Genomic DNA, 72,089 nt, shown 5'->3' on the forward strand with positions numbered 1-72,089 from the left:
CTCTCCCAGAAGCTGCCCTTTCAAGGACAACTGCAGTGAGAGCTATGGCTGACCCAAGGCCATTCCAGCTGCAAGTGGAGGAGTGGGGCAATCAAGCTCGTTTCTCCCAGATAAGAATCCGCACACTTAACCACTACACCAGCTTAACCTGCCTGCCTACCTTTACCTGCTCCCTATCTTCAGCTTTCTCTCCTTCTGTAGCAGCCTCTACCCTAGAAAACTATGGTCAAGTTATGCCATGCCAGTCACCAGGATGGACAGGGCTTGGCCCAGTTGGACATTGGGGAACCTGCAAGGACTTGCAGGAGACACTTCATTTTCCCTATATTTCCCTCCTCAACTATTTTCTCCCCCACCAATGCCCTCAAACCATAGAGTTTTGCACTCAAACCAGAGTGTCTCTGCATTACATCACCAATGTGATGATGTCACTTCTGAATGATATCATCATGTGGAGTTGGGGTTTTCCCAGTTGGCCGCAATTCTAAGGAGAACACAAAATTGGGGATCCTCTGCTCCCAACTGGGGACTAGGCAAACCGGAAACTCATAGTGTACAGATTAGTAAAACCAGAAAAACTCTGTGTAACTATATGTTGTAAATAAATGCCAAACACATTTCCTACATGCAGTTTTCATCTCTTATTCATATCAATTTCATGAAGCAATAAGTCTATTGTCCATAAATCCAACATAAATAAAGGTCCAACACTGGATACTATGAAAAGTACCACAGTCTGCTAGCTTTTACATCCCTCTTGTTGGTAGACAGTACCAACTGATGTGATTCTGATGTGATTTTTCCTAGGGTAGCAGTCCTTAATCCAACAGGTCCGGCTACACGAGTCCTAGGTTCAAGTCATGTTTCATTTACCACTTCGACTGGCCACGTTTCTTATCATCCGGAACCTGTGCTAAGGCAACAGCTCACATAGGCTTTGTTACATCTCAATAGTTTGCACAAATGGTAATAGATGAGAATTGCATGTAAGAAATGTGTTTGGCATTCATTTACGACATATAGTTACACAGTGTTTTTCTGGTTTTACCCAACTGGGGACTGGCAAACCTGCATCCAAACAGTATTTCATCTACTCCGCATCTATATGTATTGTGTACTTTATTATATCCCACCTTTCTCTACCATGGGGACCCAAAGCAGCTCACATAATTATTTCCTTTTTATCTTCACAACAACCCTGTAGAACTCTGCTTAGGGTTCCATTGTAATAGTATTACTTATTTATTTTTCAATTTTGTCTTGCATCTGTAACTGTTACTCATTGTGAGGTAAGCAAATAAATATTTGAATATCTGGCTGTTATTCTGTCCCTTATCAATTATTGTTATATTTCTATGGGTGACTGCTAATTTTAAAGTTTATTCATTAACTTCTGATTGATAATCAGGGGAAATGGCTAGGAGCCTCATTAATTTGAGTAATGATCACACCTATGAGTGCTTTCAGGATCCAGTCTGTAATGCTAATTTTTCAACAGGGCAGCAAACCTTTGTGGTCCATCTTTATTACATGTAATGTATGTTTTGTTACTTAATGCCCCAGAGTGTCATTTCAGTATTGGGATTCAATTTGTTTTAAATGATTGGGAAGAAGTAAAGATTTCAAATCATTTCTCACCCATCACGAATGTAGTTACCCAAACTCTGTGTCTTTATATTTTTGAAAGATTTTATTCCAGGTTTGACATACAGTCTGGTGAGGTGTCACATCAAATACAGACAATCATGAAATTTTTAGAGATGTGTCATTTTCAAGATAACTTCTATCTTGCTTTGATCCATCATGGCTGTTAAGGAAGGAAAAATAATCATCATAAGATGCCTATCTTTAATTTTTGCCTTTTAAAAAAGTATAGAACAACTTTTTTCTTTTTTAATTTCAAAGCATTTTTGTCATCAAGCAGAAAAATCACATCATTTCTAAAATTAAACACTATGAAAATGTTGCATTTCACAATGAACTCGCCCTCCTTTACTTCACTGGACAAAGTTGCACTTATGTCCTAGGTGGAACCAGATGCTATTTGAGCTCATTTCCAATAGAGGGAAGTAAAATTAGGGGTGCTCTCTTTCTTAAAAGATACTTTTAGCTTTCCTGTAGGACTGTCTGTTGCTCTGTCACACTTGCTTAACCAACAACCAACAAAGAAAAGATAAAATTCTTTTAGAATAAAGAAACTTGTCACAAAACAAATAAATAATCCCCCTCCCCTACTCAAACAAGCTGGAAAGAAAAATACAGAAGGGAAATAAGCAAATAAAAGACTGGACTATATGATTCCTCCACTGCTTACTATTTGTATTTATTTCCAGAGCACTGGAATATCTGGGCAGAGCATTAGGTGGCTGCTAGCTAGGAGAATGACGGGACCTGGCAGTAGCATCTGTTAAGAAACTATATCACATCTGTGAGAGACAAGTGAGTGCAAACTGCCAGCTCCATCTCAGGGCCACGGGTCAATTCATCACTGGGATAGCTACTGCTGAGAGGAATTTCTCTCAGGCGGGATGAACCTCCAGTGACTTTTTCCCTGAGTCTAAACATCCCTCTCCCCCCCCCCCATCTGTCCCACAGAGCTATCAGTCAACTTCTGGTTGAACTCTGTTTCACCTTGTGACCCCATCTTCAACTCCGACACATATTAACATGTGATCTAGGCCTCAATGGTTCCAAAAGGCTCTTAGCCCACCTTTTCTTCATGTCTGATGTTAAAAATCCAATTCTGACCTTTCCTTGTGCCACATACCTTTATATCTGTTAGCAATTAAAAAAAACCCCTGCCCACTCTGTAAAAAGAATGTACTAAGAGTCCCTCCTTGTAACATGTTACAGACTTTTGATATAGTGAGAATTTTAATATATTATTTGGTATTTAATGTCCTCTCAACAGCATAAAGCTGTCTTAGATCCCTTTTCTTCTTTCCTCCTCATGTACACATTAAGGGAGTCAATAACACCCCCTTCAAGTTCCATCCCAATGCCCAAACCACCACTAGAGCAAGGGAGAGACCCCCCTGCTATCATCAGTGCGTCTATGCCTGCAACCAAAAAAGCAGACTATCCTGAATAGTGGATGCTGTCTGCCCTAAAAAGGCTCCCTGCCTGAAAGAAATATCCAGGTGCCTAATCATGTTTCTATCTTTTTGTGGGCCAAGAGAACCCCTACTTCATCCACGAGGGCATGGAAGATGGACAGTCAGTGGGTGCGATCAGAGGCTCCCGCTGGACTAGTGAACAAAAAATCATCAGGAAAATTAGTACCAAATGAGGAATTTAATCCGATCCTTGATGACCCCATTTGAGAAAGGTATTGAAGGACTCAAAGGTGGTGCAGGCCATAGAGCAGCCCATAGGCATGGCTTTGCCTGCAAACCATTGCTCATTACAATTAAATCCCAGCAGGAAAAAGTTCCCTGGGTGAACTGGAAATAATTGAAAAATGGACTGGATGTTGCACTTAGCCATGAGTGCACCAGTTCCACAGGACCACACAATGTTAACTGTGTGTTTGAAGTTGATGTAATAGACAAAAGAGAAATCTGGTGCTGTGGAATAATTCATGGATAATCCCCTGAGACAGGATAGGTGATGGATCAACCTAAATTCTCTTGGTGTCTTCATAAGCACCATATCAAGGGGGGCACTCTGAGGTTGGAAAGGGGGGGACTAAAAGGTCTGCTACCCTACCAGCTGAACATTCTTTGGTAATTTTTGGAGCTACAATTTCAGGCAGGTCTTTAGTAGGCATCAGGTTACCACAGTCTGTTTGCACATTTTTGTTCACACACACACACACGTAATCACCCAAGTTTTAAAATCCATGTAAGACTTTAGACCAGAGTATCCTAAATCATGTGTGCCCAGATCCTGAATATGAAGACCTGGAGGAGGAGGAGGAAGATTCATGAACCCCTTGCATCCCATCAAGGATTCCCCAACAGTCCCCCAGTACCAGTGGGTCTCAAGAAGAATTTACACACTTGGAGGAGGACACAGAGCAATTCACTTGCACAGTCACACTCATGGACTCTGCTCCACCCTTGGAGTCAGATGTGTATTGCTTAAATCAGTCCTACCCTTCTTTGAAACTCTATCAGTCTGAATCACTGTATTGGTGCTAATTATGCTTTTTGGGTATTCAGGACAATCTGATCAATCTACCGTATGCTTAATACCTCAAATTACATGCACAATATCCTGTAAGTGTTGGCTATTCATCAGCACAGTGCACTAGAAAAGATGTATTCCTAAAAGAGCTTAAAATAATCCTTCTGAGGAAAAAAAATATTTATAATTGTGTTGACTGACAGGGCCTGAGCCCATTTCCATTTCTAGGCCCTTGTGGGAAAGTTAGATTAAAAGAAGGGGAAATATTTTGCATAAAATGATTTTCACAGAGTAATGACAGAAATGATAATGTGCAGGCCATGGAGCATCAATCACACCAATGAAATAGCAGCTGAGGGGCTTCATAAACTGATCTTTTGTCTTTTGGATGCATGCATACATATATATAGAGAGAGGGAGGCAGGGAGGGAGGGAGAGAGAAAGAATGCAAGTCCCAGAAATCTCTTCAATGTGTATGAATACCCTTCTGGCCTACATGGTCAAATTTAAAAAGTGTCTTACAGTGCAATCCTAAAGAGAGTTACACCGGTCTAAGCCTATTCATTTTAATGGGCTTAGACAGGAGTAAGTCTCTTTAGGATTGTACTGTTAATGGCTTAAAATGTCCTTACTGATGACTTCCTGACTTTTCCTGCTCCTCCTTTCTCTGCTGTACAGTCCCTCTCTTTTGAAGTCCTGTCAAGCTGCTCTTAGCTTCACATGGATCTAACTAAAGTGTCGATGGATGGAAAAGGGGTGAACAACACTTGTGCCAACAGTGGTGGTGGGAGGCAACAGTCACCTATGTGGCCTCATTCAGAGACTGATTAATGCCACCCTCACTTTCTCCACTACCACCAAAGATGTGTAGCAATGCAACATGGTCTAGCAGAGTTCCAGTATATTCATGCAAGTGGGCGGGATTTCACTGCATGTTCAAGTCTTGCAATTTTTTTCCCCTGAGGGCTTTTACTTTTGAGTTTGTACATATTGTTGTACATATTTTTTGCTTCATCTCCATAAATGCATACTTCAAATGTATGTATTTAGAGGAGTGCATTCTGGGATGGACACCCCCGTCCCATGTCACGTGTTGGTTGTTGTGATCTCCGACTTCCTATCCCTACCTATTTTAAGGTACAGAGTAAACCTGGTAATATTGTCTTTTTCTTTTTCAGCAACTATCAAAACAGTATAACAACTTAGTCACAAACTTGAGAGTCTTTTGACAGCAGCAATTAAGAAACTTAATTAATGACTGAATAAAAATGGTAATATTTACTGAACAGGAACATCCTGTTTTGCATTTCTGTTCCAACTGTGCACCTGAAGAACATCATGGAGTACAGTTTGCTTTGCTTCTTCCTTTGTTGCTGTTGCTAGATGGTGGTTGCTAAAAACACTATTTTTAATGGGACCACTTTTTGTCATGTACAAGGTAATCCTCACTGGTTACCCTGCTCTGGTTTTTAGAAAACCCCAGACTGCTGGCTTATATATGAACGACAGTACATTTGGAAGTCTGAATTTTATATCAGAGTGAGTGATTAATTCCTGATAAAAGGGCTAATAAAACATGAATGCATTTTGCAATTAATGGGCTTTGAATGACAAGCCCCCTAACCTTCGCCTGGCTAACATGCACATCAACAGATGCTCTTCTCTCCCCGTCATCCTTATTTGGCTGCTAATCTCAGTGATGCCCTCAATGAATTACTTTTTTTCTAAAAAGGTTGCATATATATTCTCAATGAAATGTATAATCCATCTAGGGTGCAAGTAAAGCCCCATATATAATTATTTCAGAATGACAGACAGTGAGTTCCTTAGCTATTATTTTTGACAACCTTGTCATGGATGCCAAGCATATATTGTGGTTAGACCCTGAAAAACTTGGGAAAACCCACCTAGGGAGCAAGCTCCTTTTTTCTTTATGGAAAAGTTTCTCGAATGACAGGCCCACAATCCTGGTTTAGCTTAATTAAAGTCAATAGAGAAAACGAGAGTACTAAAAATCACTGAGTTCCGGGATCCTTAGCTCTCCTCTTTCCTTCTATTCATTTGAGGGTGAAAATATGTTAAGAGGGAGGTATTAGATGCCCATTTTCTTTGATATTCCATTTTATCCTGCTGTGGCTGAAATCCCCAAATCTCAGTGATTCCAGAATGATCAACAGAGCTCCTCTGAAATTATCTAAACCTTGCTGCCTATAACACTTTAGCATAAGGAGGACTTATCCTGCTTTGGATGTTCAGAGCAGTCTAATGTTACATTAGAAATCTTTACTGACACACATCTTCTTCTGTAGAGCAGATGTATTCTTTAGAGTTCTTATAAAGGTCAGCAATTACCTTTGTAATTGTTAATCTGAAACACATGCTTAACTAACATGTTCAAATTAGTACTAGTGATTAAAAAGAAATAGTCTTTTGTTTTTTTTGTTATAGATTTCTGCTGTACTTGTATCCTATCCTTTTCCCAAGAAGGTGAATGCAGCCTTCATAGGTAGGGATGGACACAAATCAGGAAAATGTGGTTCATTTCATTTTGTGGAGTGCCCAGTTTGTGAGTCATGAACTTTTAGGGGCCAAATGAACCAGTTCAGTTTGTGAGGTTTGTGATGTGGTAGAATGCCGCTCTCCCACCCCCCACATGCTAAAGACACCAAAATCACAGGAGATCTTTGGCTGATTGCCCTCCAAGTTTGGTGAGGATTGTATTTACAGGGTCTGAGTTATTGCCCCCCCCCGAAGGTGCCCCAGGAAAGTGCTTTCCAGGGAAATGACAGGCACAGGTTCAGGAATGTACAGAATAGATCCTGTGCAAGCTAGAGTAATCGAACTCTAGCTTGCTCCTCTATGGTCCCACCAAGTTATATGCAGATTGGACATAGGTGGACTGAGTTTCAGCCCCTAAGGAAGATGGTCCTGGGAAAGGGCTTTTGGGGAAGATGTCAAGCACAGGTTCAAAGGTGTACAGAATGGACCCCCTGCAAGCTACACACACTAAACACACAGGGAACCTCACCTTGCCCCCGCTCCTCTACAATCTCTCCAAAGTTGGGTGCAAATTACATTTCTAAAGCCCCAGTTATGCACCCCCAAAAAGGTCTCCCCAGTGCTCTCTGGAAAAATGAGCTGCAGTTACAGGAGTTTTTGGAATAGCTCAGGAACAAGCCAGTGGTGCTGAACTCACAGGGAAACTTCACTTGGGCAGATACCCCCAGCCAGACAGTGAAATCAAGGCAAGCATTCACCCTACACTTGCATCCCCCAAGTTTCCAAAGGCAAGTTCTAAAGAATAGAAAGGCAGATATCCCTAGATGCCCTGAGCCCATTCTTGCAATGGGCAGGTTATAAATAGAAAATAATATTTTTTTCAAAAGGGGCTCCCCAAAGTAACCCCACAGCAGCTCAGCAGGCACCCTAGGCACACAACACAAGGAAGGGAAGTATGCCCATAACTCTCACAGTGCCCTTCCCCAAGTTGAAACACACAGGTCCAGAATACATCCATCAACTGGGTGTTCTCTTCTATACAGCAAAGGAATGGAAACACATGTTAAGCTGGCAGGACCACCCCCAAAATCTCCAAAGGCAGGTTTTGAAGGACAGAAATGCAGGCATCCTCAGAGATTTGAAAGGGGCTCCCCAAAGTAACTTCATAGCAGCTTGGCAGGCACTGCTGCAAGCACTGGAACCCATCAAGGTGTGTCACAGTGTTCCCAGGCATTCCTCAGGGTCAAACACACAGATCCTCCGGTCACAGCCCACCTTTTGAAAGTTCATGGAAAGTTTGTTCCACAAACTTCAGTTCACAGACCATGAACCACCCAAAATTCATCACAAACTGCAGCTCATGAGCCAGTTCATGCCTATCTGTATTTATGGACTGTTCATTTTGTTCACACAAATCAAGAAGGTTGCTTATGTCTATTCAGGACTTGAATTCAGCAGGAGCTCACAGGCGTGCAGCTCCTGAACCTCCAGCCAGCATCTGCATACAGTGGGGAACTCTCTCCCTGCTGCACACAGATCCTGGGGCATATGCAAATGAGATATGCTACTGAGCTCCTGCACCTTTCTTCCTACAAAATGACTCCTGCTGCTATTACAATTGATCTCCAGATGATCAGGATCCATTCTCCTGGAGAAAATGGCTGCTTTACAGGGTGGACTGTATGGCATTAAACCTTGCTGGGATCCCTTCCCTTCCCAAACCCTGCCCTTCCTAGGCTCCACTCCTCAAATCTCCATAAGAACATAAGAGAAGCCATGTTGGATCAGGCCAATGGCACATCCAGTCCAACACGCTGTGTCACTTAGTGGCCATAAAAACCAGGTGCCATCAGGAAGTCCATCGGTGGAGCCAGGACACTAGAAGCCCTCTCTGTGCACCCCACAAGCACCAAGAATACAGAGCATCACTGCCCCAAACAGAGAGTTCCAAATTGAGCTGTGGCTAATAGCCACTGATGGACCTCTGCTCCATATGTTTATTCAATCCCCTCTTGAAGCTGTCTATGCTGGCAGCCACCACCACTGTGTGGCAGTAAATTCCATGTATTAATCACCCTTTGGGTAAAGAAGTACTTCCTTTTATCAGCTCTAACCTGACTGCTCAGCAATTTCATTGAATGCCCATGAGTTCTTGTATTCTGAGAAAGGGAGAAAAATACTTTTTTTTCCTACCTCCTCTATCCCATGCATTATCTTGTATACCTCTATCATGTCACCGCTCAGTCGACGTTTCTCCAAGCTAAAGAACCCCAAGCGTTTTAACCTTTCTTCATAGGGAAAGTGTTCCAACCCTTTAATCATTCTAATTGCCCTTTTCTGCACTTTTTCCAATGCTATAATGTCTTTTTTGAGGTGACCAGAATTAAGTTCACAGTATTCCAAATGAGGCCGCACCATCGATCTATACAGGGGCATTATGATACTGGCTGATTTGTTTTCAATTCCCATCCTAATAATTCCCATCATAGCGTTGGCCTTTTTTATTGCAGTTGCACATTGTCTCAGCATTTTCAGTGAGTTATCTACCATGACCCCAAGATCTTTCTCTTGGTCAGTCTTCGCCAGTTCACACCCCATCAACTTGTATTTAAAGTTAGGATTTTTGGCCCTAATGTGCATTATTTTGCACTTTGCCACGTTGAACCTCATTTGCCACATTGACATCCACTCACCCAGCCTCGACAGATCCCTTTGGAGTGCATTGCAATCCTCTCTGGTTCTTACCACCCTGAACCTCCAGATATTTCGCAGTCCAGAGGTGACAACACTAAGAGAGGTGAGTCAGAGATTTGCACCAGGAAGGGGAAAATTAGTGATAAGGATAGGGATGAACCACAAACCAAACCATAAACTGCTATGCCAGTTCATGAACTGAAAAATGAAAGAAAAGCCCCAGGGTGACAAAAGACTTAAGTCAGTGACGTTGAACTCATTTGTTATGAGGGTCGGATCTGACATAAACAAGACCTTGTTGGGCCGGCCGTGTCTTGTTGGGCCAAGCCATGTTGGGCTGGGCCATGTGAGTACCTATTTAAGATTAGGTAGCAGAGATATAAATTTTATAAAGAACACAGACAAACTCACATTTATTTTTTTAAAAACTTAAAACATGCTTAAAATGTCAGCACTCATTGGTCTTAAAGATGCTTTCTTTGTATTTCTCCCATGGGTTCCAAGGAACTGGGCTCTTTTTTCCTTCACCAGGGGGTGGGGGGAGGGTGTTTGGAGCCTCAGCTAATAGAAGGAAGAGAGGTTTGGCTCAGTAGCTCTGCTGTGCAATTGAGAGAGCCTGGCAAAGCAAGCTATTCCTACCCCCTTTCTTCCCAAGGGAGGAAGGTTTTGCTCTGTAGCTCCTATGCAATTGAGCAAGCCTTGCAAAGCAAGGGCCTATGCAGAAGGAATCATGTTTGATACCCCTGACTTAAGTACCTAGCAAAACTTTAAAGTATTTAACATCTGTAATTAAGAACAATATATGAAGTTACAAAGCCCACTGTAATGAGGAAAATTTACAAACAACAAAATAATACAAAATGCAGTGTGACACAGTGCAGTAACCCAAAGCGAATGCAGGTTGCTCTTAACAAACAGATGTCAAACTAGTCCAAAAGTGGGGCTCAGCCAAAAGTATTCTTCTTTGGCCACTTCAGACTTGACCACCATGAGAAAGCAGAGCTGTACCGGTAATCGATAATGTCTGGTTTCGAGTAGCCTTAGTCTTCAGTTCACATAAATCTCAGAACAATGTCCCCATATCTGAAATAAATTCCAAAAGGAAGAAAAACATATTCTTGCTGCCAGGATGTCTATCGCCTTCCTTTGGATTGAAATATGATCCTTCTACTCCTAGGCTCAGAGTCTTTCTTTCATGCAGAAAGCAAGGCTAAGCCTCTACTTTCTGTTCTTCACACATTAGCATGAACTGCATCAAAATTCTTGGAAGCACGTGGCTGTTTTTCAGTTCACGAACGTCACTTTGTGAACCACGAACCAGCCAAAAGTCATAAAGAGGTTTTGTTCATCAGCCAGGTCATGCCCATCCCTAATTAGTGAAAATTCATTCCATTCTTGAAATCCTCCATGGGACTTAATCCTGATAAAGGGCCTTTTCTGTGGTTAAAGTATGGCTTTTTCTCAGCAATTCAGTTCGCACCCAACCTGCTAAGTATTTGGACTAAGAGTATTTTTTTTTTTATTGGCTCAGTAATTTGCTTGATTTTATCACCCTTACTTTCGGTATGTTTTAAAACATTTTAACCTCTTGCTGAACCATTTTTAGACATTTTTGGCTAATTTAAGCTAGTAACAAATGTATATTCATTGTATGAAGTATTTATATAATAGCATAATGAACCATTCTCTTTCCCCAGAGTCCTGGGAACTTGAGTGGAAATTCAAAGACCTCGTAAATACATAATGCAGCAGAATCTGCTATTGGCCACATAGAACTTTAAATAATCTTGTAGGCTTCAGTGGTACTATCTCTGAGTTAGTAGTTTGAAGACATGGCATGTCAGCCCAATCCATGTGCATTTGTGTAACTATGAGGCTCTTAAAAGGCAACCAACCTTTGGTGGTATAGTGCAGTAGGTGCGGTAGGGTAGAGAAGCCTTCCTCTTCCAGCTTGAATATTTTCAGCTGGATTCAGGACTTGCTGGCTTTTATGATTTCTAGAGTGACAAGGATGTTGTATTGAAGGCTGCAGTCTAGAAATATTTGTGTGTGGTCTACAGAGTCTGCCTGTCAATACATCACGCAGCCCTTTCCTTCACTAGAGCAGCTGCTAGTAAAATGTTTAGACAACTCAAACATTCACATTGTGTGTGTTAAAGTTGCAGTTATCTGGGCTGACACAGAGATGCAGCCTCCATGTTAGAGTCTTATACAGGTGATTTAAAAATTCTGTGAGGGCCCATGCAGTGTGGCAGGGTGAGGAACTGTAATCTCATCTCCTTTTCAGGTGCTGAAAAAGCCACTGGGGGCAGACGCATGGATGCTGTCACCTATAGTGTTACCAAGCCATCTCTGTTAAATAATTATGACACAATTTAAAGTTGAGCCTTTTTTTTGGCTTTATAGCTATTAGAACTTGAGTTTATCTTTCACTCCACATATAAAGTTCAAAAGCAGAATTCTGAAAAAAAAGAGTTTGCAATTTGTGTATGAAAATCTTAAATTCAAAGTTTGAAAAGTGAACATTGTGCTAAAAACCAGAAACCAGACAGAGATGTCGGTGCAATAATTTATGACTGAACAGACCAATTCCTACAAAACACTGAAGATGTCACTGCCCATTTTTACCACATCGCCGCCATAAGGTCCAAAAGTTAATACTCAGTTCTAACTGTTTAAAGTTTTAAAAGTTGGAGAGATAATGTTTGTATTGAAACTTTCTTTCTGAGCATACTGAATCTCTAGGTTGTTGCATGGAGAATTCCAGGCAACTTGTAATCTTGAGAGCCATGTACTATGAATTTGGTTTTTCAGTGCTGCTGCTATTGCCTGAGTGCCTAATTTATACACGGTGGTCTCATTCAAACCTATCTCTCTTACAGACTTTCTGGCTGGCCATTCTTTGATGTAGCACAGAGCATCTTGATTCCTTTCAGATATTCCCCTCACCGCCCCTTAGTGTCCTGATACCAATTTTCTCTCTCTTTCCTCATCTCTCCCAGATCATGGATAAAATTGACAATTAAAGGGTTAAATGTGTAGCTGTATGAGTTAGGATGTTGTGAAATCTATACTCATTAACTTTTCTGGGTGGCCATCAGAAATGTAATTAATATCCCTGACATGGGCTGCCGTAAATGATATCTTGCCTTCCAGATGCCTATTGCTGTGGGAGACAGAGATTGTACTTGTGAAGAGTGACAGCTTTCAGGAGTACGGTGGGGCTTTGTACTCTGTCTAGCAAGAAGAAAGACAGCTCTGGTTGCCACCTTCTTCCTGTGGGAAAAAGTAAGGGGGGAAAAACACAGCCCTTTTCTCAGGTAGCCTCCCTCCTGACAGTAACATCATGTCTGTTTCTGCCCTTGTCAACACATCTCACTGTCCACAATCACTCATCATCTCCAGACAGACAAGACTGGAAGAGATCATCAATTGCCAATGCAATTCAGCAGATACACTTCATAAATTTTAATTACATTCCCACTGAAAATGAATGGTCAGAAAATATAAAACATCTGCCATCTAGATCATTTACATTTTCCGTACAATAAATCATCAGCAACATCCAAAACAATGGATTAAATCATGTGGAGTGTGGTAGGTCAAGAAAGAAGGAATGGCACCCATTGTGTGATTACTGTTTGGAGCTGAGCCATTACTTGGTGTTACAACATGAAGAAGAAAAATACATATAAAAACAGTTACCATTTGTACTTGCACTCATAAATAAAAGATCCTTGGCCTCTGATAGACCATGTTAATGGATCTATTATACTGTGTCTATAACAAAATGAAAGCTTGTTTAAGTAAAAGAATATTTAGCTAATTATGATGGGAAACAGGAGCATTTATCATTTGATTGGTTGAAGTATCTAGCTTGTAGGAAGCATAAATAAGGAAACAGCCATTTAACAAAAACAGTTCATCAGGCTCTTTCATTCTGCTAAAATTGCTTTGGTAAAATGATCACAAACCCATGCTTCATGATTAGGAATGTATGAACACTTATATGGTATTGCGAAGGATACCCAGTTCCTACTGACAATGGTGATGTGCTGCCATGAATAATGGTTGACTCTTTCATCTGAACGGAATGAAAATATTCTGCTATTCAGTATTTCCTGGGATTTCAGGACATGCTCACTTTTTCAAAGCCTTTTAATTCTTCCATCTTGCAGTCTGTCTGCCGAACTATTCATGAGGCTACTTCAGCACTTTGGAAATGTTTATGAAATCCTGTTGACTTGAGCTCCTTAAAGATGCTTGTGTGAATTCTGCCTCACAAAATTAAGAAGAGTGAAAACATGCACACTAGGGATGTGTATTCAGATATATCCAGTCTAAACACACACACACACACCTTATTGGGTTTTTTTTCTGGATATATTGGGTGTTCAGATGATAGCCTGGGTTTTCTGGGATACTGGAAAATAGATCCTGAAAAATCCCAGAAGCATTTCGGAGTAACTGGGAATATCAGAAGCAAGAATTTTAAGGCTCCTGAGGTTTTGTTTTTTCTTTCATTTTACTGTGTGTCTGTGTCTTCCTGGAACTTGGTTTTGGCTTGCTATATCAGTTTGGCTTTTATTCTGTCTTTGAAATTGTTTTTGTTGGGCTTGCAACATTGTGTTCTGTGCTCAAGTTGTTTTGTGTTGAATTCTCAAGTTCAACGTAGCCCTAGATTCCTGGGTTATGTATTCTCTGATTTTACATTTATTACACTTGCAATAGCATCCCTTTTAGGTTTAGGTGGCAGATTCTTTAGTTTGACATTGGCTTGAATTCTTGAGTTGTACATTCATTGTGTTAGGCTTGCCCCACTGTCCCACACTTCTACTGTGATTTCCTTGTCCTACATTGGTTATACAGGCTTGTTGGTTCTGTCTGCTTTGAGAGGCCTGGAGTCAGTGTTTGCTTTGCTTGTTCTTGTGCTTTGGCCATTCATTGCCCTGAAAAAAGCATGGACCCCCCCGCCATAGGAAACAGTGGAGAATGGCTTGGGGCACCATGTTCAAGGGGGCATAGAATTGGAACTCTTGAACTCATTTGGAATTGGAACTCATTTGAAATTTGGGGGGGGGGGGGTTATTTAATGGATAGACACCAGAAGATCCACATCAATTTTAGTTCCATTTGCTCAAAAAAACAGCCCATCCAGAAGATTTTCTATATGGAACAATGGAGCCAAATAACATCAGAATCCCAACCAAAAAAGAAAAGAAACAAAAAAAGAGCCCCCAGATCTGAATACCAAACCAATATTTGAAACCATGATAACTGAGAATACCACTATTTTTCAGCTGCCTGATAGCTAGATCTGGGCAAAAAAAAAGTTATTGTTTTTCAAGGTGCACACCTCTAGTACACACAGACACTTGGGATGGCATCAGAATGAATAACTTGAATATTTCAATATCTATTTGGGTAGAGCTGGATACAGTGAAACTCAGTCTTGTCATGTATATTCAAAGAACTGGTAACCATGTAAGCTATTATTTCAGATGGTCTTGAGAATACAGCTTTAAGCAGCTTTCATTATTTTCCTGTCCTCCTTTGTCCTCAGGGCCCAGAGTGGCTCTTTGTATCCACCACCACCAGAGCTGCTCTCATATTCTGCACTGCTGCATCCAGGCTCAAAGTGATTCCTGGTATCTTCCAGTGTCAGCCTTACAGGTAAGTGTGTTGGATGATTTTTTGGGTGTGTGTGGACTTAATGCCTTATATGTATTTTATTTGTGATTTCAGATTTTTCTGAGGGGTCTCCCAAATTTGCAGGAAAATCTGTTTAGGTTGGTTTGGCCTGATCCACGTAATTAGATATATTTAGATAGACAGATACTTAGCTATGGGCCACACATCACTTATATATATATATAGGCAGCACCATGGCAGCTCTTTCAAGCGCCATGGTCTACTGCTGCTGGCCTGCCCAGGCATTGACAGTGTGCCACATGGTTTTACCCACTGATCAGCTGATCAACAGGGGAGGGGACGTACCTTTAGATAGCCTGGAGTGCATCACTCCACCACTGATTCCAGGCATTTAAATAGACTTAGGGGAGAGGGAGGGAGGAGGAGGCTGCGGAGCAGGCAAACTAGGCTTGCCTCGGGGGGAGGAGGGAGGCCAAAATTGGCAACCCCACCCTGCCAGCACCCTAGACAACCACCTAATTTGCCTAGAGGGCAAGCTGGCTCTGCAGAGAACTACTCAATGGGAGAGTGACTGGTCATTCCAAGTGACTTTCTGCCCATCCTGACCTAAACCACTTTGTGATATTCTCTGCTTATATAATTGTTCGTGTAGACTAATAAGAGATGAAGTAGATTAAATGGAAGGTCTTCATTCATCTTCTGTTTATTTGCTTATGCTATTTCACACCCCACCCCACAAAGTGCCTTTAGAACAAGTCCACTATATCTACTGCAGTTTGTATCCAACACTCACTTTGGTAAGTTGTGTAAAGTATATTCATGTGTAAGCCAAAATGCCCTCAAAACCTGAGGTTGGGGATTGACAGGTGGGCACTTGACTTTAAAAGGGATAAGAGTCTGTGTATACAGGGTCCACGTCCAAAAACTATTGCTCAAATATGCCAGGGACACTAATTAAGTAAAAACAATTTGAATTTATTCTAGAAAATATAGATCTCACACACAGGATAAAATACTCATAAAATCATACATACAGTCCTAAGAAAATTAGAGAGACATAGAGAAACACATGGGTAGACGAACAAGGTGATAATTACCGATCGTAGTCTTCAAGGAAGGCTCCAATGGTGACGAGCGAGGATGAGGGAGAGGGGACCCGAAACTTGGCCTTAGAATCAGGGATGGTTCTAGACAGTGGAATTGGGATACTGCTAGAAGCACACCTGTGAGTAGCTAGTCCACAGGTTATAAGGACTACCTTGAGCCCTCAGGAGATGGGTGGTATGAGGGAGGAGGAAAGTGGTCAGCTGGTGCATGATCTCAGAAAAAGGGGAGGCTCCGCAGTGACCATAAGGGCTGGACTTGTGCAGTAGCCAATGGCTGGTTTGGAGGAGACACCTAATTGGTTGCTTTCTCCTGGCCAATGAGGTCTTGGCACTAGTTACCTGATTGGACCTACAGGTAACAATGGGCCAAGGTGGGATGCTCCAGGGTAGCTGTCAAGGGAAAGAAAAGGGTGAAACTACTGGGGTGGAGGTAAATGGGAGTGGTTGAACTTAACTGAGGTGGCGACAATAGATGGCCAAATTGCTACCTAAGGTGACACCCAGTTTACACAAAGACACTTGGCTCAGGGTGGAGATGGTCTTTCTCTTCTTCCATCTTCTATTGGCACCAGTCTTTTGTCTAGGGTTTCGCTGGACAAAGACAGTGGCGGTTGGACAGTTGTCCACACCTGGGATGAGTTGATTGCTGCATGTAAAGGTGACATCTGGTGAGTACGTGAGCCGTTCGCTACGCTGGAATGGAGTCTGGCATGGTAGGAAGATAGCTGAGTGTGGTGTTAGCCTCCCATGGTGGATTCCATGGTCAATGCTGCAAACCGTTCGCCTGGATAGCTCCTGGCGGTGCAACTTCTTCTGTTCCACAGCCGAGATGGGAGTCATGCGGAATGATGGGAAACCATCTGTTCTCCTGGCTGGCACTCTTTTACTGGTTTCGAGTGCTTTAGTAGCGTTATGGCTGCTGGTACTGTTCAAGTCCCTTCCACGCCTGGTTAGGTATACCCACACTCTCTGGCCAGACGTGTGTGAGTTAGGTACTTCTCCAGGTGCTCTGGCAACCAATTTGGTGACTACGATGTTTTTCCTCACACAAATCATAATGGTATAAAATTTTGTGATTTCAGGCTTTTTGTCATGTTTACACCATGATAGTGCTGAAGATCTCTTTAGAAATCTTTTACTAAACTTTCCAGCGGCAAGTATACAAGAAACACTCTGTTCCATAAATACAAAATTGGTTACAAAGGTAAATATATATGGCAGTACAGAAGGAAAAGGTTGAGCATTCTCTTCATTTTTTCAGCTTGACTGGATTATCACGTTAATATTTTATCAGTTTTATCAGCTTCCTTCTGCTTTTTCTCCTCACAAAGATACTGGCATGTATTCTGCCACTTCAGGCAGCAAAGTCTAAAACCTTCCTCCCCTGTAAGGAACCTTCCTTCACCATATGTGGCTTTTCCACTGGTGATGGAAGGCACCTTATAGTGAAATCCTTACTGTGTGATTGTTCAGTGGAGTTAGAAAGGTGTAACTCTGCATAATATTGCACCATTAGTCTGGAGGAAGACTCCGAACATCACTGAATAGAGCACTGGGAGTTCTGTTCATAAGGTGCCATTCCTGTGAAGCTCCCTGTTTCATATTTTTGCACTTAATACAGTTGCAATTCATCCCACCCACCCACCCCAGATTTGGAGATCATATTTGATGCACTGGTTTATGCAACCCTATCAATAACAGAATACTGTTGATAGGTTTATGTTCCAGGTAATATCCACAAGTTCTACATATTACAGGAAAAAGGTAATGTGTATCAAGCCACCTTGGAGAGCCAGTTTGGTGTAGTGGTTAAGTGCGCAGACTCATATCTGGGAGAACCGGGTTTGATTCCCCACTCCTCCACTTGCACCTGCTAGCATGCCCTTGGGTCAGCCATAGCTCTGGCAGAGGTTGTCCTTGAAAGGGCAGCTGCTGTGAGAGCCCTCTCCAGCCCCACTCACCTCACAGGGTGTCTGTTGTGGGGGAGGAAGGGAAAGGAGATTGTGAGCCGCTCTGAGACTCTTCAGAGTGGAGGGCGGGATATAAACCCAATATCTTCTTCTTGTTGTTGTTAAAAATCATTGTTGTGTTATGGATTCGGGATTTTTGCTAGTGACCTAGGGGAGGAAAAGTAGGAGGATGTTGACAAAATCTATAGATGGTATGATCTGAGAATTGCTGTTAATGTAGAGAAGAACTGGACTATTCATGAATTGTATTTCATGAATGGGAGCAGTAAAAACTGAATCAAAGTTACTAGTGCAAAATCTAATCTTCTGAGAAGAAGTTGTCATGTTTTATTGAGTCACCTATCTCGAGGTGAAACAAATTGCTTCAGAATATTTGCTTAATTGATTGTGTAAACATATGACAGGTAGAGGAAACCTGAAAGTAGATCTTGGGATACCTCCTTGTGTAAAAGAAACACATGCTGTTGGGAGCAGAGAGAGGGTGTAACATGTTTATACCTTTGAGCTTTTCAGTCTTAAGAAATTGGGGGGGGGGGGGAGCAATGAAACAATTTAGCTGAGATTACATGTCCATTGTCCCAGGAGCTTTATAGGGTGAGAGTTGCAAAGTCAGAAACAGAGAAACAGGAAAAGTCCTGTGCTGGAATCACACACTGAGAGAAGTTCAGCCAAGTTCCCAGTGAAGCATGATAAACAGGAAAGTATGAGATCTGGAAGACAAGGGATAAGTTTCAGCAGCTGCCCTTCTTATTTTGCATGTCTTCATTATTGAAAACTACTGGTGGATTTTGTGCAAGAAGACAGAGCATTTTTCTTTCCCCCACTCCTCCTCTTTCTCACAATCCATTACTTACTTTAGAATTTATTTCCTGTATCTTGCTATAATGGCCCAACTGGGAATGCAACTTTTTCCTCTAACTTTCAGACCACAGATTGTAACACTCAAAGAACAGGTTTTTACAAATGAAATCCATCTGATTGTAGCTATTCTCAGCTGCCTAGCCAATGTCTGACACTGGGTTTAAAAAAAAAAAAATTCTGTCAGCTGCAGTTGTGGATCCATAAATTCTAGAGATTACTGGATACACTGAGAAACACAATCACGAATATAAATTGTTAATATGATCAGATTTTTTATTTCAGTTTGTCAAGATTTGTTTAAGAAAACCATTTTTTTTCAGATTCATGTGACCACTGCAAGACAAGGCAATTTTTTTAACTCATCCGTGGGGCACTTTCACACGTGCTGAAGCAATGCACTTTCCATCCACTTTCAATACACTTTAGCAATCATTTGCATGTTACTCTTCCATTTCACACAGTAAAATCCAGTTGCAAACTGCTTTGAAAATTGATTGAAAGTGCATTATCTAGCCCTTGGATTTTTTCACATTCTCATTTTTCTTGCTCTTGTGTTTCTATTGCTTTGAGAGGGGGTGGAGGTTCTGTTCCATATGTGTTTTGCTCCCTCTAGTGGTCCATTCAGTATAATATCACTTTCTGTTGAGCATAAAAACCTGTAATTTAAATCTGCAAGAAGATATGCTGGACATAAAACAATGTAATATCAAATTGACCACTAGAGGGAGCAAAACATATGCAGAATAGGGGGGAAAAACCCCTTAAGCAACAGGAACACACAAGTGAAGAAAATGAGAATGTGGAAAAGCAAAGATGAATCTGTGGCACACAAGGTGCCAAGGGTGTTTGCCCCTTCCCCTTCTGAAGCTCCTAACACATATGGATCTTATTCCTTGCATCCAAGCAATACACTTTCTGGAGCGCAGAAAGGAATGTAGGAACAGATGGAAATACAGCAGAATTCAGTATTCCTTCCAGGTGGTAGCTAGCATACAACCCTTTGTGTTTTTATGATGACAGTGTTATAGGGGGGAAATCATCACATAGCTGCACTGCATCACTTATTAGCACCTTGATCCTAAAGTAAGTTGAAGAACATTCCATTTTACATCAGTCAGACTTACAACCATGTAGCTGTACTGAAAATAATCTCCTTAGATGTTCAGATTATACTTATTTGTTTTACTGCTCCAGTGGTTCTATAATATAAAGTTCTTCATTACTATATTTGGTGAGCTAATATTTAAGCTGCTTTTCTTACCGCAGCAAATTTGGATTTGATAAACACACTTTTCATTGATAGAACCACAGTTATCCGGTCTGCAGGCTTAACACATGTATTAGCTAATGAATCCAGTATTCTAACATAGAGCCCAATGTCTGTTCTGGCAGCTTCACTTGTTTTTCAGTTTCAAGCTGGTAAAACCGAATGCCTTTAAGAACCAGTTATGGGACTCATTAGTGTATCAGAGAGGTGATGAATGCAAACAGAGTGTTTGATAAATCAGAGATAGTACTTGGTGACAGAGGAAATCATGGACAGACCAGTTCCCAGAAACATCTGTATGGAAGATGGGATCACTGGAGTTTGCACTCCTTCCCTGTGTTCTGCTGTAGAGCATATGCAGTGTAAATAACCTTCTCATGTGTTGGTATTTTTCCCAGGGTGGCTGTGGACCTATTTTAAAACCACTCTTGAGTTTTTTGTTGCCTTGTAGCTCTGGAATGGTGGTGAAGCAGGATGACAGAATGGTAGGTGTGTCAAGCTTGTCGCTTGATCATGCTACTGACATCTGCTTGGAATGGTATCAAGGGGTCTTTCCATATAGTGTTTCTCCTCTTCTTTGACATATGAAATACCTTGAGATATTTCACCATGTTGTGTAAAACAGTAGCAATGGCAGGATCACAGACTCACATGTGTCACAGAATCATCGTAGTACGTAGGATTAGAAAAGATGAAAATGCCATCTAGTCCAATTTTCTACTGAATCAAAGAAGATACATTCTGTCATGAATTCTTCTGCAAATCAGTTTACAGACTCGAGGACATGCCATTTTAATAAGGGTCTACTTGGGCCAAATATGATTGTTCATAATTTGTGAAACTTTATCATATTCTCTTTAGAAGTCCTTAATTTTTCATTGCCCTAATATGTATGGTTACAGTTTTTAAAAACTGCCTTGCTTTTGAGCTACTCTGTATTAGGGATGAGCACGAACCAGCTCATGAACTAAAGTTCATTATTAATTTTGACTGGTTTGTGGTTTGTAAAGTGATGTTTGCAAACTGAAGAGCTGCTATAAACTTCCACAAATTTTGCTGCAGTTCACGGCGGTTCATCTTGGTTCATGCAGAACAGAAATAAGGGGTTTTAATGGCTCAGAACCATTAAAATCCCTGCTTTCTGCTCTTCATGAAAAACAGCTGAGCAGCAGTCGAGTAGTTCAGAACCATTTAAATCCCTGATTTCTGGTCCCTGCAAAAATTGGTGGGGAGCAGAAAGTAGGGATTTAAATGGCTCATGAATCAGTTTGGTTCGCAAACCAACATATTGGTTCATGATGCAGCTTTTCACTACAAACCAAACTGAACAGCAAAAAATGTGGCTTGTGCTCTTCCCTACTTTATTTATATTAGAATGATATCACACTTCAAGGATTTTTTTTGGAGAGTTTAACGATGAGGGAGGGGCTTTGGACATGTCTTTCTCCAGAATTAGCCCTGTAGCCTCATGATAAGATTTTCTTAAATGAGGGGAGAGGAGGGGTTGAGTCATCGTGTATTAGGGTTGCCAATCCCCAGGTGGGGGCAGGGGATCCCCCGGTTTGGAGGCCCTCCCCCTGCTTCAGGGTCATCAGAAAGCAGGGGGAGGGAAGGGAAATGTCTGCTGGGAACACTATTATTCCCTATGGAGACTTATTCTGATAGGAAATAATGGAGAATTGATCCATGGGTATTTGGGGCTATGGGGGGCTGTTTTTTGAGGAAGAAACACCAAATTTTCAGTATAGCATTTAGTGCCTCTCCCCAAAATACCCTCCATGTTTCAAAAAGATTGGATAAGGGGGTCCAATTCTAGGAGCCCCAAAAGAAGACGCTCTTATCCTTCATTATTTCCTATGGAAGGAAGGCATTTAAAAAGGTGTGTGGTCCCTTTAAATGCAATGGCCAGAACTCTCTTTGGAGTTCAATTATGCTTGTCACATCCTTGCTCCTGGCTCCACCCCAATATCTCTTGGCTGCACCCCAAAGTCCCCAGATATTTCTTGAATTGGACTTGGCAACCCTATCATGTATTAAGAGGTGAATAAACACACACACACACGCACGATCTATGTTAAGTGTCTTTTCTGATAAGACAGCTCTGAATAAAATTCCAACACACAACTCACCACTTTAATGCTGCAGTTAATGAACTGATCAGTTCACTGAACTGGTTAATTCATTAACACTCTCTTTTAGTCCTAAAACCAGGGCTTTTCTTTGAGCAGGAATGCACAAGAACACAATTTCAGCTGACTTGGCATCAGGGGGCATGGCCTAGTATGTAAATGAATTCCTGCTGGGCTTTTTTCTACAAAAAAGCCCTGTGTGAAACAATGGTGATGTCAGAGTGTGGCCTAATATGCAAATAAATTCCTGATGGACTTTTTCTACAAAAAAGTCCTGCCTAAGGCAAGCAAATATGTATCTTTTTGGTTGAGTTCAAATCCTACTTATGGTTGCTATTCTGTTTTCTTTACCCTATCTCTGGGTTCATATGCATATTCAATTATTCTAAGGAAGAACCTCAGAGCTCAGTTCAATGTCTGTTATACTTCCAAGGGGGCATGAGAGACTGAGATGAGGCAACAATTCCTGGGTTATTTGAGATTTATAACTCCCTTTTCTTTCATTTTGTGGTAGGTGATTATGTAGACAGCAGCAAAATAGAGATCCCTTAGTGTGGCGTTCATGTTCTGTAAAGAAACACTTGGGCAGAGACTTTGGGGGCAGAGCCCCCAAAGACTTTTCCAAGGTGTGTTCTGAAGCAGTCTTATTTCAATCCATAGTTTGTGTGGATAAGAATTACAACAGTTTTGGTACAACAAAGTTCAGTACATACATGCAAAAATTGTTTTTCTTAAGTGGCTAACATTGTGGATGCTCTTTCTGGTAACTCTCTAGTACTGAGAGATTAAAGGTACTGAGAAATATGAGCATTAGGATTTCATAAAGATGGTGGATAAAAATGGGACAGCTTGGAACAGTGAAAACCATTGTCATACAATGAAAGGTGACCGCGATAAGTTTTGCAAAAGCTGCAATACCTTGGCTTTCATCAAAACAACTGATCGATTCCCTGTGCTGTTGAAAACTCTGGGCACATCTTTTTTGGTAGGGAACCCCTGTATATCATAGAAGTCCATTAAAAAGTGAAGGAAGTGTTTGTGATAGTGTATAAATCTGGTTGTTAAAGAGGAACGTTCTACATGCTAAAGCCCCTGGTCATGCCTAAAATAGATGAAGAAATCTGAGCCGGGTTAGTATACTAACTGTAGTTGTGAGATCAAGCTTTGAACTAATCCAGAAAGCTTGCCCTAAAATAGGGCACAAAAATGTGGGGGGTTTTTTAATTGAAATCAATGGTGGGTACTTCCATTGCTATAGTTTGTACTGCAACTGCTTTATATGGCCCCAATTTGGCAAAAGGCAGAATATGCAGGGAAGAATGTAGTTCAGTGAGCTATGCATGCTCTATCTCTCTCTCTCCCTCTCCCTCCCTCCCTCCCTCCCTCCCTCTCTCCTCTCTCTCTATACACACACACACTGAATAATACTTGACTACTCTACTGTTCACTGTGGTATTGCTGCATCAACTACCTAAGTGAATTGGCAGGTGGGATGATTTTAACACATATTGCAGACTAGCTTTGGATTGAGTGAACTGGAACCATTTTTCTTCTCTTCTTTAGCAGGATGAGTTAGCTCTGGCAAATACTGAATCCAGTGCTTCTTTGTTTCACCACTTGTGAATGTGAACAAACAGAAACCAAAGTAATTCTTTCCTCTGAATCTGAAGAAGTCCAATTATCACGTTTCCCTCCTCACACACAGAAGATTAAAGTCTTACTGGAAACATTCTATAGTAATGCTTAAGTGGATACTTGAATAAGCACATACTTAAAGCCCTTCTGCATTTTTTTCTGGCAGTAACTAATATCTTACCAAAATTGAGCTCTTCAGCAAAACTCTGCCAAAAGTAAATATAATGAAATGATTTTATGAATTGTAAGGTTTCCTCCCCCTTCTATAACAGGCCCTCTCCCTCTCCACATGAGAACTGCAAGGATCTATCAGTAGCACACAAGGAACTGTGACCTTGTTCTCACTTGAAAGAACTCTTGTCTGACTGCATAACATGACCCTTGGTGTGATCTTCATAATTAGGGCTTGTAGGTCTAGCAACAATGAGCCCTAGATGGTCCCAAGGTGCTAAAGGAAAGCTTAATTCCTCTTGCTCAGAGGCAAGAATCTCTTTTCTGCCAATTACCCTTTTGACATTGCTGTTCAAGCTTCCTTTTGCAAACAGTGACCCCACAAACACTGCTCACTGCACAGTGGAAGAGAGAGAGAGAAATAGCGGCTAAGGATCAGGCTTAAGGGACAATGTTGTGGGGAGGGGGGAATATTGCCAAATTACTCTTAAGCAAAATCCAAATCTTTGTATTTTAGTAAAATATTACTAATTATTATTACCAAATCTGTTTTGCTTAACTTGGCAAGCTTTCTAGTACACTGTTGGTTCAAGAGTAGTGTTAGCTCTTAACAGGCTGGGATGGAAATGTAGAGTTAAATAGCTGTACTGACAGTGGGTTTCAGAAATATACCAGTTGCCAATCTACATGGTACATTTTTAATTTGTTACATTTTGCTCTTTCATCTCTTCCAAAGGAACTCAGGGAAGAGTATAGGTCTCCCCCCCTTCTAATTTCCCCACTGCCATTTGGTCTTCATGTAATTTCTGGCTGCTTCCGCATCAAGGTGTTTTTCCGTGGTGGTCAAGTTGCTGATAGAATCTTGTGTTAAATCACTCTTGCAAAGGGGATTCTAGACAGCAAAGAGTAATCCAGTTTCTCTCCCTTGTTAGCAACAGGGCTTCTTTTCTGCCAGAGACCATGGGAGCAGGGCTCCACCTGGGCTGGCCAGGGCTGTAGCTGGCCCAACCTGCCATGCAATAGCCATGTGCTTCCAGGCCAGGAAGTGTGGCCTAATATGCAAATGAGCTCCTGCTGGGCTTTTTCTACAAAAAAGCATGGTTACACTTTCACACCTGATGCACATTAAAGCTCCCTTGCCATGTTCTCAGGTAACCATCAAGATTATCTTCTCTTCCATTGTATCCTCATAATAACTCTATGAAGTAGGTTAGGCTGAGAGTGTGTGATTGGCTCTGTGATTCTTTCTAAGCACTATGACTTCTATGAATGATGCTAGTCAATACCAGGGCTTCTTATGTAGAAAAAGTCCAGCAGGAACTCATTTGCATATTAGGCCACACCCCCTGATGTCACCATTGTTTCACATAGGGCTTTTTAAAGAAAAAAGCCAATGTGAACTAATTTGCATATTAGGCCACACCCCCTGAAGCCAAGCCAGCCAGAACTGCATTCCTGGTCAATACTGAAATTGGGTTCCATCACAGCAGCCACATGAACTGAAGAAAAAATTATTGAAACATTCTCCAACATTCTCTAGAAAAGGCGTTTTTATTCGACTGATTCATCATTGTCTCCTTGTATGAATGATTTGGAAGTCTATGGACTCCATTTATGGACATATAATTTTTTTTTCTGGGGAAACAGTGAACTTATTTTATCAATTTTCATGTGCTTGCTTTTGATGCACATGAGCCTACTTTGCTCTTGGCTAGATATATTCACAATATTAGACTTTTGCATTTTGTTAGTTGTTGGTGATTCGTGCTTGGCAGTTTCTTGTTTTGCTTTCCTCACACTGAGCTACCTTGCTACTGTTCAACAGTACTGCTACTGTTCAACCCAAATGTAGTAGAGTGAGTATGGAGGCTTAGTGAATGACCTTAGTAAGCATACTCTCTCTCAGCCCAGTCTACCTCACAGGATTGTTGTGAGGATAAAATGGAGGAACAGAGAATGGTGTCAGCTATTGTGGGTTCCCATTGTGGGGGAAAGTGGTTATAAATTAAGTAAATAAATAAGTATAGCTGAAGATGGGAGGCAAATGAAAGGTAGGCTGGATGCTGGGTGAGAAAGAGAAAAAGAAGCAGGGAAAGATGAGGATATGGGATTGCTAGGATGGTGGAAAGAGGAAATAGTGGGAAGGGAATATGGGGAGAAATGAGGTCCCCTTGCAGATTTCCTCACTGTGCAACTGGCCCTGGCCCAACCTGGCTCTACCAAAACCATGCAATTGGGACCATCCCAGTGGATGGCACTGCACAACTTGGCCAGACTTTTCCCAGGGAAAGCTACCAAGTGGAGGGGAGAAGGAAAAACTGAAGGTAAGAGAGCAGAGAAAGCTAGGTTGGCTGGTGCTGCGAAAGGAGAAATGGGAGCCAAAAGAGTGAAGAGGCTATAGGGGCTTTCAGGGAAAGGAAAGAGAAAACAGTGGGTGAGGGGAATATGAGATGTCCGTCTAAATTTCTTTGCAAGTAATTCTGCTTGTTAATCTTGAATATATCATATAGGGTGTATTTAAAAGAGAAACATCTATCTCATTATTTAAATGTGTTGGGTTTTTACTGCTATTAACATTCATCAGTTTTAACACAACATCCAGAGGTGCATTTAGATGGCGTCTGTATGTGAACAAAACTTAGTGAATTGCTCCCATCACATCCTGATCTACAGCACAGATTTGTGCATGGTCAGAGCTATCAGCTTGGGTTTAAAGAGGCCACAACTTGGGACCTGAGAAATGCAGTAGCTGCAGCAACGGTGCAACATGCTGTAAACATGTTGCTGGAGCTCTGGTTGCCATCACCATAAAACAACAATAGAAGAATCAGATTATTGGTAAGAACGGGTTGTTATTATCCTGCATATAATGAACGTTGCATCCAAATTCTTTATATATGATCACACATTCATTTTGTCTTTTAGTACATCAGTAATGCTGTATACTGATTGAAAATTCAGTATTTGCATTAATTGTTATCAAGGAATGTCAGTAAAGGAGACTTATGTTGCCACAAAGTTGCCATCTCTATCTAGCCATTCATTGCTGTAATCTGTTAGCCAAGCTTCCCAAACATACTTGAACAGCATTTTCCTCCCAGGATTTGTTGTGCTTTTCCAATGAACTGCAATTGACTACAGTAGATAATTGAGAATACTCTGCCCTTTTAAAAAGTCTCTCAAAACCAGCTCCTGCCTAATGGTAGAGCTGAGGGGCCTTTCCATGCCAGATCCCATGCATCATTGTTTAACTCAGATTCCCAAGAAGTATATTATATACATTTTGCTCCTCCCGCTTTATGGCAAGGAAAAGAATACAGTTTTTTTGGGGGGGAAGCTAGGCAATGCCATCAGGTCACAATCCACTCTCCCAAAACAGGATTACATTTCACTGCAATGGAGAAAAACCATCATATTCCTGCTGCAGTTTTAATTGATCTGTAGGATTAGGAGACCGGGGTTCCTTCACTTATCGTACAATGCAGTGTATGCTTGCAGTGTATGCTTGCTAAACCCCATTGGTTACAGTGGATCTGAATTTCAGTGACTATGTGTATAGGTTTGCAAACTTAATTTCTTATCATACTCTCACATTGTAAACATGATTATTAAGTGTCATGCTTCTTTAGCATCTTCATCAAAGAGCTGTATCTGGATGGAGCACCTACAAGCACGAGGCCCATTTCTAGGAAGAACACATCTTAAAAGTCAGGGAAGCCTACTGCATCTGTGTTGTTCCTCTCTGCTGCTTTATTTCTGGGAAATCAAATAAACAGTTTAATCAAAAGGGAAGTGGGGAACAATATAAAAATACTGTGTAGTTTCTGTACAAATAAAGAATAAATGAAATAGAAGCGCATTCATCAAAATAAAAGTCAATACTGAAATAACGTTGGCGTCCTTTGATATACACAGTATGAGGTGATAGAGGAGAAACAGGGGGGGAAATGAAGTTCTAGAAATGAAAGGTTTCTTTTTTATGAAATAACTCTATTTCACAAATAGTAAAACAGTAATGGGTTCTCCTCATAAATGTTGCTAAGAGAGGGTAAAATATTAGTATCAAGCGTACAGATATTTTATTCTCTGTAGTTAGAATTATTTCTGGTACAGTACACAAGTGGGAGCTATGAGAACTACACCTCAGTTCTCCAAGTATTCTGGACTGGTGTGCACACTGCAGATCTAGCAGTATTATGCATCTAGTTAGACAGTGGACCCATATACAGCTTTCCAGAGTTCTACAGCATAAGGGGACAGAGATGGATACATGCACAGCCAATAAACCTTTGCAAATCAAGAACCTCCAATTCACAGTGCAATTTTGATCCTTTTACAAAGTCATTCCCAACTATGTATGTCTAAGAGAAATCTGTTTCCTGTTTGCCACACCACACCACACCACACCACACCACACCACACCACACCACACCACACCATACCATACCATACCATACCATACCATACCATACCATACCATACCATACCATACCATACCATACCATACCATACCATACCATACCATACCATACCATACCATACCATACCTTTAATGGCATAACACTTCCTGTTTGCATCTATGGCTTTCCTCTGAAAATTCTTAACCAAATCGCCATACCACAAACTATATTTGCAGATCGTTTTCAATTTCTTGACAAATTTTCCCAACATCTGCTGATTGCACTTGGTTTGCTTTTATTTTTCCTCCAAGAAATACGCTGAAGTTATTCTTTCTCCTTCTTTTAATTTTTTTTTTATTTTGCCCTATGAGACTGCTTGGCACTTGATACTTAAGTAAGTTGTAGGATTCAGAGTTATTCCTCCTCTCAACATGTTGAATCCAGTCTTCTAATTATCTCCAGTAATTCTCAGACTGCTACTTCTGGTAAAGTTACTGTCAGGAGGTTTCAATTTAAGCGTATCACATACCTGATGAAGGCATTCCTTTTTTTCAACCTTACTTTGCAGTGTGGCCCCATAATGGAAGCTACCTCGTCTCCTGTGACAAAGATATTATGTCAGCTCAGCACAGAATGCAAAAATAGCCTCCTCTGCACCTGCCTTATCATCGAGAGAGACAGCGACTAGTGCTGCAGATACCGTTGATCAGCTGAAAGACTAGAATTAGGATCCCAGAATGCAATAGGAAGTAGAATAATAAAACAATGTCATGATGTCCACAAATGATAAATGGCTGCATCCATGTCCCCCTCCTCCCTCCAGTACACAGCAGGGAAGAACATTGCACCTGGTGTTTTAGCCTGATCCCTTCCCCTCAGGAATCTATTGTAGGAGAACTGCACTTCATGTCTTATTTTTGTACTTTGGGCACTTAGCAGAGAGGTGCACACTTGGCCTTGGGATTAGCCCAGCCATCATCTGCAAAATGCCATCCGCCAGAAGATGTAATTGGATAGCATCAAGGGCTGTGCATGGAAATCTGTAGCAAATGTGTGCACCTTTCCCCCCATGCTGTGATGTTTATTACATCTGTAGACCTATAGAATGTAGCAGCATCATTCAGTGAATTTATTTTAATAGAATAAGATCACATATATAGACAGTGATGCTATCTGTTCTAGCCTAGAATATTTCAATTATTAATTGTTTCCTTAAAGGCTTCACATACCTATACATTCAATGTGATGTTTATTTGATGGCTGACTTTTTTTTTAATTTGCAGACTCTGTCCCCAAGTACATATCTAGGGGTGCAGAGGTGGGCTATGTGGCACTATTACACTTGGAGATCAGTGCAGAAACACCCAACAGGGAGATGGTTGGGTATGTTCAGCTTTGATAGCACCCATCACCTTTTCTGGAAAGAGTGGGGCAGTGAATCTAATAAATTGTATGTTAGATGTTATATGTAGGGGTCGTTATGTGGAAAAATAGGTGGAGGAGCTCATCCAGAGATTGTTATGCAGCTGTACCTACTGTTTGATGGACAAGGAGGTGGAACTCTCAGAAAGGTTCAGGAGCTGTGCTCCTGTGAGCTCCCACTGAATCCGAGGCATGGTTATATGTAGGGATCCAGTCCAACAGCAACAACCAAATGCATGTCACTGCATGTTGAGGACCTGACCTATCAAGGAGAGACATGTCTTTAAAAGGAGCTAAAGTACAGAACATTTTATTAAATTCAAACAATAAGGTGAGCCTACTTTTGTCTGTGCATACTTTTCTCCAAGTGGTGCAGGGGCAGTTGTCTATTGCTTGGTGCATTCCTCTTGCACTTGGCACTTTGCAGCTCATGGGAAGATGCTGGTTTAGCACAAGTAGAAGCCCCAAGAAGGATTAGTCTCTGTAACAGCTCCCACCGAGGCGTGGCTGCAGAGGAAGGACAGAGGATCCAAACCTATGAAACTAACGTTTTGCTTATATAAATATTCTTTATTTTTTGGCTTTGATAAATATTAGGACTGCAGGCTTTAATCAGTTTCCACAGTAAATTAATCCATCTAAGAAAGTGGGATGTGAAGCAGTTATAATAGAACCCTGTTATAATATTGTCTATAATATAGAACCCTTTCCCTATCAATTACCTCTGCATGGCCTTCCAAGTCAACCATGACTTGGCAAGGCTATTAAATAGCAATTGAAGCCCAGCTGCATTTTCCTGTTGTGTTGTCAGAAGAGTACAAACAAAGACATTTTTATGCTTAGCTACAAACTGTATGGGAAATCCAAGGTAAAAAAACATGCAAGGAAAAGGGCCTCCACTTCTGTGTGCTCAAGATGATTCTGCAGTTGGCCACGGTCTGTAAAAATGGTGTTTCACACTGCTGAAAAAATACTGAAAATCTATGAGAATCAGTAATGCTGGCATAGAGATTCTGCCATAAAGCAGTTGTGGAACCCCTTCTTCCATCATTAATAGACTGTTCATTCTGGCCCTGGTGCCAGACTTACAGGACTTGTAATATTTATGAACTCTTCATCCCTAAAAGCATATGCATACTGCTGTATTGGACTCTCAGTCTTGTTTTAGTCCAAGCAATGGCATGGGCATCAGCCCAATATGGACATTTTACTCTGTGTGAAGCCAAGCAGCAAGTGTAGTCAAGAGACTTCCTGCCTGTCCTACTACTGGTGTGATTGTGTGCACTTTCGTGTAAAGAAGGACTCCAGATCGTGCTTCCCCAAGAAGCTGCCAAGCCCTGCAGATGGTAACTGTGTTCTTATAATGAGAAGACAATGCCCAAAAGAGCAGCCTTTACCAGAAGCCATGTTCCTAAGATGTCCTAAAACAACTCTTTTCTTCCTGCCCAGTGCCATGAGGGTAAAGCGAGAGCATCACATACTCTGGACATGCTATGAAGATGCAAATGGAGAAGCCAAAGGTCAACAATAGACTTGCTGTCACATCTTCACACCTAACAAAAGACTGTTCCTGCCAACCATTTAGGCAAGAATCTAATACAATGAAGCAGCCCAAAAGGTGGTCTTCGCTGATGACTTAATCCTGTCATGTAGACTGTCCCCACTGTGTTGGCTATGGTGTTACAATAGATAGTGATTTGGTGCTAGATTGACCCATCATATTTCTTTATTTTAGCAATGCGTTGCAATAGGTAAACTCATCAATGCCCATAATCTCTTTTCCAAACTCCTGGGAGCCTCCTACTCTAGTGATGCCAGAGGTCACATGAAGTGATGTCATGTGTCACCTGACAGAACCCAAGGATACAAATTTGGCTATAATAAGGTTGGGTTTTGGCCATTAAGGTGTGTCTCTTGTGGTACCCCCTACCCCTGTTGCTTGAGCCACCCCCATATACCTGATCAGTATTAGGCCCATTTATTGGCAAGTTACTTGCTCCCCCTCATCGACTTTACTTTTGGTTGGTGTCCTTGGATTCTTTGAGAGGTACAATATAGTCCAGGGGTGGCCAAACTTGCTTAACGTAACATGTAATAAAGAGAGGGTAGAACTGCTCAATTCCTACTTTTCCTCAGTCTTCTCTTCTGAGGGGAATGGTGCTCAACATGGCAAAAACAGAACATATAAAGAGGGTATGAAGTTCCAACCTAGGATCAGCGTAGGGGTAGTACATAAACACCTAGTTTCTAAGTCCTCAGGGCCAGATGAATTGCATCCAAGGGTTCTAAAAGAGCTAGCGGATGTAATTTCTGAGCCTATGGCTATTATTTTTGGGAATTCTTGGAGAACAGGAGAGGTACCGGAAGATTGGAGGTGGGTGAATGTTGTCCCCATCTTCAAAAAGGGGAAATAAGACGATTCGGGTAACTACCAACCCGTCAGCTTGATGTCTATACCTGGAAAAGTTTTAGAACAAATCATCAAACAGTCGGTCCTGGAACATTTAGAAAGAATGAATGTGATTACTAAGAGTCAACATGGGTTTCACAAGAACAAGTCAAGTCATGTCAGACTAAACTGATCTCTTTTTTTTGAGAAAGTGACTACCTTGCTGGATCAGGGGAATGCGTTTATCTTGATTTCAGTAAGCCTTTTGATAAAGTTCCACATACTATTCTTGTGGTTTGGATCCTGTTACCATTAGGTGGATGCCTTATTCCAAGCTAGCCAACAGGGTGGCAGGGGCTTCAAGAGCCACACAATACGTATGAAAGAGCCACATGTGGCTCCTGAGCCACAGTTTGGCCACCTCTGGTATAGTCCTTGTCTTTGTCATTTCCCTATGTATTTCTCCCACTTTTCCAGCTATTTTTCCTAGGACTGTGTGGTCATTACCATGATTTTTATTACTCTTGTACAATTGTTGAAATTTTCCAATAAATATCCTTGTAGTTTACCATTCATCTCCTCATTATTTAAGGGTTTTTCTGGGAAAACCAACTCCTGTATACATAGGTTATTGACCCGCACATTTGCCATCTTTGACCACCTAATAAATTCCCACATATACATTATCTGAGGACAATTTTGCTAACACAGTGCTAGTTCCAGGGCTTTTTTTTGGTAGAAAAAAAGCCTATCATTAACTCATTTGCATATTAGGCCACACCCCCTTATGTCACCATTGTTTCCCACAGGGCTTTTTTTGCAGAAAAAGCCCAGAAGAAACTCATTTGCATATTAGGCCACATTCCCAGATGCCAAGCCAGCTGGAACTGCATTCCTGTGTGTTCCTGCTCAAAGAAAGCCCTGGCTAGTGCTAAAAATTCCTGCCCAGAAGCAGCATCTTCCCACAGTCTCCCTGGATCCCTACGTGTAATATCTGAATGGACCAGCCTGTGGGGCTAAGGAATAGGCAATGAGATGCTGCCACTAAGATGGAGAAGGCGTTCAGATGTATTGGATGGCCCATTTGATTGCTATGCAGTGGGAACTCTGTGTGCGCATGTGTGTGTGTATGTTGGACAATAGTACATCTTTGTGTAAGTCACTGTACACCTCAGCATTTTAAGAAACAGGGCTAACTATGATGCAAATACACATTTTGTTGAGACTGTTTTGCTTCTAGTATGTTACAAGAAAATGTTCTATGGCAGTGATTGGTGGTATTTGCTTGTTAAGATGCAGGTTATATCCTGCTTTCTTCAATATATCAGAAAGTCCCTATATGATAGCTTTGGTAATATCCAACTTTATATAAACTAATTTGATCGGTTAGTTGTCTGAAAGTCAGATAAGTCAACTCAATGTTTGATAGTCAAAGGAAATGATCTAAAATTTATGTGATGAGAACATTAGGGATATATACAAAGGAGCCAAATTCTGTGTGATAATAGTTAGGCTATGGAAATTGTACTGTAACCAGATTTAATTTTTGATTAGACTGTGCTTTATTGCATAAATGTTGCTTATTGTATAAGCTGCATGTTTATATGATTATATGTTTGGTCAAATGACCGTAATAATAAAAAACTGAATAATAAACTGAACATCCTCAAAAAATAAAACCAACCCAGCCACACTGGATCAGGAAAAAGAAAACAAATGAATGATGAGAGAATGCCTATTTTTTTTATCTTAGAAGAGGAACAAGACCTTTGAATTGTTACAATGAAAATTGGAACTCTGTTATCTAAAACCGATGCAAGTGCCATGTAAGGTTATTCATTCCTACACCTTATTTCCAAAGTTTACATTCTGTTTTAAGCTGTAGTTCACATCTAGGGCTATCTGGCTTGGAATGATCTTGGCTTATTGTATTTTAAAACAGTCTCTCTTCAAGTGACTTCATGCATGGTGACCCTTTGGGCACCTGAAGACATGCTGATGTGCTTAGAAATATAAATAAATCAAAACAGAAGCTTGATAGATCTAGTAAATATGTTTTTAATCTAATAAACTGTACATAAGATTGTGTTATTAACTTTTTAGACACGTTCCGTAAGGAAGGCCTATATAGGTGATGCTGCATGTACAATAATGTATTGCTATTAAGGTATGAGTGGGTTGTATGATTTATATACACACACTGTGAGCACACACAAAATCATCTGGTAAAATATCCACAGAATTTATTGTTTGCTGCCCTTGCCTTTGCCACCCCTCACTATTCCAGATAAACATTTTCAATAACGTAATGGTTCAAAGTGGGTATTATGTTGATTTATGCCAATCAGATGTATATATGCTGTCATATTATGCTGTTCAGTTAGGTCACTGGGAATATATTGCTGCTTATAATGTCAACATATAGTAGTGAAGTAATAGTCCCATCTTTTTTTTTTTTTGCTTATAGGCTCTTTTAAAATACTGTTTTGAATTTGGCAGAACTTTTATTCTTTTGTCATTACAATTTATAGAAATATGGCTAAACTGGAAAATTACCAAAAATCAAGGGATTTGCCAGTTGTACAGCGATTTCATCTGGAACAGATGGCTTCACTGTAGTCTACATTTTGTTGCACCTCAATTCAGAAATGCTGGGAGTGCATGTGAATTCTCTAATGTAGACACAGAACCAGAGGTAAACAGTAACTTCCCCACTGACATCAAAATCAGGGGATCCTCTTAATTGGTTCAATTGATAATGTGATAGTTATACTGAATGATATGGTTGGCTTTAATCCTTTCCAAACTCTACATGATCATACAAAAGATGATACTGAAAGTAGAGAATAGGTTGGTAAAGAAACATGGAGCTGAGATTTCATCATAGTAATTATTTTATGGTTGTTTGAGCTTTCAATAACTGCAACTAGGAAGCAACAAAGATAAGCAGTGGGCAATGCCAGCATGTCCCTTAAAGAAATCAAAAGAAATTCTATGATGATTTCCATGTAGTTTTAAGAGAACTGATATATTAGAGGTGGTGAACTTGTGCACTGAGATACATCTGCCTAAAGACTAGTGGATTTTACCCATGTGAGCATTTTGTATGCATTTGCATAGCATTAGAAGTGTTGACTATCTCCAAAAGAGAGAGTGGTTCCCCCACTTACTCTAGCATAAAGCCTTCTAAATTGTGTTGATTAGGAGGCTGGTTTCATTTGTTGCTTATTTCTGCCCCCTGCCTTTTTCACAGGTCAAGGTAGCTTATGGCATACCTTAAAAACCAATCAAAAGCTGACCAATATCATTTAAACTAAATTTAATTAAACAGTTAAAAGTGTACCAGACAGCAGTGATAAGACCACTGCTTATCAAATCCCAATAAAATGTTTAGCACTGCAGTTGAAAACATTCGAGATTAGTAGACAACATTAACAAAATGCCAATCTCTGGTATCTGGTTTCTTGCTGTATTTGCATGTTCCCTGGAAGCTGTCAGAGTCTCCCTAATATCATGGTTGTGAAAGATGCTTGTATACTGGAATGAACTGAGCAGTTCAGTGCCAGAGAGCATGAAAATTGCATCATAGGACAAAACTAGACCCCTTAATGAAAACATGAAATTCCTGAACACATTTCCTTCCTAATGGTACTGCATGGGCAAGAGGTGTTTGTATGTGTGTGTGTGTGTGGGAGAGGGTGGATTAGTTGGACTGGGTTCTTATCCTTTTCCTTACTCACTGTTTCTCTTCCCAGGCAGTTTTAAGTTACCTTCCTTCCAAAACTGGAAGTGAGTCAGTCTGGGGGTAAAACATCCCATTTGCAGTGGGAAATTAGATGCCATCTACCAATCCTTGCCTATGAGAACCTATGCCACATTTTTATTATCTTGAAAAACATGGGTTGGGATCACACTTCTATTGATATAATGTATGTCTACCCTTATTTTATTTCCAGTGATATTTAGTTTCATCCTCTTGTCCACTGGACACAATAACAATAGACATATATATTCCATATGTGTGTTTCTGGTTTAAAAATTATCTTTTGGTTCATAGTAGTTCGTGCCTTAAATAACATGACCTTCACCTTCCTACCTATTGGGAAATTTTACCTCTAAGGCTGAATTCTAGCCGGGTCATTTCTCATCTAAAGCAACTGTAGATTTATTATCTAAACCCAGCCTGAATTCAGTTCTCTTCTTTTGATCACTATATTAATTTAACTGAAGAGCCTCTAAAACAAAGGCAACATTGACAGAATGGAAGCAGAGGATATAGTGATACAAGACCTCCTTGGAAAGCAAAGTTGCCCTGAAGAAGTAGCAATAGATCAAACGCTCTTCATCTCCAGGCATGTCTATGATAATATAAGTTAGCATTAGTCCATTCTTTTCATTGACACATTGTTTGTTTAAGTAGGAAACTCAGTTTGACACACAGGCAGTAATGATCATTCCACAATGTATTGTGAAAAACAGTTTTTATGGAATTCATTTTTGGTGTTTAGTGACAGTGTATTTTGGAAGGCAGTGCTTAGTCTTCCCATGTCTGCTTAGGACAGATGACCACTGCGGAAGGAACCTTCTTCCTCAGACCATTGAAAGATTGAGAAATTGAGTTCCAGATTTTCATTTTCTAATAACATGGCAAGGAAGATATCACTGCTGACATTGGTTGTGTTGTGTGTAAGTATGTCAGGAGAACCATGCTGGATGAAGATATTGGATTTATATCCCACCCTATACTCTAAATGTCAGAGTCTCAGAGCAGTCACAATCTCCTCTACCTCCCCCCCCCACCAACAGACATCCTGTGAGGTAGGTGGGGCTGAGAGAGCTTTCTACAGCAGCTGCCCTTTCAAGGACTAAACATCCAAGGTATATATGAAGGACTTCATTGAGGAGAACTCCAGCTAATAATTTGACCCAAACAGTCAGGTGAGATACTAAGTGGATAAATGACTTGGGTTAATTACTCTTGGTGCCATTTCCCCACTCAGAAATGGAGTCCTCTATGCTGCTTTAAGCCCCAGTTTGTCTGTGGGAGGAAGTACTGGTACATCAAAGGCAGTTGCCTTTCTTCATACAGAGGCTTAAAGCAGACTGGTTATTTCCCATCTATAAAATGTTATTTTCTTAGGGGGGGGGGGGGAAGTTAACTTCCTCCATCGTAACTTCATAGCCTCAAATGCCCCTGCATCCAAAATACAGATGTTCACAGATCTTCAGCATCATGCAATTTGGTCCTAAAGTCCATCATCCTCTTATGGTGGTCAACCCAATGCTCCTGAGAAATCCACTTGAGGTCAAGAAGACATCTTGCTGTCCCCTTCCTCTAAACATGGAGGTTCCTTATTTTCATCATGGCTATCAGATGCTTATGGACTTCACTTTCATGAATGTGTCTAATTCCCTTTTAACGCTATCTTAGCTAATGGACATCACCCCATCTTCTGGTAGTGAACACTGTACATCACACACATATCTATTCCTGGAGACCATCCTGCCTCAGAATCAGGGCTTTTTTTTTTCTGCTGGAGCCCTTGGGGCAGAGCTCTGCCTGGGCTGGTCAGGGCTCCAGCTGGCCCAACCCACCACGTGGCAGTCATGCGCTCACAGGCCAGGTGGTGTGGCCTAATATGCAAATGAACTCCTGCTGGGCTTTTTCTACAAAAAAAGCACTGTTCAGAATCATGTGTTGCTATAACTTTATGTTGTGCACAGATACAGGACTAGCACACACTGACGACTTTGCCAAGGCTGTTTGTTCTACTGCTGCTGCTGCTGATGATGATAAAGAGGAGGAGGTGGAGACTGAATTTGTACCCTGCCCTTCACTTGGACCCTCAGAGCAGCTTACAATCTCCTTCCCTTTCTCTCCCCACAACAGACACCTTGTGAGGTAGGTGGGGCTGAGAGTGCTCTTTCAAGAACTGTGACTGACCTAGAGTCTCTCCAGCAGCTGCATGTGGAGAAGTGGGGAATCAAACCCAGTTCTCCCAAATTAGAACCCACACACTTAATTACTACACCAAACTGGCACTCAGAATGTATTCCTATATATGTAATGTTTCATCTTGGCAAATCTGAGCTCTATCATTGGTTGGGACTGGGTGGGACTGTGGTGCATCAACCTTTGGCCTATCAAACCATCAATCAACTGCTCTTGCATTGCATTGGCTGACTCTGCTCTCCCCCACCCGCTGATGGCCCCAGGACAGCTGAGGATCGGCCCTCTGGGGAAACTGTTTGGCAGTGGCAAATTGTTTTTACATGTTTAATGAGCAGAGGGAGGCTGCTGTACTAAAAAAAGGACTTTCTCTGCTCTTGAAGGTAGTGGCTGCCACATCCAGTTGAAGCCTCTAGGCAAACTAGGCAATTGCCTAGGGCACCGGCCTTCTGGAGGTGCCGAGTTGGGTGCCTCATGTGACTCAGTGATGTTATCAGTGCGAGGGGGGGGCACCAGAACATAGCTTTGCTTAGGGTGCCGGACAGACTAGGGTCAGCCCTGGTTGTAGTATATGCAACAAATGTACAGAGCTGTCAACCTCTGCTGGTGTGCACTCTTTTTTTCTGCCTTCACCTGGCACTGTCTAGCACAGCATAGCATAAATTCAACATAGTGGTTGTTACCATTGCTAAGACATCAAGTTTATCTCAAGTAAACAATTCCCAATAAAAATAGCACATTCCTCCTTATTACAGGACTGATTAAATTCTAGAAACTAAAGGCCAATTTCTTTTAGACTACTGAAAGGAAGTACTTTTAATGAAATCAGAAGTGGTTGAATAATTTGATTGGAAAGACTCTTCCTACAATCAGGATTTTCAAAAGTGGTTCCCTTTTCCATTTCCCATTTTCCTTTCATGTCATGCATTTACTGAAAGTTGCTTGGCTGATTGTTTTGATGATAAGTTGCAGGCAATGCTTGAGGGATTAATTATGAAATGGCACACTTCATTCTGCCACCTGTATAATCTAGAGTTTACCAATGAACAGGAAGGGAGATATTGACAACAACAGATCATCTGAGGATGCACCAGGTACAGCCAAATCTCACAAAAGGGAGACTGGGTAACAAAAGAGGGGGCTGAATTCCTCAGGGAAGATGCGGAATGAAACAAAAGCAAACTGCAGGAACTGCAAGACATAGAGATGTAGAGCAGAGGGAAAATATCCCCCAAACAATAGGCTTATCTTGTAAAGTGAGGCAAAATTAACTGGGGAAAGAAGTTAGGTTTTTGTTCATTCATCTGTTGTTGAAATACCACATTGTTGGAGTGTGAAGAACCATTGACTTATATTGCACCCCTAAATAGAGTTGCACCCTTCTAAGTCTACTGAAGTCAGTGGTCTTAGAAGGGTGTAGGATAGTTACATTTGCTTCATGCAGTTTTCTTTCTTCTTATTCAGTGTCTGTGCAGTGCATGGATCATTGCATTTGGCATTTTATTGCCACACACTGCTGGTTGTGTGTGTGTTTGTGTATACCGTAAAACCTGTTCTACAAACCTCAGTCTGCACTGAACTGGGGCAGGTACCTCTAATGCAGCAGTTGCTGTATTTTTCTAGTGCAGCAGTCTCCTTCTGTCCATGAAACATGTAAAAATAAATATTTCTAAATCAATTTGCTAAATAAGTTAATAAATTAGCCCCACAGAATGGCTAAACTTTACAACTTTCCAGTTTTCAAAAGTGGTATGTTAGGCGTTAGTTGTATGCAGCATTCTCAATCAAGGTTCTTAATTACAGCACTAATTATTATTGGGCAAATATTGTGCAGTTATGATGTTAAAGTGTGTGGTTCTGCCTGACAAGTGTCAAATTCTAGATTAGCTTTAGGCAGGGCTTTTTTGGTAGCAGGAATTCATTTGCATATTAGCCCACATACTCCTGATGTAGCCAATGTAATAAGAGCCCTGTAAGCTCTTGGAGGATTGGCTACATCAGGGGTGTGTGGCCTAATATGCAAAGGAGTTTCTGTTACAAAAAAAAGTCCTGGCTTTAGGTCTCTCATATCATTGTGATTCTGAGGCTGTGTGATTCTTTAAAATGGGACCTGTGCATGTCTAGTGCCAAAGTGATTCCTCCAACTGCTACGGTATTTTTTTCTTGCTGTTCATGAAAAACAATTACTTTATTTATTTAGCCCCCTTCCAGTGTGCTTTACAGAATTTTCACACACAAAATGGTCAGTGTTTCAAGGAGTTTGCAGCCAAAATAGAGAATATAGAAAATACAAGAAAGGGAGAGAAGGGAAGGAACTTCTGGTGTTATCAATCATCACTTGTAGGTTCAAGTGGTCACATGGTCATTACGATTGGGAGCCCCTAGGAGAGTTGTTTTTGAACAACAAATCCCCCTTTCAAAAACCCTCTCTTCTGGTAATGTGTCTGAGTTGCTGTTTGAGAAACGATCCCATGATTGATACAAGAGTAAATGTACTGAAGTCAATGAGACTACTCTCTGGACTTTATCCTCCCCCATGTATTCCAAGGTGAAGGGAAGGAGGCTGAGAGAGGCCAGAATATTTGGCAGAGGGATTGTGTAATTGTCAAAAAGGAGCCCGAGCTTCAGATACATGCTTATATGCATGACTGAAAGACCAAAAGAAAAGGATGCCACAACAATCTGAATGAGATGAGTTCAAGAGGAGGCCAGTTCAGGGTAGGATGTCTGATCAAAACTTCCTGTTGCAAAATAAATGGCATAATTAGAGGTGCTGCCAGATCATGCCATGCTGGTAGTGTGACCACAGCGCAGGTCAGCACTAGATGACTAATGACTATGAAATATACTTTGCTATATGTACACAACTAGATTATATTTATGGATGAGAGTTTAAGAGGCTAGGCCATATCTTTTCAAAAACCAGAAAAGCTGGTTTTTGAGAAGGAACCCTTGCACACTGAATTAAGTGCGATCTGATTCTAAGCATGTTTACTCAGGAGTAAACCCTACTGTGTTCAATGAGCTTTAATCCTGCCTTGAGTCCTTGGAACCTTTCTGGGCCCTAAATAAAATCTTCTATCCAATGTCTGTCTCAATGTTCCATCTTTATATCAAATGAAAATGGAAAAATGTGATAGTGTTGAGGTTAAATAACACATTTTTTATGGCTAGTGCCAATAAATCTGCTTAAAGATGCATTACTACTTTTCTTGAGGGATAATTTAGACTATGTATCAAAAGAAAAAAATCGATCGTTTTTTCTATTACAAATAATAGCCTGTTTGACTCCATTCCACTTTTCTCCTTTATTTATTTTAGTCTTCAAAATACTTCTACCAAGAGGGTCTTGTGTTTCAAGTGTGAAGCTGTAATAGCTTCTTGGAGGGGGGGGGAGAGGGAGAACAAAAAGCATCTGTACTTGCATGTGCCCAACTGTGCTTAGCAAAAAAAAAAAAAATGCATATGATGGTAGAAAAGGCAATGGATGGATTTAATGGACAGTATTTCATTGTGCACAATAAGCACATGAGCTTTTCAGACTTCATAGGTAGAACAGTATCTGTGTTGGCTATCCTAGGGGTAAGGGCTCTCAGCTTTTATGGAAGCAGACATACACAGAAGAAATGAGAAGGAACTTTCAAGTGTAGGGACATAGTTTATAAGGACTCAGAGAACTTATTGCAGAGTTCACATGCTTTGAAGTTAGCTGAAAGATACAAATCTAAATTACATCCATAGTTATACCGATGCAGAAAGCCATTTGTCTATAAATCATGTACAAGCTGTGGTTCTATGGTGGAGCATCTGCTTGGCTTGTTTTAGCTGACTCATTTCTACAAGGGGCAAACAGCTGGGGCTAAGTGACTATCCTCTTTGTGGCTCTTTTCTCAAGAGCCTTTTACAATGACCCAGGTTATTTGAGTCCACATGGACTACAGAACTGCCAGCAGCTTAGTTTACTTTGCACTTTTAATTTGACCTCATTCACTACAGCAGCTGTGGTCTTGGGACCTGCTAGCTTTTTTGGCGGGGTGTCCTGGGAAGCTCTTTTAACTGGTTTGGAAGCAACAGACCTCATGTTCTGCTGGGCCATGGCTGCACCCCTAATGGAGAATCCTAAGCTAGAGCATGCAGAGCTTTCCCCCTTGTTCAATGCATGCTTGGGAGATGGTCCAAAATGGATCAGCATAGCAAAGGTTTCCACATTTTTGCTTTGGTCTGCCTCCACTTGGCTGCTTGTCTGGTTCAGTCCACCATGGCCTACTTAACTGTGAGACCTGTCTATCCTGGCTCCTTTCTCATTCATGCTGATGGTGCCCACCATTCATGATTTCAGTTTTCTAGCATTCACTCATTTCACATTGGTGTTGTCACAGTGGCTTCCACAGTTGGACTGCCACTGGAAAAAAAATCAGGGACATTGGTTGCTGGCACTCCAGTGCATATCAGACTTACAAATGTTCTCAGCCCCAATGAGTATTCATTTGTTTATTTTTAGTTCCTACAGACTTGAAGGGGACTAGATGGATTTATAGGGCACAGCATTGTATTTTAGTCAGGAAAATACACCTCTTTTTCTGATTGGGGAGAAGCACTAGGGTTCGGTGGTTGACTGTAAATATTGTGAGTGGGCCACAGGGGAATGTGCTGGGCTTTTGTGGTAGACACCATCTCCACCCATGTTTTCTACAATGGCTTGTGAGGAAAAAAACCCTTACAGAACATCGTAATCACCAGCTTGGAGAAGTGACTCACACACGTCTGGCCAGAGAGTGTGGGTAAACCTATCCAGGGGTAAAAGGGACTTATGCAGTACTAGCAGCCATAACGCTACAATGGCACTCTAGACTGGTACAAGAGTGCCCACCAGGGAGCGGAAGAGACTGTACCGCCAGGAGCTATCCAGGTGAATGGTTTTGAAGTTCTGACCATGGAATCCACCGTAGAGGGCTAACACCACACACAGCCATCTTCTTACCAGGCTTGACTCCATTCCAGCGAAGCGGATGGCTCACGTACACACCAGATATCACCTGTGCCTGCAAGTAACCTACCCACCCCAGGAGTGGTTAATCATCCAACCGCCACTTTCTTTGTTTGACAACTCAAAACTCAAGACAAAGACTGGTGCCAAGGAGAAGACAGAAGAAGAGGAAGACCATCATCAGCCAGAGCCAAATTCCTTTGTGTGAACTGGGTGTTACCTAGGCCATGATTTGACTCTCTATTGTCACCCTTTTAGATAAGTCTACTAGGGCTAAGTATCTCCCCACCCAAGTAATCTCTCTATTCTTCTTCCCAACTGTCATTTTGGAGCCTCCCCCTGGTCCATTTCAACCTGAAAGTTCACTCAGGTATCCAGGATCCAGGCCAGTCCATTGGTCAAGAGCAAGCACCCAATTAGGTGCCACCAATGAACTTTCTATTGGTTGTCGCAGTAGTCCAGCCTTTATGGTCACTGCAAAACCTCCCTTTTTCGTGAGGTCATGCATCAGCTGACCACCTTCCTCCTCCCTTGTACCACCCATTCCCTAAGGGCTCAAGAGAGTCCTTATAATCTGTGGACTAGCTACCCACAGGTGTGCTTCTATCAGTATCCCAATTCCGCTGCATAGATCCATCCTCAATTCCTGATCAGTTTCGGGTCCCTTCTCCCACTTCCTCGCTCGTCGCCATTGGAGCCTTCCTTGAAGACTACAATTGGTAAATATTGCCCTGTTTGTCTACCTATGTGTTCCTCTATCTATCTATCTATCTATCTATCTATCTATCTATCTATCTATCTATCTATCTATCTATCTATCTATCTATCTATCTATCTATCTATCTATCTATCTATCTATCCATCCATCCATCTATCCATCCATCCATCCATCCATCCATCCACCCACCCACCCACCCACCCACCCATCCATCTATCCATCATCCATCTATCTATCTATCTATCTATCTATCTATCTATCTATCTATCTATCTATCTATCTATCATCTGTCTATCTATCTATCTATCTATCTATCTATCCATCCATCCATCTATCCATCTATCCATCCATCCATCTATCCATCCATCCATCCATCCACCCATCCACCCACCCACCCACCCATCCATCTATCCATCATCCATCTATCTATCTATCTATCTATCTATCTATCTATCTATCTATCTATCTATCTATCTATCTATCTATCTATCATCTATCTATCTATCTATCTATCTATCTATCTATCTATCTATCTATCTATCTACCTACCTACCTATCTATCCATCCATCCATCCATCCATCCATCTATCCATCTATCCATCCATCTATCCATCCATCCATCCATCCATCCATCCATCCATCCATCCATCCATCCATCCATCCATCCACCCACCCACCCACCCACCCACCCATCTATCCATCATCTATCTATCTATCTATCTATCTATCTATCTATCTATCTATCTATCTATCTATCTATCTATCTATCTATCTATCCATCCATCCATCCATCCATCCTAGGACTGTATTAATGATTTATGAATATTATATCTTGTATGGAAGCCTATATTTTTCTTAATAAATTTTAATTGTTTTACTTAATTAGAGTCCCTAATATTTTAAGCATTACTTTTCTGGATGTGATAATCCTCTATACACAGGTAAAAGATCCTGAGTGAGCCAGGTACCCACCTGACAATTCCCCAACTTTGTTTTGAGGGCATTTTGGCTTACAGGCTCCACTGACAGTCATAATTTAATTTGGCAAAAATGGTATACTGGCCTTCCAAAAGTACACCATTGCTGCACTCCATCAGCTCAGATCTTCAGATCCTCACTTCATGTCTACTGAATGAATGAAAGTTTAATACGGTCAAAGACCAATCAATTAAATACAAATAACTTAATAAGATACAGTCAGGCAATAGTAAAATGGGAATAAAACATACACAGTATAAAATATAATTAGGCAATACTATAATGAGAATAAAACATAGACAGTATAAAATATAATTTCCTCCCCAAAACACTGATTAAATTCCAGAACCAAGGCGTTCAATTGGGTATTCCCCTTAAGAATTGCTTCCGGAGACTTATGGCTCGCGAAGCAAACTTTGCCACACATAAAGTGGTTCCTTTGTTCCTATCAGCCAATAATCTGTCTAGCTGAAATCTAATATTTCTTCCAGGGACACTGGCACAGATCGGGAGTATATACTCGGCCCTAATATGCTGATATAATTTACATTGGAATAGTACATGCTCCCTATCTTCCGGTTTATTGTCCCCACAAATACACAGTCTCTCCTCGTATAATTGTCCTGTGTATCTGCCTTCAATAATAGCTGACGGTAACATATCAAATCTGAGAAGAGTAAATGCTCTCCTATACTCTGCTTTGTCAAGATTTTGCAAGTATGGCATCAGTGTTATTTTATGTAACTCCTCTATTCCTGGTAAATAGCCTTTAAGCTGATTCAGATCATGTCTACTGAACACAGTAATTTTGTTCTGAGCTACTAGAGCATACTGAATGGAGAGGCACCATTATGCCTGATAAGGTGGACTTAACCAAGAAAAAGTTCAGGAGGTCAGCAGGGAGGCTTGTTCAATTTTTTGGTGGACTCATTATGAAACATACAGACATTTCATTTCATCAAACAGCATTCTTTAGGGACAACAGTGTCCACCTCTCAGAGTGGGCCTGTGTTTTTGGTTACAGGCTTAGGAATGCCGGTGAGAGTGAGGAGGGGATTCCCTTGTGGTGGTTTGGGCATCTGGCCAGATCCATTTGTGGGGCCTGGCCTGTATGGCCACCTTGTTCATTTGAGGACTCCCTTAAAAGATTTTGGGGCATGGCCAGCTTGGGGTCTATCCCCTGGCTCTTGCCTCCAGGTGGCAAAGGAACCACTCAGTGGCCAGTGTCCTTCTGAGTCTCCACTGTTTTTGCCACTCCTTGGTTTCCCCATCAGCAGGCGGGTTGGGTGGATGGATTTATTGGGCAACAGGTGGGTTGTCCAGTGTCAGATCTGTCCCCATGCTGTGCCAATGCTCCTTGGTTTGTTCTCAGTAAAACTGTGGCCACTTTCTTCCACAAAAATGTTTTGTTGTCTTGTGTTTTTCTTCCACATGCTCTCTCATCAATTCTGTTGTGTTTTTCTTCCAAACACTATCTTCCCTGGGACTGAAAATAGATAACTGTCCTTCTTCCCAAGCTTACAACATGCATCACAATAAATCACCCTACCAAATGTTAGGTAGCATTATTTATGAATATCACGATTATATTTTTGCATATGCTTGTGATATGGCCCAAACTGAAGTTTCTTCTTTGGAAATAATGTTTTTTTTTCTTCCAACAGCTATTTTTGCACAATCAGGGCTCAGTTTGCTACACCTTTTTGCTTCTAGTTATATGTGTTCAGTTTTGCACACTTGCTAGCTAATTAATGGGGTGAAATGGTGTAATCCTGGTGCATGTACTACAGAATTATTGTAAAGCACATGAAGCAAATTAATCACCAAGCTAGAATTGAACAAAACAAGAGATCACAACCAATGTTCCCTCTAAGCTGCAGAGTATTGTGAGCAAAAATCCAACTTTGTGAGCTACTGGCATTAAAGTTGTGAGCTGCTGCATAAATTATTGTGTTCTGGGGTCATCCTTCCTGAGCTAAGACAAAAATGTGTGAGCTGGAGCCTAAAAATCTGTTAGCTAGCTCACACTAACTCAGCTTAGAGAGAACACTGATCACAACTGGGGTGGGGACATGGAATTTACTGCAGTATGAGTGCTGAGGAGTCATGTGGGCAACAGTCTCAGCATATATTTCCTGAAGAGAAAAGGGATCACAGTACTTGGAACAGGTGAGAAAACTCATCTTATGGCCTCTAGACTAATATGAATATCTTATCCCAGTGCTGTAGTCATCTATGCATGGGACTGAAGGCTCAGCAAGAGTCCTTTTCTCTTGAGTTTTTATTTCCATCGCAGGTTAATCTATGGTCCAGGTTCCTGAAGGGGAATGAATGACTGAAGAGGCTGGGACAGACCAGGAAAAACAACATTATTTTGCTCTCCATGACCAGAAACTTTGAAGATACATAATAGTGGAAACTGGTTTTCTACACAGTAGAACAAAATGGACATTTTGAGGTGGTAAATGGACCATCTCACTTCCAACCGTAGCAAGGGCAGACTGGGTCTTTTTTTTAAAAAAAATGTGGAGTGTATTAAAAATGTTTCTCCTTCTAACAACTTGAAATAGCCCAATCCATTCCACCATCTCAGTACCACTCATTCCCATTTTATTCTGCTCCATATGTAGTTCCACTAGGGTTGTGAACTTGTATTGAGAAATTCTGGAGATTTTTTTTTTGAGGGGTGGAGTCTGTAGATTTATGTGAGATTATTCCACCTCAGTTTGCTTCAGATCCAGCCATAGAGATGAAAGGCTGGGAATTTATGTTGGGATGGGAGCAGTGTAATATACAGTAAAGAAAAGTCAGGACTTTGTCTTCTCATACAGAAGTGGGGGCTTGAGGATAGAAGATTAGTATGCTTTAAGGTTTGGGATGAATATCTGGAACATCCTGACCAATCTGAATTTATAAAAACATAATGCTCAGTGGTTTGACTGAAAAATGTGTAAACTAATTTCATTGTAAAATATTATATTTAAGATGACTCAAGATAATAGAAAACTTCTGTGCTATGTTAAGGGTTCCTTCAGGCATGCAAGTCATCACTTGATGCTGGACTGCATGATGCATGGGCAAACCAGCACTAAGGGCCTGTTTCCAAATTCATTCAGGGAGATAACGAGTATAGTCTCCAACACTGAAGTGACTAGCAAGAAACCATCAAGGACTGTCTTTTATCAGCTATACCGTTGCTGTCTTCTATTGTAAATAGTTTCTGTCAGAATAAGTGTGCCCTTCTATAGATTTTACAGTTCTATATACTATGCTGCTGCTTGGTCAGTAAGGAGGAGATTTTGTGACTGTTAAATGCTTCCTATTGTGCAACCAAAATGGCCACATTTATGGTTTTCTTCTCATATTGATCTTTTTTTTCTTTACTCCTGTCCTAAAGAAAACCCCTGGCAGATCAGAGGAATTGTATGTTTTCCTTCTTCTCTTGGACCACAAGCCTTAGATTACAGATAGAGTCAACAGATTTTGTGCAGCTGCTAGAGTTTATAATTGTTCTGTATTAATTTAATGAACTATATTTGCTATTTTTAATATCTATGTAACTTTTGCATGTATACATTTCTAGTACTTTATCTATTTTGGTGCTAGTCTTTGATCATAAGAAGTAATTCATTCATTCAGTCTCATCCCTTTTAGGATCATATTTAAAACTTTAAAAAATAAATTGTATTTTCCACATCTCTCTTTGTGCGGGAAAAACCCAGTGTGACTGGGAAATCATATTCATGTCAAGTAGTGTGTTTGCGGATATGTATGAGCTAAGAGGAGCATGCCTATTAGAGGAACATCCTTGACTTCTCGCTTCTTGGAAGACACTCTATATGATAACAGAGATGTCATGATGCAGTTGGTGGTGAATGGGAGAAGATATGGGAGTGTGATATGAAAAGGCTTTTAAAACAAGAAAAATGGGTGCCACAAGAGCTGACTGAGACTTCTATCCTCCTCTGACCATTCAGATAAGTGTCAGATTTAAAATGGCATACAAAGTACAAAAATACACAAACAAAATCTTAACACTATTCTTTTCTTCTATACCTCCACTTTCAGGCCCAGACAGGAAAACAATTTATCTTGTTATTAAAGAAAGGAGATTACGACTTTGTGGAGAGTGGGGGGGGGGGGGGGGGAAGGGAGAGACTGTTTCTTTTTCGACATACAATAGAGTCTTAATCTCACTTGGGGTCCTTATTCTCTGGTTTGTTAAGGTTTTTTTTTTTTTAAATACTCTAGGAAGAATTATGGAAGAGGAGGATCATCTTGTTATGTGTCCAAATTCAAAAACTAAATAGGTTTTCAGATTTAAAATAATATCAAGCCAAATCTTCTTATAGCCAATGATTGTTTTTCTTCTTCACAGAATGTCAAATAAAAGGAATGCTGTAACAAGCAGTGCTCCTGAATAACTCTCATTCACTTCAGTGGCACTTGAGTGGGTGTATCACTAAGTGGATTGTACCAGTAAACAAAGCACCACTGGCTATTGTCACAAGTCAACAAAGTTCTTAAGAACCTGGTTAAGGACCCCCTTTTCAAAGAAGCAATTTACTTTAAAGTTGTGCTTAATAGGATAGGTGCTACTACTTACTTGACGTACTTTGATTATTCTGTAAAGTACAAATCACTGAACCTGAGTTGTGAATTCTGAAACTCTGGAATGTATTTCAGGGCATACATATTTTCTGCTGACAAAAGGTAAGCATTGCCAGTTCCACTATGCATTTCCACTATGCATAGGAGAGCCAGTTTGGTGTAGTGGTTAAGTGTGCGGTCTTTTATCTGGGAGAACCGGGTTTGATTCCCCACTCCTCCACTTGCACTTGCTGACATGGCCTTGGGTCAGCCATAGCTCTGGCAGGGGTTGTCCTTGAAAGGGCAGCTGCTGTGAGAGCCCTCTCCAGCCCCACCCACCTCACAGGGTGTCTGTTGTGGGGGAGGAAGGTAAAGGAGATTGTGAGCTGCTCTGAGACTCTTCGGAGTGGAGGGCGGGATATAAATCCAATATCATCTTCTTCTTCTTCTTCTTCTTCTTCTTCTTCTTCTTCTTCTTCTTCTTCTTCTTCTTCTTCTTCTTCTTCTTCTTCTTCTTCTTCTTCTTCTTCTTCTTCTTCTTCTTCTTCTTCTTCTTTCCTACACATAGGTAGAGTAGGAAAGCACATGGCCCAATATGAATGTTGGGGGATAGCTTAAATTGGTGGTGCATGAGAAAATGTTCTGCTGCTCAAAACAAAACAAAACAAGCTAACAAAACAGGCTAGCCTGATCTCATCAGATCTTGAAAGCTAAGCAGGGTTGGCCCTGAGTAATACTTGGCTGGCGGAAGTCCACCAAAGAAGTCCAGGGCTGCTCTGCAGAGGCAGTCAATGACAAAACACCTCTGAACATCTCTTGCCTTGAAAATCCCATGCAGTTGCTGCAAATCAGCTGTGACTTGACAGCACTTTCCACCACCAGCTCCTATTGAACCTGGCTGCTACAACAATGAAAGATGGTTTTGAGGTTTTGGATGTGGATTCAAAGTTTGAAACTCAACAAGTTGATAGAAATGCTAGAATAACACATGCCACCCTTCCTGATAGCCTCTTTCCAACTGTGCCTGTGACCTGTGTAGCTGATAAAGGCAAGAAAGTCCTTGAAGGTGTCACAAGAAAAGTAGGATATGTCACTAGCTGATCAGCTCCTGGGCTTCTTCTGTGCTTCCTCTTCTGAAGATGTAGTCAGTAGCTATGTCTTTAAGATACTATGTAGATGGGGCTTCCAGAGTTTTGGCACTCCAAGCTATTTCCTACTTTATCTGCATATGCCTGACCTTTGATCTAACTGGACTATCCCCAGGGTTGCCAATCCCCAGGTGGGGGCAGGAGATCCCCTGGTTTGGAGGCCCTCCCTCTGCTTCAGGGTAATCAGAAAGGGGGGAGGGGAGGGAAATGTCTGCTGGGCACTTCATTATTCCCTATGGAGACCAATTACCATAAGGTATAATGGAAAATTGATCTGAGGGTATCTGGGGCTCTGTGTGTGTGTGACGTTTTTTGAGGTAGAGGCACCAAATTTGCAGCATAGCATCCAATGCCTCTCTCAAAAGACCCTCCAAGTTTCAAAAAGATTGGGCCAGGGAGTCCAGTTCTATGAGCCCCAACGGAAAGTACTCCTGTCCATCATTATTTCCAGTGGAGGGAAGGCATTTAGAAGGTGTGCAGTCCCTTTAATTGTGATGGCCAGAACTCCCTTTGCTTGTCACAACCTTGCTCCTGGCTCCACCCCCAAAGTCCCCAGATATTTTTTGTATTGGACTTGGCAACCCTAACTATCCCTTTATATATAAGATAGGAGTATGACTTTTTAAATAAGAAAATGATGACATAGAAAATCAATTAAACAGTTTTTCTCATAAGGACTTGAAAACATACTTGAGGTGCCACTGTAGTTCAGGTCATCCATAGAACATTAAAGCCCAAATACTAGATTTAAAAGCAGCGCAACTGACATTATTTTCATTGCTGAGAATGTTATAGCTTTTCAGGCAGCAGCACAATCATAATTTCCATTTTCAGGGAAAGGAATAACCATATTGAACAAGAAATTATTATTATTTTATTTTTCAAAGACAAAAAAGCAAGCATAAATCAATAGGGACATTGCTTTTATTTTCCTATCTTTCTTTAATTTTTTTAAATTAAAAACCATTTCAGAAATGGGTAACAAAAAATAGTGCTACAATTTGCTTAGCTGAGAGTTTCGTCTGCCTCTTTGAAGTGATAAAGCCGACCATCAAAAGCAACAGACCAATTACATCCCCACAGCTCTTGTTCTGGATGGCAGCAAACATAATGCAAAAAGGGAAATCAGATTGAAAGAATTTTTATAAAATTAGTGCAAGGCTTGCAGATTTGACGTAAACTTTCCAGGAACAATGTGCTGCTTATTGAATAAAAAGTCCTAATCTGGCAGAAAAGGAACACCTCAATGTTGCACAGATACATTTCTCATCCTGTTTCTGAGCACCTATGTCACATTAGAAATGCCCTGACCTGGATGGCCCAGGCTAGCCCAATCTAGTCAGATCTTGGAAGCTAATCAGGGTCAGCCTTGGCTAGTTGCCAGGCTTCCCCCCTTGAGTTCTCAATAAACAGTCCATTTAGTTCCAATAGATTCCATTTATAAAGATGTTCAGGTCAGTGTAGCCTCAGACTTGGTCTGAGTCAGAACTGCCATACATCAGTGAGGCACACAATAATATAGGTTCAGCAAATGGCATAGCAAATAATGACAAGCCTCCCTCCCCCCTTGACTTTTCCCAAGCGTTTCTTTGGAATTTTGGTTTCTCTTCCCACCAGCCCCAAGGTTGCAGTTTCGATACAATGTGTTACAAAGCGGTGGCCTTTAGACACAATATCCGGGCCAGCTAGCAGGTATGCAAAACCATAGGAAGCAGTAAGAGATAACAACTACAGAAATATGCGGAGTAAAGACAAGTATAGTAATTCAGTAACCCTTTCATGGCAAGCCCTTGACACTAGTATTTGGATGGGCAATCTCCAAGGAATACCGGGGAATCTCCAAGGAATACCACAGAGGCTGGCAATGGCAAATCATCTTTGAAAAGTCTCTTGCCCTAAAACCCCCCAAGTCTAGCTCACCAGTTAGCAATGCTAAAAGAGCTAGAACTTCTGGCTGCCAGACAGTCTTAGGATATCCTAGCTAAACTACACACACTGTCGTATGATAATTAATGACTTATTACTACATTAGAAATCTACGCAGTGCCAAATAAATTGATATGCTATGTTTCCCTTCAGTATGACACTTTTACATTCCCAATAGGTAAAGCAGGATGATGACCCACTTAACTCTTATAAGACCAAAACAATGAGAGTTGGGAGGATATCTTTGCTTTTGTACAGTGTTTACTACCATCATAACTCAGAATGCTGTGTTGCAAATTCAAACAAAATTATCGAACTAAAGTGCAACTCAATAATTCACTTTTTCAGTGATCATACCTTCCTGTATTCATTTAGCTCACCTGGAGAAAGATGTAAAAGGCATCTTCATATGAAAGTAGTTTCAAGAGGGTAGCAAGGTTGGGCTTCAGCAGAACAGCTTGATCTGAGTCCAGTAGCATGTTAGAGACTCACATGATTTTCACAACATTAGCTTTCAAGACTCCAGGAAGCTTATACCGCAAAAATCTTGTGGTTCTCTAATGTACTACTGGACTCAAATCTATCTCTTCATATATAGGTGTTTTTATTGTGTGTGTGCTCATTCTCTACAAACAGATACCTCAGTGCACACAGGATAAAAAGTGCTGTACAGGTACAAAAAATTCCATGCAAAATCATCTCTCCTTTGTTCTAGATTACTTTTGTGCCTTTCTCATAGTATGTTGTAAGTCAAGTATGATATAGACAGAATTGTAGGATCAACAGGGGATAGGAAGGTTTCTTTCTAAAGTATGCACAGGAACTTGCTGCATGGAAATACTCTTACTGATCCTTTTAGAACTGCCTTGCTGGATCAAACCGAGAACCCATCTTTCTAGCCAATATTCCATTTTCAATCTATGGAAAGCTTCAAAGCAGAGGAGGATTGTAGAAGCTCTCCACTACTGTTTGCCTCTACAAGCCTGGTATTCAGAGAGGTCATTTTGCTAGACTTTAAGGCTCAGTTTAGGCTCAGCAAGATACATATGACATCAGTTGGGCTGTTCCCACAACCTGAGCCCGTTTTGGGAAAGGGCGAAATATAAGTTCAGTAAATAAATAAACCTGACTTGTGTTGCGTGCTATCATCTAGTTGAGCACTTATGTCAGTCACTGATGGGTAGAGAATGAAGGATATGTCTAACATATTCAAAAGCCTATGTCTTTATCTTCTCTGCTTTAAATCTACTGCTGATTTACATCATTGGGAAAAAAACCAAGTTCTTGTATTGGAAGAAAAGCAGAAAGATCTCCTATCTCTCTCCCTTACTGCCTTCTTCATACATTCATAATCTTATAAATCTCTATGGTGTCATCCCTTACTCATATTTTAAATGATCCCAAGTCTTTGGCTTATAGGAAGATACTCCATGACCTTCATCCTTTTGCTGGCTCGTTTATGTATGTTTTTCAGGGCCTTTCTGAGATGGAATGTCCAGACTATATAGAACATTCTAAACATTGCCACAGAGTCAATTTATATAAAAGCATTCTATTTGTTTTATTTTCAGAGCCTTCCCTAACAATTCCAAACACTGACACTGCCTTTTTAAAACTGTGTTTATACACAGAATTGACATTTTCAGTGACCTATCCACTACAAACTCAACATTTTTTATGCTTTAAATTACCCAAGAGGGTGGCAAAGTCCATAGTAGCAGAAATAATCTCCATAGAACACAAATAGTTTACAAGAGAAAATCTTATATTGTGCCTGTGAAGCTTCTCACTGAACCAAAATACTTTGTGGAGAATGGAGCCATGTGTAAAGCAGGGCAAGTGTAGAGTACTCCTTTGACAGAGAGTGAGGAACCAGAATTTTACTTTTCCATTGCTGTAGTTAAATTCCTGGCCTGCAGGCCCTCTCTGCTTATTTAGGAGACGCAGATCTGAATGTAGCAACTAGTGCATTCAGCAGCTGGTGCATTGGTGATGGTATGGGAACACCTGTTGTTTTTGACGGATGCGAGGGAAATCAGAGTGGCAAATGGTAGCAGTGTGGGTCCAAATATCTGTCATCCCTCTTTCTCTTGCAAGAGACACACTCCCTTATATAACAATAAGTAGGATGTGCAGAGTGAGCCTACCAGACCTTTCACTTTTAGACTAGGCATGGTCACAGACCAGGAAACTGCATTTGGTTCAGTTTGTGGCTCATGGTGCACCCATGGACCAAACAAAGACTGCATGGACAAAGAACCCATTTGTACAAACAGAACAAGTTCAGTAAGTTTGTGACATAGTAGGATGCCCCCCGGCATGATAGACACAACAAACTTGCGGTGCATCTCCAGCTGACTCTCCTCTACTGGCTCTTCAAGTTTGGTGAACGTTGGATTTACGAGATCTAGGTAAGTTATGCCCCCTCCAAGAGTGTGCTTTCTGGGAAAATGCAGAGCAGGTTCAGGAAGTTCAGGATTGCACTGAACAGCCCCTGGCATGCTAAAGACATCAAACTTGCAGTGCATCTCTGAATGACTCTCCTCTACCTGATATTCACATTTGGTCCAAGTTATGCCCCCCAATATGGTTCCCTCATACTCCATTGTTTCCAATGGAGGGGAGAAACAGCAAAAAGGTAAGGGCAGAAGCCTAGCAGAACAGAAACAGAATTAAAATCCAAGAGAGTATCTCCACTACAAACTGAAGGGGGGGCGGTATTTTTGCCAACCCAGCAGAACAAGGGCAATGTGCCTTGAGACCTTCTGAGACCCAAAACTAGTGTGCAACCAACAACATATGTAGACATGGTAGCTTCAAGACCTGACTAGGAAGTAGATGTAGTGCCTCGAAAGCCCTGACAAGGAAGTTGACACAGTGGCTCAAAAGCCCTGAGCCCACCTCTAACACTAAAGCCGCAAAGTGTGCAATAATGTATTGTAGACATGGCGGCTCCAAGCCTTGAGTCCACCTCTAATAATAATAATAATTTTTAATTTGTATCCTGCCTTCCCCACCGAAGCAGGCTCAGGGCGGCTCACAACATAGGCATTTCAACAATTAAAACATACATACTATATCTCAACCATTTATAAAATTAATCATCATTATAGTTAAAAACATTCTAAGATTAAATTAATATTAAAAACTTGGTGTTATGCATCGTACAATTTTTCTGTGGTGATGGTATTCATTCACCAGTATGCTGTAGGATCATTAAGGAAAGGCCAGCTGAAAAAGAACAGTCTTGCAGGCCCTGCAGAACTGAGCAAGGTTCTGCAAGGCCCGCACCTCTTCTGGCAATTGGTTCCACCAGTGTGGGGCTGAGATCGAGAAGGCCCTTTCTCTAGTAACTTTCAGTTTGGCCTCCTTCGGCCTCTGACACCCAAACACAAATCACTGTGCAATGACATATGTTGATGTGGTGGCTGGAAGCCCTGAGACAGAATTAAATGTGGTGGGTCAAAGCCCTGACAAAGAAGTAGACATGGTGGTTCAAAAGCCCCGAGTTTTCCCCTGATACCCAAACCTCAAAGCATGCTATGAGATATGTAGATGTGGTGGCTCCAAGTCCTGACACCAAATCCAAAAGTTTGCATATGTTGAAGTGGTGGCCTTATCAAGGAAGTGGACCTGGTACGTGGCTCAAAGCCCCGAGAAGGAAGCAGATATGGGGTCAAAGTAGGGTTGCCAAGTCCAATTCAAGAAATATCTGGGGACTTTGGGGGTGGAGCCAGGAGACTTTGGGGGTGGAGCCAGGAGACATTAGAGGTGGAGCCAAGATCAAGGCTATGGCAAGCATGATTGAACACCAATAACAAACTAAGAGGAACGGATCCTCCATGACAATGCACAGACCAGCTTATGCAGGACCCTCAAACAATCAATTACCACCATGCTTGACATTGGGAGGTATGCCAAGTATGCCAAAGCGGTCGCCATCACCTTCCCCCGCCTGAATACGGCCAGCTGTTTCTTGGGAGGGAGGGAGCCCCCTTCACTGCGCGAGGAGTCGCCAGGCCCACAGGCTCGAAGGCGCGGCAAAGCAGCCCCACGCAAGGCGCCTCTTCCAAGCCCCTGCCGCCTCCTGGCCCAGCCGCCGCCTGCTGCTCCTCCCCACCCCCCCAGGGCCCGGCGGAGCATCCCAGCAGTAGGCCCGGGTGGGCACCCCAGCGGCAGCAGGCCGCGCAAGGCCCTCCTCCTCCGGGCCGCTGGGCACCTTTGCGCGCCTGGTCAGGAAAGCAGCAGCAGCTGCATCATCCCGTCGCCCCTGTGGCCCTGCTCGGCCTCTCCCTGCCTGCCTGCCTGCAAGCGGTGAGTAGCGGGGCGGCACAGACAAAGCGGGTGACAAGGAGGGTGGAGGCAGGCCAGGAGCGTGGCGAGCCGCGAGTCTGGGTCCTAGAAGGACCCAGATTCACGGCTCGCCATGCTCCTGGCCTGCCTGCAGCCTCCCCTTCTCTGATTTTAACATCAGAGGCGGAGCGGGCGACGCCGCTGCGCTGCGGCCTCTTCTCCGTAGCTGCTCCTCTGAGATGGGCTCAGCCTGAGCCCATCTCGGAGGAGCAGCTACGGAGAAGAGGCCGCAGCGCAGCGGCGTCGCCCGCTCCGAGAAGGGGGGTCTCGCCACGCTCCTTGGCGCCGTTTCCCCCCTCCCCCCGCTTCCATTTTTTGGGGGAGCGGGGGAAGAGGCTGGAAAACCTGGGGTCCCCCGCCAGGGCGGGAGGGTTGGGACCCCTAGGTCAAAGGCCTGAGATGGAAGTAGTCATGGTGGATCAAAGTTCTGAGTCCATCCGTGACAGCCAAGCCCCAAAGCATGACAACCCCCACCAAGGGCTGAAACATGCAGCCACTGAGATAGTAAGCTTGTGCTTTGGCTGTATTTCTACAGACTGGTGGAAATAATACAGGTCAAATAACTGAATGTTCCACCAGACATCGCTCCCTTCTCTATAAAGCATTTTGGTTGAGTGGGAAGCTTTACAAGCACAATATAAGATTTTCACTTTGAGGCTACCTTGAAAAACAACTCAAAAACTGCAACTCGTATAAAATGTGGAAGCCTGTGTTTTCTTGGGAACTTGTAGGTTTGATCATATAATACAAAACAGTTTAATGTAACCATGGCAATGGCCCTTCAATGGGGGTGGTCTTTTCCATGAGTAAAGATACCCTAACACCCCAGATAATTGCTAACCCCTAAAGCACTGTACCCAGAAAAGCAGGCTTGGCCTGAGAGCCGAATTGCTAAGGAAAATGAGAGACGGGCCCAAGAGAGATACAGGCACAATGACAGGACCAACCCTGTTGCCAAAATTCCTCTAAAGCAGTCCTCCTCCTTCTCTGTTTTTCTGTAGAACAAAAAGCTGAGCAATCACTATCTCTGTCCCAAGGTTCAAAACCCATGGCTAAGAAGCTGTCTGTTGTCCATCTACAATTCAGATAGGTGATCAGGCCTTAGCCCATCTTCTCTGTATAAATGGATTGTGTTTTGCAATCTGCTTCTTGATCTTATCCTTGACACACCATGGCATTAACAGGATTTCTTCCTTCTGGCTATTACCTCCTTCCTGAATATGACTCTTCCTGTTATCTGTCCAGCATCTGCATTTCCCTGTTTATGCTAAGCTTTCAAGGGAAAAACTCTTTATTTTTTAAGAAGAGGAAAATGATGATGATATTGGATTTATATCCCGCCCTCCACTCCGAATCTCAGAGTGGCTCACAATCGCCTTTATCTTCCTCCCCCACAACAAACACCATGTGAGGTGGGTGGGGCTGAGAGGACTCTCACAGCAGCTGCCCTTTCAAGGGCAATTTCTGCCAGAGTTTTGGCTAACCCAAGGCCATTCTAGCAGCTGCAAGTGGTGGAGTGGGGAATCAAATCTGGTTCTCCCAGATAACAGTCCGCACACTTAACCACTACACCAAACTGGTTATTTTACTGAATAACCTCCATCTAGACCCATTCTTACACCTATTAGGGAACATCTCACCTTTTGTCTGAACACTTGGGAAACCTCCTTTATCCAGCAGCTCTAACCCTATCACACTATTGTGACCTTAGTTCATCCATGTCATTATAACTCTCAGATTACATTTTGGGGTATAAATATACCTGGTCAGCCACATGCCCAGTGTGATTCTGCTTGGGTGCTCATATCAGGCCTTTGTACGTGCAGCACTGGTTGTTTTCACATGCTTCCTTCTTCCCAAGTTTCAAGCTTAGCCCCCTCACCACGAATGGTAACATATCACCCTCAACTCAATTTCCCCTCCTATTTTACCCGTTATTTTCTTTTATCTTTCAATATCTTGTATGTATCTTCTCATATTTGCATGTATCTTAAATTCTGCCATTTCTGAATAAAAAATCCTTCTTTTTAATAGCAGCCCTGGTTCTTGGCTCCAAAGGGTTTAAAGAGAAAAATCTACATAAAACATAGACGCAAGGTCCCATTTTTACCCCACCTTTTGCTAGCTCTGCCTTTTTGCTAACCTCCTCAATGCAATATCAAAGGCAAGATCCTGAAATAAAACTATCTGGGGTAGTATTCACTGGTTACTTATTTGTCAGCAGATTCAATGTAAGGTGCTGGTTGTTACCTTTAAAATGGATCATAAGAAGATACGTACATACCCCAAAGATCATTTCTCCTGGTTTGAACGGCATAGAGGTTCAAACCAGGAGAAATGATCTTTGGGGTATGTTCTTTCCTTTCGCCATCTGTTGCTTATGGTACCATCCCACAGAGCACGGTAGAATGATGATCCAATTCTGCTAGAAGAATAATGATTTATCCAGGGCTTTTTTTGTAGAAAAAGCCCAGCAGGAACTCATTTGCATATTAGACCACACCCCTGACACCAAGCCAGCTGGAACTGTGTTCCTGTGCGTTCCTGCTACAAAAAAAAAAGCTCTGGGTTTATCTCTAGAGTCGTTTTGATTTTTAAATTCATTTTATGTTTTTATGTTGATCTATATTTTAAGACCCCTTAGTTTCTGGAGTTTTTTCCTTAGTAGGAAAGGCAGGGTAGAAATATTTGAATGAATTAAATAAATAAATAAGTAGGCTTGATCTATAATTTATTTTTTGGACTTTATTTTTTAAATGAAGGAACATTTAGCTCCAGAACCTCTACCCTCAGTTTGAAGTGATAGCTTTGACTGAAATATAGGATCTTAGATAGTCCAAAGCCATTGAAGGAATGGGAAATAGATACCCTTTGTATTTCCCAATACATGTTTGTAACTTCTAGCCCAATCTGCTCAAAAAGAACTCTTTGGATGTGATCCATCTTAAAGCCAAGCACTTCTTTATCCTTCAGGTTTCAATGGGGATATTTAAGTGTAATGTTGGCTGGATTGCACCCATAATATTATTGAATGCTAATCTTGAATACATTTCATAATATTTTGTAATATATTGCTCCCTTTCCTAAGCCTTTGAGATAGGTCACATTAGAAACAGAAATAAAGAAATAAGAATTTGTTACAACATGCACAAACGGTATGGGTTATTTTAATGGACATATTGCTTGAAAGTGAGTTTTTCGCCATCTGTTCTGCCCTTAATTTTGAATGCAAAAAGAGCATATTTCACAATTACATCTGTAAGTAATTATATAAGCAATTTAAATGCATGTATAAGTTCTTACAATGCAGCAGACATCTGGGATTCCTCCCTCTCTCAGTGCATTTGAGACACAAATCAAAGAGAATCCCTCTTTCTTTTACTCTTCATATAGGAATTTTCTTTACATTCGGTGAAACTATTTCCTACCAAGGAAGCCCTTTTTATAAGCTGATTTTAGTGTACCTAGGAGAAGTTCAAGGCTGACTCAGTAAACTAAATCAGAAAGTCATTTTTACAATGCTTTCCTTGTCTTCATCCAAATCCCCCCCGGCTTGAATGACAGCTTGGCAGATGCAAGGCATTAGATCAATCAGTTTCAATTGATATTCTGGAGGAGACAGGTCAGGCTGTGTGGGCCAGCCTGTATGTTTCCAACAGTGTATTTCTTCTCCTTGGTTCATTCTAGTTAGGCAGGCTAGTACAAATACTTCAGAATGGTATATGGATGCCATGGGAGACAAACCATCACAAATTGCATTAGGCTCACTGTAGCAGCTTATACCACAGGAATTGCTATATAGACCAGTGGTCCATCCCAGCATTCTGTCCACTGACATGGGACATAAAGATGCACTTGGGAGATGTGAAACCAGGGAATATGAAGTGATGTACATCAATTTTCCATATTTGGTTGTCCCATCAAAATGAGTAACAGACAATATTGTCCATGTACAGTTAAAGAGTAGGTCCTTTTAAGTTAAATTTGGGTAACATCTGCAAAACATCCACAATCCCCATGATTTAAGACTAGATCCATTCAGAACAGGTGAAGTCAGAAGCAGTTACATTATCTTCAATGCAATAGATCCTCAAGTTGTCAATGAAGTGTGAATCTAAACTTACTTGGGGTGGGGTAGCAGGTTCAGGTTGTTATTTTAGGAGTGGGTTGATGCTGTGAGCATGTCCATCTATATGCAGGGATGTTGAAACCATGGAAAATACAGATTTGCCATGTTTCTGGCAGTGTTTCTGGCAGTGTCCAATACCTGGGCCCTTCCATAGTGGTTCCATTGGCCCTCCTTTTGCCCTCCAGATCCCAATAATTTTGAGAAAGGGGTGTCTCTGTCAGCCAGAATCATGAATACATTCTGAAATTGACTGTGGAAGAAACTTGAATCTAAACCAAATTGGATCAGGAATATTTCTGAAACCTATTTGAACAAGAGTTCAGTTGGAACATTTTCAGATTACTTATCCTTATTCAAAATGGAAGGTGTACTTCAGGCTGACTTAACTCATAGCAATTGATGGATCTGTTCCTCAGTATGTTAATCTGTTTCTTTCAAAATTAGTTGTCATTAGAATGGGTTGTAGCAATGAGTTCCATATATTGACTATGCATTCTACAAACAAATCTGATCATGACAATCATACCACCAAGCATATTATGATTTCTCATCACAAGGAAATTGAACATGGACTTTCAAGAGAAAACGAGGCTTAGTAAAATGCCCACCTTAAGTGACTGGTACCACTAGTGTAGCCCAGAGGTGCTGCCTAATGTGTGGGAGCACCCCAAAATGCTGGGGTCCCCATTCCTGACCTGAATCAGAAATTCCAAAAGAAAGTCCAAGTGAGAACCACTCTTTCTCTGCCCGTGTCATGAAACCAGCCAAGATCCTTTGCAAACAAAGGATTTCTGGCTAAGGTTACAAAGAGCATCCTCAAGGGCTGTTTCCTGTCATTGTCCCACCCTTGACCCAGGAAGGAATAGTAATAAAGGGTCCCATCAGGCGAAGTATCTGTATTCTCACAGCTAACTAGCAATGTCTGGTTGATTGTCTCCTGTATCCAAGACCCTCTCCTGATTCCTTTTCTGTGATACTTGTGCTAATAATGTATATATCCTCTGATCACCAACCCATCCTTCCTGTCTCCTTCCCTCAGAGTACCAAAATAAATTATTGCAAACATCAAACCATTGCAACCCTCCCTGACAGTCATCAGGAACCTTTCACACCTTTTGTGTAAACCTGGGAACCTATTCAATCAGCTTCAGGAAAACCCATCCATGATCATTACCAGCCATTACATTCCAAGAAGAGAAACCACCCCAAAATAGTATAAAACCTGACAGTAAACCACATCCCATGGGCCCTCTGAAGCCACCTACCCTTGTTAGGTGGCTATGACATACTGTATGTCCCTCTCATCATTTTCTTCTACACAGATGTCTGCACATCCAGAAGGGTTATATCACCCCATAAATAACCCTAAAAACATCTATTTTTCACTCCATATTTTCTTAGTTCTTCACTGTGTGTATATTTTTATTGCTTGAGTGTGATTGTAAATCAACATTTTTTTCAGTAAAAGCCTTTAAACCTATTTCAAATCTGGAGTCTTCTTGCTAAACCCAATCTCTGTAAACAAAGGTACACAACCCCCTGTGCCCTTTTGTACCCCAGTCTCATAGCTAATATCCTCAACATTGAGAAGAGACCATTTTGGGTAACACTACCTAGAGTGCCATTTATTCAGGTACCTTATCACAAACACATATTTGGAAGTCTCTTTGGATATGAACTATTTTTCGCACTAGTATGTCATTATAAGTGTTAATTGTTTTGCAGAAAAATAAAGATAATTAGCAACATAATAATATATTTCTGGAATTTGCAACTGATCCAACTATATAGATTGCTGAGTGACAATATTACTGTATTTATACCCTCCCCAAAGTAAGTATACCATGTCAGGTGAATTCCAAAGTATGATATTGTAACTCCTGTGCACACAGCAGTATATATACGTCCCAACATGCCTTAGTATGATTGTACTCCTGTTCTGCTGAGTGAAAAGCATATAGCAATGCAGGATGGGAGAAGCAGGCAGGAACACAGATCTGATTCTTTCCACATGTACAACAGCAAGCTGTCCTGTTTCCTTCCAAATATTCCGCAAACCCTTGCTCTCCATTCCCCTTGTACTGTAATCAAGAGAAGATTGACCCTTTAACTTTTGTGGAAAGTTCCTAGTAGGCCACTGACATGGTGCGTTGCTGGGGAGCAGAAACAAGGTGAGTCAAGGAACATTTGTGGTGCAGAATGCACTGTAGGGGTTGCTTGGCTCACTTATAGATAGGGTTGCCAAGTCCAATTAAAGAAAAGTCTGGGGACTTTAGGGGCGGAGCCAGGAGACTTTGGGGGTGGAGCCAGGAACAAGGGTGTGACAAGCATAATTGAACTCCAAGGGAGTTCTGGCCATCACATTTAAAGGGACAGCACACCTTTTTAAATGCCTTTCTTCCATAGGAAATAGTTAAGGATAGGGGCACCATTTTTGAGGGCTGATAGAATTGGACCCTCTGGTCCAATCATTTTGAAACTTGGGGGGTATTTGGGGGAGAGGCATTAGATGCTATACTAAAAATTTGGTGCCTCTACCTCAAAAAATAGCCCCCCCAGAGCCCCCAATACCCATGGATCAATTCCCTATTATTCCCTATGGGAATCGTTCTCCATAGGGAATAATAGAGTGCCCAGTAGACGTTTCCCTCCCCCCACACTTTCTAAAGTGGGGGGGAGGGCCTCTAAACCAGGGAATCCCCTGCCCCCTCCCTCTCTCTCACACACAAATACTTACTAGATCTTCTCCCTGCAGAACTCTACTTGCTGTGAAAACGAAAGCAAAAGAAAGAGAGGGGCCGTTCTCCATGGAAACTATTACCGACCCTTTCCAATGAAGCCCTTCCTGTTTCCTGTTTCCTGCGCAGCCTTAAAGGCGCACATTTTACAAACGGATCAGGAACTCTACAACTACATGATGCCTACACGCATGTTATCCCCCCCCCCCCCGCTTCTGGATTTTTGAAGAGTGGGGGAGGAGGCTGCAAATTCAGGGGTCCCCTGCCAAGGCGGGGGGGGGGGGGTTGGGAAGCCTACCCATAGACCATAATGCCAATAAAATAGGGTGTAGGTATGCACCATTCAGTTTTGCAGTTTTGCACCATAGGAGCCCCTTGGCTCAGCTTGCTCCAGGGCTGTTTTACTGCCTCAGTTCTCCCCTGGCCCCAATTCAGCACAATCCATGAGTTAAATAATGAAAAACAGTAACCAAGGACAAGCTTACAAGTCACTGAGAGAGAAAGTTGTAAATTTACATGCAATATGACTTCTGTTCCTTGAGTATCCAGAAGAAAACCATGTTATTATATTTCATATTGAATTAGTCTGTCAAATCAGTTTCTCAGATCTGCTTAGGCAAACCGCCATGGCCCTTAATATACATGGCATCATGTTGAAATTCAGTTAATAATGACCCAAAGAAGTAGTTAAAGCCTGATAAGGAGATTTAGCCTGTTTAAAGACTGCTTGTTTTCAGGCTGTAAGAAAGCCACTGAATTATAGCTAAAGGCATCACAAGCACCCAGGCATTTTCTGTGATACCCCTTCTGTAACCTGTTATGCTCTGGGTAGCATAGATTAGCCTTTGGGAGATGATAAGAATAAGAATGATCCTGTTCTAAGACAGGGTGAAGGCCTTTTATTCTTGTCCTATCATTCTTCATTCAAAACTCATGGGCCACCTGGGCATGTAGCCTTACTTATGCGAATTGACATAGCACCAGTAGCTGGCATCAGCATGCCCACAGGTGGGCCAGCAGCCAGGGCCCAGGCAGGGTCCTAATGCTGCTGACCCCCCCCCCCCATTTCTCTGCCTGCTCATTTGTGAGTGCTTCGTTCCCCTTGTATCCAGCTGCACACACTGCACAGTGCCATCAGGGAAAGGGCTGCAGGCAGTGTAGGTGGCAGTGGGCATGGACAGCGGGAGGGCTCGTGAGCATCTTGTTTGGATCAGTTTTAAGCGTCACATCTAATCAAATGATGTACATATTTTAAATAATTTCATCTTGTTTATAATGATTGGAGGGATTTGTTTTCAATATTCTTGAATAAAACAATTGCCTTATTTTGTTACAAAACTGTCACAGCTAGATATATAGGTTCCAAGAGCAGATTTACATGTGAAGGTAGCTTGAAGTTTTCCTTATTCTTGTACTCTTTGGATGATAATGCTTTTGTTGCTGTTAATTAATAAACTACTGCATGGCATTTGTTATAAAGTTGCTGCTCTAAGCATGAGTGAGATAGAACTTTGAGGAATTAAGGGAATAAGAGCTCGAAGTTTCAGATCCTAGAGAGACAAGAAGAAGGGAATGGGATGTTGATTTCTTGCCCTATAAGTTAGCTTCCCAGAGGTATCTTTTTTTGCCATAGCAGGGGAAAGAATAGATGTCTAGATGGACCTTTCATCTGACCAGGCGTTGGATTCAGTAGGAGCTCACAGGAGTACAGCTCCTGAACCTTTCTGAGGGTTCCCCCTCCTCCTTCTCCCCTTGCCAATTGAATAGTAGGTGTAGCTGCATAACAATCCCTGGATTAGCTCCACCACCTATTTTTCTACAAAACGACCCTTGCATCTGACCCATCAGATGACTTCTTGCACTTGATCTATTGTCAATGCCTTCTTATGGTAAAGGGATTTTGTTGAAATGTGTGAGGTAGTTGCATTTTTGGTGAACTATTATCCAAATTGCCTCCTAATTCCAATTTGTCTTGCTCTTTGAGGCTTCCAGGACACAAGAGATTGTGTTCTGTTGTGTGATATATAAGTAAGAGAAACTGGGCTTTTTTGGTAGAAAAAGACCGACATGAACTCATTTGCATATTAGACCACACCCCCTGATGCCAAGCCCTGATGCCACACCCAGAACTGTGTTTCTGTGCATTCCTGCTAAAAAAAAAAAGAGCCCTGAATAGAAAGGTGTCACCACTGCTATTTCATAGCTAGTAATGATTAATTAATTGTAAAGACTGATTCAAGAAAATGACTTCTATGAGCTGCCAGAGATGAAGATGGTTTAAAAGTGTGTGTTCTGTATAAATCTGGCAGGTCAAGACAGATGGGGCAGATTTAGGAAAGTCAGAAGCCATATGGACAATTGTATATTGATATTGTCCTGAGGGAGCAATTTCTTTTCAAATAAGTTTTGCTTAACAAATGATTCTATTTGTGCCATGTTGCAAATGGGGGAATGGTTCAGTGTCTCATTTAACATGTATGGCAGCCAGTCAAACTATAACTGTCTGGTTAGGTTATGCCATGAAAAAAAAAAGCTGAAGGCACAGAGTGCTGGAACTGGTCTGATGCTCAGCTCCACAGGGCCAATGCAAGAGATCAGTGTCAAGCCAGTAGAAATGCCAGTGGGTGCATACTCAAAGAAATGTGATATTGCCAACCTTCTTCTGGCGTTGTAGCTCTGACTGATTGAAAGCTATGATAGTTGTCAGTCATTTTGGAGAGCATAATGAATGTGCCATGCATATCGAGAACACAAGGAACAGCTTCTTGGCAACATGAACAACAAGCAAAGGACATCAAGCCAGAATTAGCGGACAATTTACACATTACAAATGTCACACACAGAAAGTGCTGCTTTTACTACAAAGAGGCAACACCACTGCCAATTGTTGCCAGAACCGCTTGATGCTTCCTGAAGTTTCCCTTATATAATACTGTGTGGAATTCAGACCAATTCCCCACTAGCCTTACCCTGCTCTCACTCTTCTCTTCTCTGCAGGGCTTCCATCATATTTTGTACAAGCTGCCTCGGAGCTGCAACTCACTTTGCCTCTTTCACACGGCAAACAGAAACCATTTTTAGAGGATCTTGCTTACTGCATGAAAGAAGTGGAGCAAGTTGTAACCTCGAGGCAGCTTGTGTGAAATCCGATGGAAGCCCCGCAGGGAAGAGGAAAGTGAGAGCAGGGTAAGGCTAGTGGGGAATCGGTCATAGATTCCACCATGGAATTATTCAGTGGCCTTGTGAAAGCTGTCCTTCAGATTCAATGGATATTTAATAAAATCACTTCAGGGTTTTTCTAAAAAAAGAAGATAGTAGAATAAGAAATTTGCCACTGAAACTTACTGTCTCATATGGGAAATTGTGTCTCCACAGACTAGCATGTTCAATGACCACCAGATCATCATGTGTTAAGCAAAAGGGTTAAGTGTCTTATGAGGCATGGGTGGCCTCTACCCAGTAAGTATCAGAGATATGGGCTGACTCCCCATCAGAGGAGGGCTTACTGCTCAAAAAGTGCTGGTCATAGGCTGCTGGCACTGTGGCATATCAGTCACTGATTCCTGTGGTTGTGGATTAGCTGAGAGGTTACTGCATCAGTCAAACTCACTGAGATGAACTAAGGCTTTGGAAATGCCCTGGAGAATACCAGAATTGTTGGCTGCAGGGGCAAGAAGTACCACAGGTCTGATGCCTCACTATGGGCTGACTTGGCCTTTTAAGAAAGGGCCACAGGGCGTGGAGAGGCTGAGGGCTGCTGCCCCTTAGGGAGCCTTGATGCAGCAACATTAACTGTAGGTGGCCACTTTGCAGTTTCTTTGGCAGTGTGCTAGCAACCCCTAAGAACTAGCAGAGACCAACAGGGTTTAAACTAGAGGGTTTTAAATTTTTTTTTTTTTACTTATAAACCATATATATTTCTCTGTATATGTCACTCTGTTATTTTTATTATCCACTTAAATACCTTCTATAAAATATGGGCTGAGTCTACTGCAAGCAAGGTAAAAGATCCTTATATGCAATTATTGCCAACTAGGAAGAGCTGATGGGGACTGGATTGAGCTCTTTTGCCAGGAGAATAGGCACACATGGCCGCATGGCTCACCTAAAGCAATGGCAATGATGGCATGTCCCAAAGACCCAGCACCATGGAGGAACCCAGTTACCAATTAAAAGAATGGCCTTGGAGCTCGACTGCTTGCCCAATGCCCATGGCATGGCTGTGGAGTCTTCTGCCTTCTTGATCTGCCAGCTCTTGAAGGTCTTTCTCCCAATGGCCTGGTCCCAAAGTTCTAACCAAAGTGGAAATTAGCTGCCTACTCCAGATGTTTTTCAGTTGGATGAAGCTGCTCCTGAGTGAATGGGGAAACTCTTGAAGCAGCCACAAAACAGCTGACCAGCAGGGGATTTGAATGCCACAGTTCAGCTGGCTGCTTCCCCTTAAACCACAGGGGTCTGCTAAAAATGACAGATGAGCAGGTTTGAAGACTGAAGAGTATAGAGAGAATTGGAGAGCACCAGGAGACCAGGCAGCCTTTTAAAGAGGACCACTCTGGCCATGGTAGCCAACCATAGCACACCAGGAGAAGTTACAGGGTGCTCCCATTGATGCAACTCAACACTGCTTACATGGCAGAGCCTGCATGGCCACTCTCATTGTCCTACAGCTGCAAAGGCAGTCCCAGGGAAGTCTGGGGCCGCAGCTTATTCCATGTCTTATTCCAATAGGTTACTAGTTGCTAACATGTAGCAGGTGGAATGAGTGAAAGTACATCAGTAGATTTAATCTTACAGAGACCTTCCTTCTCTGCGTGGCATGTATCACGAAATAAGCCCATTTAAGTGTATGACATGGCTTTCAAATCCTAAAGAGAAGTAATTGATTAAGACAAGAATCAACCAGCTGTATGTTGGCTTCATCCAGAACTCCAAAGAAGCAAGAATGCAGTGGGGAATTCAAAACTGCAGGAACTAATGCATTTTATATATATTTTTTTAAAAAACCCCAAAACTTTTGCCTGGGAAACAAAACCCAGTGGAAATGATATCCCAGTGGCACAGTGCCACGCAGTACATGATGTTAACTCTGCAGAACAACCAGATTCACCTACAGGTTCTGCAGCTCTGTGTTTGTAAGCCAATGAAGACAGAGTGTTTCAAGGAGGTGATGAATTATTCTTCAGAGGGAGGACAGCAGCTGTACTCCTTGGTGAGAAGCCTTCTGGCATGTTTCCCATACCTATTTTGCAGGCTGTATCTATGCTGGCATTAGCTTTCTTCGTGAGGAGAAGGGAATAGAATAATGGCATGCATGACAAATTCAGTCAAGGAGAGGAGGCAAAGGATTTAGAAGCAAAAAGGATCTATGTTCAGAATAAGCTGCAATTTTTTTTTTTTTATAAAAAAGAATACAGTAGAAGACAATAGAAAATTGGCAATGAGACCTGGTGCAGTGCAGAATAATCCAGTGCCATATGCAACTTTACTGCCAGATTGGGACTCACAATCAGGAATGCAGAAGTCTGGAATAATTGCCTTGGTTTACTAATTAAACAGACATTCTGAACACCTCATGTAAATATATAATGCCATGACATAAATGGGCTAGGAGCAGAAATCCAAGCTGTAAAACTGGGATATTTGCTCTTTTTTTTGATAGATTTTGGAACACATATATGTACAGATCTGAATGACATGTTTGCAATGGATTTAATTTATAAAGAAAATACAGTATGTGCTGTTTTTTTCCCAGTAGTTATTGCAAATCAATTTACACTAAAGTGAAGAACCAAGAGTTGTATGCACACATGTTCTGGGTTAATCCATTTTGGCATTATTCTCTTTGTCTGTAAAGTGCCATCAAATTGCAGCTGATTTATGGCAACCCCATGGGGATGTCAAGGCAAGAGGCATACAGTGGTGGTTTTGCTTTGACTTCCTCTGCATAGTGACCATGGAGTTCCTTGGAGGTCCCCCTTCCAAATACTATCCAGCACTGACCCTGCTTAGCTTCTGAGATCTGAATAAGATCCGGCTACCCTGGGCCATTTTACCCTATGCCCAATCCTGTTGCTAAAGTTTATTAGCCAAGAAGGCCATGCTTAATGTAACTTCCTATTATCCACCCAGGAGCAAGTGAGCTTGCGCAGAGAAAATGAAATGCTTCATATAGTAGAGCACAGCTAAATAAATATGGGAGAAGTTGGGCTTTACTGTTCTTTATCACATGCTTCATTTTTGTAAAAAAAAAAAATATCACCCAGACTGTATAGATGACTGAGTGGGCAGCTTTGTTCATAATCCAGTATCTCCCTCTGCCCTGGAATACCCACTGCACAGAAACCTCTATGCAGACAAATATCGAGGTCTTCTGAATTTTCCCAAGTAATTCACAGTGTTGAAAGTGATTTAATTTGGATTTCTTACTTCTCTGAAATTAAGGAACGAAAGGTACTGAGGTTATACTTTGATCCCTTATGTTCCTAACCACTTGGAGACAGCCCAGCAGAATTCTCAACATGCAACTATAGCATGTTTACTGGCCAGTGGACAACTGTGGTGGTTACATGTCCATACTATCTGACTAGAGAGCAAAGTTAATTTTTACCCCATCCCTAGAATCAGTAAGGTACAAGCTCTCACCATGTGGCCAGATGCTTCAGAGGGCCATTATCCACCTCATTGCAGTCATCCTGTGGTATGTTTCTTAACAATCATGCATGTATGGTAGAATTAACTGATTACTGTCACTGAAGCATGGAGTGACTATATTTGGACTTAGAGTGACAATATAAAGCCAATTCACCATCTTGTTGCTTCCATGCAATCGGTATGAACACTGGTACACTTTCTTTGCAATTGCCACTGCTCATGTCCATTCATTCATTGAAGATGTTTCATAATCATTTACCCTTAAAAAAAAAAGCAAGGCAGTGATATTTCCTGTGATACTAATGATCTTCTGAATGAAATTTCCAGAGCAAACATGCCAGTTATCTCTCTCTCATCAGTTTCAAGCTTTCAATCAGTGCGTGACTCACAGATAGTGAAAGAAAAATTGTTCAGGCTACACAGGGAGAGCATAAATATTATATTGTATCATAATTAACTGCATGCTTCAAATATTTATTTCTTGTTTGCTTTCTACAATAGGTAATATAATTTACCATTAATAGTATTAAGATGTCTCTTCCCCCCTCTCTCTCTTTTAAAAAAGTAAATGTTTCACTGGGGTAAGAATGTTTTTGTTGTTGTTTTGAACTGATACGTATTTCACTACAGGTACAATGTTCATATTTCAGTGTAGAAATAACAAGGAAATGGTAGATAATTTGTGCAGTCCTGAAACCAAATGTTTATTTTCCTCCTTTTCCTGGTAGGGAACAAATAAATAACAGCAAAATCAAGAAAAAGAGTTTCCTTTTACAGAATAAAAAGGAAAAAAAACCCAGTCTCACACTTCCAGATCATGTAGAATTTTAATTCCATTCAAAAAGAGAGGGACGGGATTGTAGTTTGACGACTGGGGGAGTTGATACCAACAGTTTAAAAGCCTGAGAATACAAGGGTATTCCTTATAGAGGTCCTTTTGAAACCAACAGTGTGTGTGAGACAGAAACATAACTAGCCCTTCAACTAAGGGAAATCAATCATAAATATTTCACTAAGTGCTCACTGCTGTGACACTCAAATGCACCTACAAAAAGCACATCGCTTAGGCAACTCATTAAAATTACTAAACTCTTGAAACATCTGAGCAGACAAAAGGCACACTAAACAGTCAGGAGAAGAGAAACTAAAACAAATCATAATCACTGGCCAAAGTTTTGCTCAGTGCAATGGGCAAAGAGACCATTAAAAATCAAGCAGATGTATTTAGAGGAGTATTTCTGTGCTGCAGTGCTTCCCAAATGCTGGAGTTGGTTTGCAGCCAGGTTTTTTTTTTTTTTTTACCCTAAGTCTGCATCTGGCCTGGCTTTGGGAGGGGTCCCTCAGCTACAGCCATATGTTCCCTTCTCTCTCTCATTGATGTCACAGACTTTTCTCTGCTCTAGTAAGGGCTGGATGATAGAACAGAGCAGGGTATGATTTCCTGGGGGTAAGATAAGATTCTATCAGATGCTGCTTCTGTTACCTTTTGGCTGGTTCTCATCCTCAGCAAGTCAAAGCATCAGACTGACCTTCCCAGCACTGCTACAATATGTACAATGGGCAGAAACTGGCTTATTGCCATGTGCAATCGTAAGCAG

This window comes from Heteronotia binoei, chromosome 7, assembly GCF_032191835.1.
Source record: "Heteronotia binoei isolate CCM8104 ecotype False Entrance Well chromosome 7, APGP_CSIRO_Hbin_v1, whole genome shotgun sequence".
Lineage (NCBI taxonomy): Eukaryota > Metazoa > Chordata > Lepidosauria > Squamata > Gekkonidae > Heteronotia > Heteronotia binoei.